The 72089-nt window shown below is 39.7% G+C and overlaps 1 protein-coding gene across 3 annotated transcripts; it reads right to left on the bottom strand.

The window, feature by feature from the left end:
- Nucleotides 1–23040: 23040 nt before the first annotated feature.
- SS18 (SS18 subunit of BAF chromatin remodeling complex) lies at nt 23041–69493 on the bottom strand. Of its 3 annotated transcripts, XM_074820504.1 has the most exons (11): nt 69183–69493; nt 65911–65987; nt 64505–64589; nt 49730–49883; nt 42373–42594; nt 33663–33830; nt 32839–32943; nt 30558–30650; nt 29714–29836; nt 26937–27070; nt 23041–24726 (listed from the first exon to the last, which is right to left on the bottom strand). In XM_074820504.1, the coding sequence occupies exons 1-11, from the start codon at nt 69249–69251 to the stop codon at nt 24700–24702; spliced, it is 1257 nt and encodes a 418-aa protein (XP_074676605.1). In that variant the 5' UTR covers nt 69252–69493; the 3' UTR covers nt 23041–24699. The 3 variants fall into 3 exon arrangements, with proteins under 3 accessions (XP_074676605.1, XP_074676608.1, XP_074676615.1); XM_074820507.1 differs by lacking the exon at nt 30558–30650 and having other exon boundaries at nt 69183–69488; XM_074820514.1 differs by lacking the exons at nt 30558–30650; nt 32839–32943 and having other exon boundaries at nt 69183–69489.
- Nucleotides 69494–72089: the final 2596 nt, after the last annotated feature.

Here is a 72089-nt window from a genome sequence, read left to right as displayed (position 1 = left end):
TTAAATGCTGTCTTGTTCCATCTGCTTAGTAGCTATGCTACTTGTGACGGACTAATAAGCACAAAATAATACAAAAATGGGTATTTTATGTGGCATCTTCCTTCTTCAAAATCTTGCAGATGTTTGGGTCCCAGTGATATTTCTTAGAGGATGGAGTTTGCAACTGATATAATTAAGCAATACAGTACCATTAAGTCACTCGAGAGGAAATTAGGAACTAAACTAGCGCTGTGTGCCGAGGAAGCCAGAATTGTGAGCTGAGATCTTTATTCAGTGCCTGAAAGTCTGCCTTTTTCTAGTTTACTTTAAAAGAGGTGTTATTCCTATTATACACTATCTGAAGATGTAAAAAGTGAATTCAATCTGTATTCAATGTTTATTTTACATGTAAATTGGGATCTTAAATTGTGGGAAAAATATGTTTTTGTCAACAGTGCTTTCTGTTTTGGTAGTACTGTATTAGTTTTTAATGGGCAGGAGAAATGTGCTGATTTGGAGACTTTCCAGGGGTTTGGCAGTATTCCACTGCGTCAATGCTGAGTAAAAAAGATGTTATTCCTTCTTGTTACAGTAAGAACTGGGTAAAGGTAATGTCATTTCTCCGAGCTGTCCTGGCAGAGCTCCATCTACAGAGAGGCAGTTAGACCAAAACAACTGCAGTGTGAGACAGGGAAATGCTACGTGGTAGGGTATGAACTCCCAGTAACCTGTCTGGGACAGTGATACTAACACTGCTTATACACATTGGCTTCCACAGCAAATAGCCCAAAAGGGTCAGGAGTGTCATATCTAATGGAGGAGACAACTGTTTTCCAGACAACACCGAAGGATTAGAGCTTGGATAATACACTGTCACAAGATGCTCACATCAGAGGACCTGCTAGCTCATATGGAGATTTACAAAGCAGAGGAAAGTTCTTTTGATTGCTTTCTTCAATGTTGATTTTAAGACACGCAAGGTGACCCATCTACATACAGCTTTGTTTAGGCACTCACCTCTGCTTCCTAACAGCAGATCTGCATCTCTGTTAGATGACCACCTTCTTGGTTATCTGCTATCTGCATCCCCACAAGGACTTTTGTTTTGTCTTTGAAAGCCTCCAGACAATTTCTTGACTGGATCCTTGACTTTGAAGCTGTGACCATCCCTCCAAGAACCACAGCATTTGCCCGACTCCAAGAAGTCTTTGTAGACCCCAAACTTGTCAAAAAGTATTGTCCTTCCTCTCCCCTTTTCAGGTGATGTGCTTTTATGCAGCTACATATAGAAAGACCAGCAAGATATTGATGTACATTTTCAGTTTAGTTCTTGGACTGATCTTTCTGCCCCTAAATTGCCACTTCAACAAATTGCTCTTCTCACTGGTCTTGACATATGTCTCTCCTGATCTTGCACTAGGCTAGGGTTTGGCAGCTTTCATAGATGCAGTTGTCTATTCTTCTTCTGGTTTCCAGGCCCACAGACACTCTTCATTCCTCACTGCTTACCTACCTTGACTGAATAGGATTTACATAAAGGGAAGCTCTCTGCATACAAGTAAATATATTATTTCACCATAATCTAAATGATCCTAAAGCCTTGCTGCGCTCTCACAAGGCCACTCATGAATGTGCCAGAAGAAGCCATCAAGGGTACACCTCCCTGTCACACCACTCCCGAGGTCAGATTTCAAGTTTGGTCTTTCTGGAATGAGCTATTAACCGCATTGCAGCAGCAATTTCCAGCCACCACAAGTATCATTCTATTGTGTACACTGCTGTGCAAAAAAGTAAAATAAAAGAGACTCCTTTTCTGCAGGGCCTGGGAAAGAAGTTTTACACAGTGGTTGAACCCCCAAACATTTAGAGTAACAAGGTAAAGTTTATTCTGCCTTGCTTTTCCTCAATGGGAAGTGGCACTGCCATTTTGATGTGCTACACTGGCATAACAACATAGTCATGCTAATCATGCCACTTTTGTGGTTAGAAATTAAGGAGAGGCTTCGGAGAGGGAGGGTGAGGACCTTAACCTATCCTCAAAAGGTAGTCCTACAGGCTTCCTCTGCAGTCATGCAGATGCTGTTCATCTTTTACCCTAAAAGATGCTGCCCCTGTGCAGAGGTGCACGGCCCTCTCTGTCATCTTTGGAGGTGCCAGGGGATGAGCTCAGCTCAGATCCATGGCTCTTCATGAGCTTTACAGAAAGAGAAGTCTCACCCTGTGCGACTGGACAGTAGGTCTGTAACAGTGCTGGGAATGAGTCTTTTCCCAGCCCTCATCTCCTAGAAGGACACGTCATTTCTCTAGAAGGAAATAAGTCTTAGTGGGTTATATATACGGTATGGCAGGATACAAAATACCCTGTTATTTGGTGAAGTAAAATTAATCACGCCAGTTATTGGAATGCCAGACACTGCTCAAAGAGTTTGAAACGTGAGAATCAGCTTTGTCTCATACAAAGTCTCTGCATAACAGGGGAAAAAAATATCCTGTTTGTCAGCTGCTTCCTTGATTATGTTCAATGAGAGTACACAGGGCTGGTTTTATTTTCAGTTGGCAATTTCTGTGTTGCTATGACTTCACTAATCTCCAGTCCATAAATCATTTGAGTAAACAACACACCAACAAGCTCAAATCCAGAGGAAATTTCTCCAAGGCAAGGTTTTTTTCATCTTTCTGTTTTAAAGGGAGAACTCAAGAGATTCCTTCTATGTGGGATGTGACCATGAGAAAAAAACTCCTGACATTCCCAAGGTTTAGCTTTAAAGCATATCATTAAGTGTAGGTATTAAAGTGAATAGAGAATAGCACAGTATGGTCAGCTGATTTCTTTTCTCTCTCTGAGTTCTGCTCCCTCTTGACCCTTACATGAGGATCCTTCTGTTGACTAGAGGGTCTCTGCTTCTCCTCCCACTTCAAAACCCTTCCTCCTAGCAACAGAAAAACCATCGATGTGTGGAGGCTTTCAAGGCAGCCCATAGCTGTGCTCGCTTGAATGTCAAAAGGGGTTGGTCTCACAGCTACAAATCAAATGTCATTTTACTTAATAATGTATTTCGTAGTGGTTTGTATCTCATCTGAGTTGTTTAGTTGCACATCTACCCTTTGAGTTTTCTCTATAGCTGCAATCCAGTGCAAATAACCCTGTGATAGGGGAAATATGCATCGGCTTTATAACACAACTTAAAATACAATCCCACAGGGAAAACCACTTTATAGGAATCAGAGTCAGAAAAAACATGCAGAGATGCACCTGCATGAACAGGTAGTCAGTTGGTCTAAGTCTCTACTGCCTTGTATCTTGCTATTGACACAGTGCAGAATGAGTTCAAAACACAAGGAAAGCAGTGAAAGACCCAGAAAGTAATATTCACACCATTGTCCACTTTGTGCAAACATTAGTAGCCACACAATGTGAAAAGCAAATCCAAATCATGTACCCACAGTTTTATTCATGAGGAGGGCTACATAACGAGATAACTCTGGGATACAATCAGAATTTTAAAAATCTATTTTTCAGGCTGTGAATGAAGATTTTATGTGCCAGCCTTTGGGAACTCCTTGCCTGGACGGACTAATGGTGCCGTGAACTGGCAAGAGGAGGATAGCATGGGTGCCTTGCAATCATCTTCTGCTGGGTGAATTGTATAGTCCTTCTTTATAATCTAAGTATTTTCTTTACAGCTGACATGCAAATTGACAGGTGAATGACCTGATGTGTAGGGGATCCATGCCTAGGTATGACTTAGATATATTGTGTGATGACAGCAAGAAACTTGATTCCCTTGGCAATTAGTTTATCCATCTGTAAATAGGTGCTATTATTTCTCTCACAGTCAGTAATGAAGAAGCCTAAGGAGTTCTTGACACATAGTACATTTCCTTTGTGCTGACAGAGATTAAATAACTTTTATTTCTGGAGTAGGTACTTTGTCCTTTACTTTTATTCTCAGTCCTTTCAGTAGAAAAATATCTTTGCGTTATCATGATGTCAGGATCGGTGTTTTCTTTCTGACCACCAGCTTTCCTAATTCTCTTTCAGGTCTATTCTGAATCTTCCAGCATGTCATGATTTCTCCTAGCTGTTTGTTGTCTCTTTGATGCCATAAGAGACAGGCACCGAGACAATATTTGAGAGGCTTTGTTTTCTCCTCATCTGCCTGCATGTGTGGCTCGATTTCCTCCATTCTCTGGCTCTCTTCAGCATTGCTCCAGGCTCACCACTTACAGGAGCCATAGAGGCTTTCTGGCCTGTCAGTTTTTGAGAGAGTTTGCTCAGACATATCCTTGGGAGAGTCTTCACTCCAATAACAGTAAGAAATCCCCAGTATGGAGCAATTTAAAGGATGGTAAGAGGGTGGAGACCTGCATCACAGAAGTCCTGGCACAGAAAAGGAAACCCCAAGACACAAATCCATTTTCTGTTCCTGTTAGTGTATTTCCCCTTTGCTTCCACTTTCCTTCTTTCACATGAGATGATCTGCCAGAAAATATTTCTTCAACTATCTTCAAATATTCCTCTTCTTTTTGACTACCCCAAGGGCAAACTCAGTCCCTGTTTTATTATCACTTTTTTTTTTTCTTTTTGCCACAGAGCCATCATAGAGCAATCTCCAAAGAAAACCACTCTTTTTTCATCCAAAGTTGTCAAAGTGCTTTACAAAGGTGAGCAGGCAATGAGGGTCCCATCTGCCCAGACAAGCTGAGTGACCTGCCTGAGGCCACTCAATGGGATGTAGCAGAACTTGCATTCAACTTGTGACTCCTCATCTCTGTCCCATCAGGAAACGCTATTAAATCTGTACATTAAGCAAGCACAAACAAGATTGCAAAATTTCAAAAACATTTGTAGTGAAAATTCTTAATTAAAAAGACAATCTTTTGGTCAATTAGTTAATTAGCATGACTGATGACAGTGTGCATATGTGAAAGGGTTAGTATATGTGTACGACTGAGTCTTAAACATATTGCTGCTCACCATTTATATTGCCGTTTGTAGTTTATTTGTGTTCATCTTTTATCTAGAGCTGCTTGGGGCATGCAAGGATTTAATACAGGCAAATGTTTCCAAGAGAAGATGCCTGGCTGGAGTAGTTCATGCACCGAGACCCAGAGCCTACCACTACCAAGCGGCTTATAGCTACTACCAACTGTAGTTGCTCCTAAAATGAGGAGTGCTTACCTTGCAGTTAACAGAGCCACCCAGAATAATAAGGTGCAGAGGGATGGTGGAGGTGGTGCCCCCAAATCCACAGCAGGACAGTCACTGCAGTGGCAGCCACCACCTCTGTCATTCGCTGAGACCTCTTCCTGGTCTCAGGGACAAGGAAGGATGCCGGGCAGCCAGAGCAGGAAGAGGGGGGCAAAGGAAAGCTGGGACCCTATCCCACTGTCTGGAAACAGGTCCCAGGGCAGTGAGGGGGCGGGACAACAGAGACTAAAAAAGAAAGTGTGGCATTGGACAACTAATTACCAGTCTTTAAAGTAAACCAAACATCATATAATCACCAGCTAATTTAGATATTTGTGCAGTTGATTGAAAATATGCAAAGAAAGCAACATTATTTAAAATTATTTTTAAATGTTTGGAATTTATTAGAGTTGACTATGGAAAAGAGATAATTATGGATTCTAAATATAATTAATGTTCTGAGTTATAAAAAGCACTGCTTAGGTTAGGGGTTTTCCAGCAGTTAGCAAGATGGTTGACACTGTAATGACAACTTTACATTTAAAGATGTTTGCAGTTCCCATAAATATGCATTGAAAAGTAATTTCACAGTGGGTGGATGAAGAATATACCTCCATCTTCATTTTAGAACCCTTATACATGAGCAAGTATAGGGGAGAGATGAGCCTATGGTAGAGAAGAAAGTCCCAACTTCTGCATGACATGGATTTCCCTTGTTTTCAGCATGTACAGAATCTTTACTTGAGCAGGCAAGGCGAAGTGTTAATTTCTGGATGTGTTAAAAGTTGATTTTTCAAATAAAGTTGATTCACAAATGGTGCAAAGGAAGGAGAAAAGAGTTTAAAAATATAAAGGCACAGATTTAAAAAAAACCCAACACACTATTTAGATTTTTTTAAATAATCTAATGTCTGGGGAGGCAATCTTTTCACATTGATTCTGCTGACAGAATCTAGCTCACAATTTTTGATCACTTGAGGTGTATAGCCCTAGAGGCAGGGAGGCATCCTGTAGCAAGAGGGGGTCCAATTTAACAGCAGGTCCAAGCAAGATGGCAAAAGTCTTCCTGCAAAAGGGTGAGTTTTGTTTGGTTCTGCATATGCTCTGTACCTGCCATTGTAAGAAATGTTTGGTTTTCAGACCCTTTGCCAAGTTTACTTGTGCATTCAGGCCCCAGCATACCAGAAGTGGAAAGCCGAAACACTGGGATGTGGAGGAGGTGGTGCTTTGGGAAGGGTCAGCTGGTGCTGCAAGGAGTTAACATCAGTCCCAAGGGATCTACAGCAGTTTAACTGCAAAGATCCTTCACAAAGACAATGCTAGGATGTGCTGCAGGGAGCCCACGAAGTGTGGGTGCTGTGGGTTGCTCACACCCAGGGAATCAGCCTGAGGAGTGGTCCAGGCACTCAGACACAGAGGGGAAAGTCATCCAAACTGCATGACGGACTGCATCAAACCATTGTACCAGCCAGGCACCAGACATTATGGATCTTCTGGAAGGCTGTGAAACTTAGCTGAAGGGCTGCTGTGGATTTAAACAGCTTTAGGCTGGGCTTCCATGCCAGGTGCTGGCGAAACAAACATTTAAAAAACAGTCTTAAAAATGCCCAAAGAATTACAAATATGAAAATTGTATGGAAAGGTCAGACTTCTCTGGCTAGGAGCTTGAGATTTAGCATAAAGAGGCCTAGGTGCTTGCTGATTTCCAGTAGGTTATAGGTGCTTGAATATCTATGCCACCCTTTAAACTGGCACTTAACATCTAAATCTATCAAAACAGAAAGTTTGCCATCAGGTGCAGTGAGATGTAATAGTTTACCCATCAGGAGAATGAGGCTTGCCAGATTTCCCCCGCACTGTGCTATTTGGTCTTTGTGCTCATCGGTCCTCAGGAACAGTAAATTCAGACTGTGCAAGGGAAAGCAAAGTGCAGATGGTGAGCTAGAGTCTGTAGAAGGAAATTCATTCTTCTCTGAAGGAAAAATGCTAGTATTGCAAATACTGTTTCCACAAATCAGGTCAGGTAGCTAAAAGAAAAATGTTATTTCTGGGCAGACCAGGACTGGGTTTCTTTGGTTTTTGCTTGTTTAAGATCGTTACTGGATCCTTGCTATTGCCTGACTGGCTGCTGCACCTGGAGAGACTCCCTCACATTTAAGATAACCACTTAGCCTCCTGGAGAACAAGAGCAGTCAGGGCAAGACTTGTGTAACCTCAACAAACTGAAATCAATTCCTCCTGTAATGGCTTTCCCAACTCTTTGCTTTTGTTTTTCTCCAAACCAAGGAGTATGTCTGAAGTCAACAAAAGAGGATATGATACACAGTTCCCCTTCATGGGCATTTCAGGTCTACCTTTAAAACGAGAACTTACAGTCACTTTTTGAAAGTCCAATTTCCTTTTCTTTGGTGCTTTAAATGTGAAGTTGAGGCTGTAACTTTGCATAGGCTTTAAATGAACTTTTTAGAGTCCTTGATGCTCTGTGCTCAGTTTGAATGAACACACTCTAAAGTAATGAGGACAGAAAGTTCTTCAAGTTGATGTATTCCACAGACATCTGAGTTTTAAATACTACTACAAGCCATTTGTTGCATATACCTTCATTGACTATAGCAGTGTTCAGTGCCTACTGTCTGCTGCCAAGCACTGTTACTCAGCTCCCTGCTGTAGGATATCTATCTTGACTCTACATGGGCATAATGGCAGAAGAATATCTGACACCCCAAAATGAGTTGAATATTGCAGTCTTTTATTACTATATTATGCAAACACACACACCCCTGCCCCAAGATCCTAGGAAAAAAATATTTTGCTGAGGTGTGAGCAAATGTAGAGCTGAGGCTGGAGAGCTCAGTGTCACCTACCTTCTCTAGATGTCATTTTCCCCTCATCACAGACAGGCTCTTACATGGAGACCATCTTACCTGTCTTTCTGCATAGTAAGATACTCATAAAATTAAAACACATCCCTAAAAAATTACTACTTCTTATGGAAGATAATATGTGGAAAGGAGGAAGATAAAACTCTCAGATATATGTTGCCTGGTTTTAGGGCTTTAATGGGAAAGGTGAGACCCCCTGAGGGGTTCATGATACCCAGCCTATTCTCCAGTTGCAGTCTCATTCTTATTTAGGGTCCTGGTATTTGGCAGAGAGAATCCTTTTTCCAGAGAGAGTCTCCCTCGCTAGAATCTAATGAGATTCTTGTTTTGGGAATTAACCTCAGAGTTACAAGGGGTGGCCACTGATCTCAAGAAGCCAGCTCTGAGATTGCTCCTCAGCCATCCAGGGGAGTGGCACACAGTGCTGAAGCCCACCACTGAACAGCCAGGCTGTGAGGATAGCACAGCAAGCAGCTGCCAGACCTGACCAGGGCCTCCTTTCACCCTGCCAGGTCCCCAAGGCCCACAAGCATCCTGAGGGCTCCACTTTCCGGTGCGCTATTCCACCTGGAGAAGACCATCACCCCTCTTCAGTCTTCAGGAGTGGATTGCATGGCAGGATTTCTCCAAGGCACGGAGCGCTGCTGCCGCTGGCTCGCCATTCTCAGCGGCTGTCATCACTGCGAGAGCAATGCCAGTCACCCTCCTCAAGGGAGGAGACAGGAGCTGGAAACACAAACCTCAAACTTCCTCAAACTTCACATCCTTCTTTTTCCCACAGGAGCGAGGAGGAGCGTCTGCACCAAGGGGAGAGCAAATGGGCAGTGGCAAGACTCTGCCACCCACCCACCCACCCACTTGACTGCTTTTTGCTCTCCCAGGTCATAAGCCGGTGTTTTTGCAGGCAAGGAGGGCTCTGAGTGCAGGTGGGTTTTCTGTACTACTCTGGCTTTGATTTTCATCCTGATCTGAGCTATGGCGTTACCTGTTTCCTCTCCTACGTCTGATCAGACTAAAAATAACCCATAAAAAAATCACGATGACTCCAATCGGAAACAAAATAATTTATTGTACCTCTCTGGAGCAGCTGTTCCCCTCCACCTGCGAACCCCAATGACAGGAGAAGCGTGATTCACCAGATGAAATGAAAACCTTGGGAGGTGGGGAGGGGAGCTGCTGTGAAACTCAATGCCACTGAGGAAAGGATGTGACAGCAGGTCACGCAGACATATCTGCACCTTGAGCTAGGGTCTGGGGTAGCTGAGTTTTGAAATGATATATGTCCTGGGGCTTCTAATCCTGCCCAGCTCCATTCTAGGTAGGTTTCAGACATGCCTCTGGCTTCCTAATTAAGGGAGAAACCACAAGCAAGGCAGAGTCAATCTCTTGGAAGAAGCTTCTCTCTTCTGCGGTTGTTTCTGTCAAAGGGAATGATTAAGATGACTATAAATGATATTAATGTTGTCCTTAAAAAGTCATAAGGAAATCTGCTGTGAGCCAGGCTGCTGTTCCCCTGGAATTCAGAAACACGCCTGTTTGTTTCCCAAACAGCCGTTTGCCACAGACAAATAGAGAGCAAAAGGAAATACAAGGCGCCGGATGCCGATTGAAAGAGTGGGAAGCGCTACTGGAGCAGCACAGCCAGGGCTGTCCTGCGGCTCCAGCTCCGGCGGCGGAGTGCACCAGGCGGCAGTGTACGGCCCCTTGGATTTGTTATTGTTACGGGGCTCGTAAGCTTCGGGAGAGTCGCAACGAAATGCTCGGTTTAGAAACAATTTTGTTCCCATATCGTATTAGCTGTATTTCCCTTCTGTCACTGCCATTTACAAGGTTATTGACACATAAACCAATGTTTGTTTTGTTGAGCTCATTTTCTCTTCCTACCTATTTCCCCTCTGAAATCATGAGGTGAACTATTTGCAGAAACAATATATTTGATAAATATACTCCTTTTTCCTTTTCACAAATTATCTGGGAACAGACATTGATTTTTTATTACTTTGTTCATTATCTAAAGTATTTGTCAAATTGTTTACAATAACATTCCAAACCATGCTTTGCTACCAAGTGGCCTGTCACAGCTATCATTAACAATTTGACTTAGTGATTTACTTTCTGGAGCCGAATCTTGAATAATTCTTCATGTCATTTCCAAATCCCAAAGACACTGTTAATTTGCTTTGCAGGAGCATCTTCTAGTCCCTGCCATGCATCAGGATGACACTGTGCTAGGTGCTGCATAAATGCAGATCAAAAAAAATCTTATTCCAATACACAGTCTAAGTCTAGAAACAGCTGGATATCACCACAAAAGCCAGAGCACAGGAAAAGGTGAGTAGGATGGACACTGGTTTAGCATGCAAGTAGTCAAACAGTTGTCAAATATTTTGTAGGCATCATAGCAAAGAAGAGTCTTTCTAAGCAGCAACTGGAAAAACAATGAGGTATTTAGGTATTTTACATAAATACCTAAATCATTTTGGTTTATTCATTGATCTGATAGTTATGGTCCCCTATAATATTTAATACTGCTTGAATTCTTCCCAGATCTCGCAGGCTAGCTGCATGAACAACTCTGGTATCAAAACATCTAGAAAAAACATATTTGTAGAGATATTATTTATCTTCATTACCATTTCTCGTAATTAAATTTTCTGAGAGTAAAAGAGATCAAAAACACAATCAGAGCAAACATAAGAAAACGTACTTTTTCAATCTTTAGTTTAAAAGACAATTTCCTAAGTTCAATTAGGAAACATTCTCATTTTAACTGTAGTCTTCCTGCCTGAAAAGGAAAGAGTCTGCATAAAGAGACAGCAAAAAGACTCCACAGATGAAGAATTTTCCCCATAATTTTCCACAAGGAGCTCGCAGCTCTTTAAAACTAATAATCACCATTTCAATATATAAAATCAAGCTTCAGCAAAATCAGGCCAGAGCATATTGTATGCGACTGCTGGGATTATATAATGGGAAAGTTCTCATTGATTTTTATAAAGCGTTGGATCCCAGAGATTTTAAAATTAGGCACGGAGGCTGACCCAGTTTGGGTGGAAAAAGCTTACAGAATCCCAGGGAAGAGCACAGCCCAGGGAGAAGTCTCAGGAGGTACAGTTATTTTTAACCTTTCAGACCTGCGCGACAAGGAATGAATTCTGAAAACTCTGGGTAGGAAAGAGGTATTTAGTTTCAAAATTTTAGAATCTTCTACCCCCTCCCCTAGATCTTAACCCTGGTAGAAAACTTGTACAGCAAACTTTTTTTTGGATTAAGAAAAAATTTTGGAGTAGACTGAAGCTGCCTTCACTTGTCCCTCAACAAGTATGGAAGACAAAAGTACAACATTTTCTGGGATGTGATTCAACTAAAGAATAGAATATGCAAGGCTATAACACCAAGACTGAAAGGGTGTTCATCTTAGCTGGAATCAAGAAAGTTAAATTTGTAACCAAACATGGCATACATAAACTGTTGAAATAAAAAGATGCATTTACCCTCCTCAGAATTAACATTTGAAAACTGCTCTAAAAAATGCTGCAGTTTTCCAGTGATTAAGTGTGCCTCGTTAGATGATTCAAACAAAATTTGATCTGGACAAGTATTGTGTTGGAATTGTAATTGAATTTTCTTTCAACGTATTGCAGGTTTCAGCCCTTCTTATAAATGTGATGGGACCATTAGCTGAATAGATTTTATTATACATGCTGGACAGCATTTTAGATACAGATTTGTTTGTTTGTAGTAGAGTAATATTAAACAGGCATTTGTGTTTCAAATCAGGTGGGGATGAGATGCTTGTATTGGTACCTGATGTTATCATACCAGTGCATATATTTTTAGCTTCTCTGAAATGGGAAGAGGACTGAGTACACATTATTTTGACAATCTAGTTATATAGTACTTGCCATTTATGGATTGAAATCCTCACTGCTGTTTCAGTCTCATTATACTGTATGAAAGGACTAGACTAGGGCTTTAACACACTCCCTTTCCCTGACCTCTAAGGAGAAAAAGGTAAGGAAATGCAAACAGTGAAAGAGGCAGAACGAAGATGGATACTTTGGGTCCCATTTCCAAAAACTCTTCTAGCACCCTGGGCACAGATAGGATGGGGAGCCATCGGTGAGACAGGAGAGTCCAAGCTGGTTTATGACTTGTTGGCCTATGGCTTCTGTGGCATCTTCCACAAGCATTTTAAGGCTGCCTTTTATTAGCCAGTGTGGAAGTTTTACAGTATTGGACTTTGGAGGAGCTCAAGAATCCAGCAGCGTGGTCAGTGAGAGAGAGGAGAACATCTGGAAGCACAGCTCACCCCTCCCTGATGCTCTCCAGTCCTGCCCCACGCTGGGATCCTCCCCAGGCGACCCCAGGGTGCTGGGCCCCGCACAGGCAGGGCAGGCAGCTCTTGCCCTGCGAACGCTGCCGACACAAAGAACAAGGTTACAGCCCCAGCTGTTTGCTGCTGGCACTCGGGGTGCAGCAGCAGCTCAGCAATAGGTAGCTTTGGGCAACGTGTCTGGGTTAGCTCGTGCTGCTGCTGTCTCTTATTCTCGTTGTTCACTGTGCCTGCCACGTGTTCCAGGACAACAGTGTCTGGGCCAGTGCTGGGAATGGCTCGGGGGATTTATCTTGTTTTTTTAAAAAAAATGTTTCCTTATTTTTCTGCTCAAGCCAGATCAAATTCCAGATCGTGTCCAACTCTTGGCACAAACGTGAAGGCAATGCATTGTGGTACTGGCAGAAGGTGGCAATGCCTTAAGCTGGTATTGCCAATGAGGACACGGGCAATTTCTCAGATGGAAATCACTGGCCTCACAGCCATATTTTGTTAACAGAGCTGAACGTTTCTCATTCATTGCAAGCTGGCTTTGTTTGAGTCCTCCTTCCCATTTTTAGTGGAAGAAAAATAATTCTAAGTCAGTGCCTTAGAAATTAATTTTTTTTTTTTTACATAATAATCTTCCCTAGCTTTTACAAACTTTGCCTGGTTTACCCACAAATTTTAATGTCGCCACCCTAGCCCAAAAGTCCGAAGTGCAATCTTGTCCTCTTGATCCTCAGCCATCTGCCATTAGAGACACAACACAAAGCACACAACCACAGAAAGGAGCTTGGACAAACTTCATTCTAAGGCAAGAAAGAGTCAGATTTCATTGATCTACAACTTGACATTCAGTTCCTGCAACTGAATAGAAAAAAGGCATTTATAACCTATTAAAAACCCAAGGATGATTTTAGTCTTTTTTTTCCTTGTTGGAGAAATCAGTCTTTCAGAATAGCCTGGGAGTTGCGAATAAAAAAGAACTTTCCTGTGTTTATTTAGAGAACCTAACCCCTTGGAGCCAGCATTTTCACTAATGCATTTTACATTAGCGGGCTGCATCAGGAAATCCTGGCTTTTGGTGTCAGGGGGGTAATTAATATCAGATCATGTTTGCAAAATGGTTGTGTTTATGTGGGAATGAGGACTGAGCTCTAACTGGCAGGATTTGAAGTACTCAACTTTGCTACGGAGCTTCAACAACTTGCTAGAGAGTGAGATGTTGAAATTAAAGTACTAGGTCTTGATGGCTTAGTAGAGCTACAGCTGCTGAAGAGAGATGCAGTCTTTAGGATTCTGTTCATAAACCTTTAAGGAGAGTCTGAAGTGTTTTTCTTAAAAATGTGAGGGGATTGTAGATAACCTATAAATGGTTGTTTTCCTCCTGTGGTCTCAAGTGTTCCAGAAGTGCCAAAATATGCATAATACAGTCATCGTTCCCCAGTATATCCCCCACCCCCATCACTCCCTAATCTTTGTGCTTACTAGCTAGGAAATATCCACAGATGGTGCAAAAATATTTTTTCAGCACACCTCAGAAGTACTTGCTTTTGCATACACACCAGCTAGTATGGTCTAAAGCAGTATGTGCGGGTCAATTAAATAACTCTGAAAAACAGTTTCTGGTGAGCTCTGTGTCTTGCAGTGACTCTGCTGTGCCACCCCAGTGCTACTCACCCTAGGAAGTGCAGTTCCCCCTGCACTTGGCACCCAGCTGCTCAGCTGACCTGCTGCTTCCTCCAGAGAAAGAGGAAGAACACCTCTTCCGCCCTGTTCAAGCAAGACTGTCTAGGGAATGGGAACTCCTTTCATGATGGTGATACAGCCTCCTTCCCTAGCACAGGCACTGTCTGCAGCTGCAGCCAGGGCATCTCCAGCTCAGCTGAAGACAGTGGAAGGATATCCTGAGCATCATTAGGTTCTCAGTATCAAAAAGAGAAAAAGCACCACCATTTTCTGTGGATTGAAAAACAGCCTATTTAGTAGGGAACTTAGATTCTCACCTTCCCAAAAGCCACAGCTTCTCAGCACCAATTGGGAAACTTGCACTGATGCTTAGTAAGGTTGAAAATTCACTCAGGAGTTTGGGATCCTGAGTGATATGAATCGTAACATCATGAATTTATATAGACAAAGTTTAAAATTAAAGGAAGTTTACTTAAGTTAAAAAGGAGTAATAGTACAGCTGAATAGCAGCAGCACTTCATGTTCAAAATGAGTTTCACCTACTGGTTTCCCAGCATGCATTTCAGTGGGATGTGGCAGTTGGCAGGTTCTCTGCAAGACCATTTATTTACTCCCTCCCCATCAGATACTTTGCTGGAAGTTCATGGCTCCCTCAGCGGTGGTAGGGATTAAAAGTAAAGGTGTAATCTATGTTAGAGCTAATACATGTTTTGTACTATAATGAGCCAATATACTGTTATGGATCTTGTGGTCAGTTCACTGTGTTTGATAAACACAATCAATACATGTTATTCCCCTCTGAGATCCACCCACCATCATCTCTCCATACTTGCCTCTTGCCAGTAGTCATTTGGGGATAATTATCCCCACCAAAAACCTACCTCTAACGTGCCCACTGTCTTTCCTCCTGCCATAAATTGGTCTGATACAGGCACTAAGATAACAAATCTAGACTGTATCATTATTGCTGTTATTTTACTAGTTCCTTGATCCTAAAATAGGGATAGCAATCTAATAAGTTGCTGTAACTACAGTAAAGTTGTATGTCTGTAATGAATTGTTCCTCATCAGGTATTTGTGCAACTGATTATTCCTACCTAAGCCTAGGAGCAATGTCCTAAACTGGATAGTCTTCAGCAACACTATCTACAGCTTTTGTTCTCTGTGAAGTAATGAACCACCTCTTCCTTTTCTACCAGTATCTCTGAATAGTCATATTTCATTTTGTGGCTTGCCTTGATTTTATTTCTTGAAATAGTGAATAGTGTTCTACTATTCTTGTAAGCTTAATCCTAACAACAAGAGCTTTCTGTGCACTACTTTTGTTTGAAGGCACTTATGAGCTCTTGATCCTCTATATTTGGCTAATCTGTACATCTACCCATAGTATAATTTTTTTAAGGACTTACCAGCTCTCCTGAACTCCTTTTTCTTTAGACTTTTTTCCCCATGACATGCTTCCTCTTCATTCTCTGAGATTACAGACCTCTTTGTGGAAGTCTGCTGTTCATTAGGCTTCCTGAGGAAAAGTGAACTCCTAGACAAATTTCAACCAAATTTGACAAATGTCACTCAAGTCTGAGAGAGATGTTTCAAGACATTACATTCCTTACAAGGGTCATGAAACAACCCAACTAGGAAAGAAAAGAGATTTGATAAATACCTCCGTTCAGCAAAGGCTGCTGTTGGAGCTCCTCGTTAGACATCAGAGAATCCTACCATAAACTTATTCGTGATACTACAATACAAAAATGGGCAGCATTGGTTCTGCTGTTCAAAACATTACTCCTCTCTTTCCTTCCTTTTCTAAGAGTGAACTCTTACCACCTTGAGCTGCCTTTAAGTCCTGCATTGAGAGGTGATTCCTCTTCACTGGAGAGAATGAACACAGAAGAACTCTTCCATTTGGCTGCTTTCCCCATGCCTTCTGCATCAAAACTCTCCTAGGAACCTGCCTGTATTCTGCTGCATCCCCTTCCCAAGAGGTGTTTGCACAGTTACCATCCTGCATTACCACCAGCTTCTGCATTTCAGATGAATCAGCTTGGTCAGTCACAGAATGGTCCAGTGCACCTTAGGCAGACCTAATTTAAAGTCTACAGTAAACTCCCACCACAGTGACAGCATTTGCTCTCTTCCAATTTGTTATTGCCATGGATTCTCAATCCTCAGAGAATTGAATCCTCAATTCTCAGAGAAGACATACTGCCCTATTAACCAACAAAGCATCTCCTCTCTTCAATTTGTTGTCCCTTCTGGAAAAAGTTCTGTATATGTTAATGTTCAAGGCCTGTAAATAAATAAATAGAATCATGTTTCTCTTATGTCAATGCAGTCACCATTTTGATCATACACTTAACAACCTTTCTGTATATTCCTGTACTTACTGCATTTATATACAGACATCTGGAGTTTTAAGTGTATCGATGCACTATCCTCATTCTTATTCCTCCTCTGATCTTATAAATTAACACCTCCTCCTATATAATGTTTAGTTCCTGACACCTTCTGTTTCTCGGCACTGACATCTTTGACTGCAAGGGACTGATTGTGCATTGGAAGCTGCATGGACCCGTTCTACTGTGTCCAGCCTCGTCTCACCCCCAGCAAAGAAATTAATGAAGTGGAGCAAATTCAGTGGAGGGCCACCAGAATGGATCACTTGCCCTTTGAGAAGAGGTTATGGGCACAGGGCTTGTTCAGCCAATATGAGATGGTTTTGGAGGGGATATAACAGCAGCCTCCAAGCACCTAAAGGGAGGTTAGCAAGAAGACCAAGCCAGATATTTCATTCAATGCATGGTTGGAGAACAAGAGACGACAGGCATAAGCTGAAGAAAAGAGGTTCAGACTTGCTAAAAGAAGAAACTTTTCCACATGGAGGAAAGTCAGGCATGGGAACATCGTGTCCAGAGACGTTGTGCAGTCTCCATCCTTGGAGGTTTCCAAGACCTGAATGGAAGAAGACCTAAGCAACCTGATCTGATTTCATAATTGACCCAGCTTGGAGCAGGAGGTTGAACTGCAGACCTCCTTAGGTCCCTTCCAATGTCTATTAGTTTATGATCTGATTTTTGCCTTCTGAGAATGCCATCAGCTATCAAAGTCATTGTAAAGCATCAAGTTCTCCCCTTTCCCCCCTTTGTTGGAACTGGTGCTACAAACCCTCCCTTGTCATTGCAAGTCTCCTGGGTTACATTAAGGAAGCCTTTATGTTTGTGGATGCTTCTAAGTCTCACCATCTCCTCCTCCCCCTAGCTTTCTACACCCTCCCTTTACTCAAACATGATTTTTTTCCTTTCAAAGGCTACATAGCTCTCAGATTCATCAGTGTACAGTATGATGGATAAACGGACCCTTTACGTTCTCATGATCCTATGCCACAGACTGTTGGCACCACTGCCCAGAGTGCACTTAGGCATCTACTCTCCTTCATTTATCTGGAGAAAAAGGAGTACCAGTCTCTCCTGCTCTCAAGATGTACATGTGCAGAAGATGGTGGGGAAGAGGGGTGTCCCAGTCTGGGCCAGTGATGCCAGTCAGTACCTCTGTGGAAATCCATGAAGCCTCTTCTTGTTGATGCAGTCACAGGTGCCTACAGCACTAGAAATTGAGCACTCAACACTGGGTGAGGTTCTACATGACCTTATGGATTTTGCCAGGAGAAGGCAGATTTTGTTGTCCATCTTCCCTGTAGTAGACTTTCCCACTCCAAAGTCATCGGCCACTAAGCAACAGAAGCAAGCCTCTTGGGCACCCTCTCCCTCACATGTACAGCTTGGAAGGTGTTGTGCTCTTTTAGAAACTCAGGGAGCAGTTCTCTATAGAGATCTTCATCCAAAAGCCCTGCTTCCAAATTGTATGACATAAATCCATGAATTCATAGCCATCTCTCAGGCTCAGAGCCTCCCCATAACAATGGAGAAGGTAGTCTGAAACACATACCAAAGGAGGAACTATAGACGATCTTATCATCCCTGTTGGCAGTTCCATAAATAATTGCTATCTCTTGTCACAGACATCTTCCAGTGTTTCCAGCAGCAATTCTACCTTTGCGTCTGTGTCAGGCTTCACGGTGAGTCTTGCCTGCTACCCTTCTAGAAGACAGGCAAGGTCAAAAGGTGAGCTGTCATGGTTTACAAAAACAGAACAGATGATCAACATGGTCCCATGATGAGAGATAAACAGCAACAACGGAGAGAGCTTCTCAATACTCACCTAAATATAGTCTGCAAGACTGATGGCATCACATAGGGGAGCCTACAAGCTCCCCAGTTATTGGACCAACATGTTGCAAAGAAACAGTCAAATACACGCCAGCTAGAATGACACCCTAGCATGAAACAACTCTCAGTAGAAATGTAGACAGCTCAACAAAAGGTACTTTGGCCCACTCGCTTCAAAAAAACTGATACATATTGGTCACGCAGACATACAGACAAGTGTTAATTCAAATGGTGACCAGCTGTCAGTGGTCACTTAAATAATGATGATAGGGCAGAGTATCAAGAAAGGTTAGCTAGCAGGTCAACTGCTACCATGCTTGGCCCACAGACCTCAGGTCTACCACATTTTAAACTCAAAATTTCTAAACAGGCAAAAAGAATTACTGAAGAAGTCGAATTAATTCATCTCCATGTTCCTTGCTGCTTTCTCAACAGAGTGGTCTCACATAAGCTTCCTGGTTTTCTGCTTTCCTTGTTAGCTGCTAGGGAGCAGGAAAACACAACGCAACGTGAAATTGAAGGGCAAATAATACAGGCCATATAGAAATAAGCTTCTGCGGTAATAAAGTATCAGTGCTGTCTTTATAGCGAGAGCATAGTGACAGTCGTAACAAGCCCCAATGAACACCAGGCTCCATTAGACATGTCAGCATGCACACAAGGTACTTGTAGCAGTTACGGATACCCTAGTAGCCACCAAGCATCTATTTATGGTCCTAAAATCAACCACTTGCCATCAGCCAAAAACTTTAGGGGATACAACGGAAACCTTCACACCTGCCTCAGTTTTTCGATGTTCTCACCTCTCCTGAGCCTACATGGATGCTGAAGCAGGGGATAAATCTGCAACCAGTGTCAAGCTGGCAAATACTTTGTCATACTCAGATGTACAGGCTCTCTGGGCTTAAGAAATTAAAAACCCTGGCGCTTATAAGCAGAACCCTTTTTCCCCCAACAGAAACTTTCTAAATAAGATATTTAATGATAGAAGGCAAACATTTTATCCAAGCTGGAAACAGTCCTGGGAGCAAACAGATAGATGTGGTTATCTAGGAGCTCAAATAAGAAGAGCTAGCTCTGAAATGATCTGTATCATTGCTGGGAAAAAAAAAAAAAAAAAAAAAAAAAAAAGATATACAGATCATTAACCTTTGAGATTGACACTGTATCAACTTGACAAGAAACTATCTTAACAAGTAAGGCCATAATCAGTATTTAGATAGAAACTCTGAGAACTGTGGCACTTGTTTATATTGTAGCCCTGTGGAAAGGATGTCTAAAGGCTCTGGGATGAGAAAAGCTATTACTGGAGAAATGTAAAGAAGGCAGCTTAATACTGGAGATTAAAAATTCTTCACTTGATTTGAAGCTTGCTAAAAAACAGGAGGTAAAACTCATGTAACTTAATTTCATAAAAACAAAATGTGTATTTCTACCAAGCCTGCCCTAGCAAATGGCATTTTTCTACAAAAGTATCTGTAATAGACCTGTGTCAAGATGCCAGCACCCTTCTGGCAACACCAACTGCAGGAGGCGATTAGAATTTATGCTGTGTAAAATTAACTTTTAGATTAAATGAAAATTATGAACCAAAATGCAAAAGCATTTATATGGCAATTCACCTACGCCATTTGTTTAAAAAGCGTCAAGGCAAGTGAATATAATGCAGAGCTCTGAAGTGTTCACAGACTAATAGCTCTCACTATTCCAGCAGCTTCCTTCCCAGCCCCACAGCTCTTCCCTACCAGAAACCCAAGGGGTAAATATGCAGAGTCACTGACATACTGAACTATCTTCACTTCTTAAAGGCCAAGTGAAGAATAGTAAGGGAAAGTTAGAACACATTATCTGTACAAAAAGCCTGAAAAAAACTCCTATTGTAAAATGATCAGATCTGAGGTATAGGAAAATCATACATTCTGCTAGATTAGTCAAGAATTTTTCTTGAAAAACCGTGTCACGGGAAGCTTATGAGAATTCAGTGAAAGCATCCAGCATCTTGCTAACTTGAAACATCGGTATTTCACTATTTGCATTATTTGGATTATATATTTCACCATAGTGGGAAAAAAAAAAAGACTTCTGAGCAGAACTCTGCCACTCCAGATCTACATTTCAGTTTAATTCTGCAACCTAAACCAACAGTCTGCTGCTAATAGGGCCTACTTCTAGGTTTTGCAGAGTGAGGTTCTAAAAGTTGTACTAAAAAGAAATCTAAATATACTCTCAGTATTTAGTGTTAAGGCACCGACAGAAGTATCTTCCAAACTCCAGCATGCTGCTTGTTGCATAAAGCTGTGAAGCATGAGGTTTACCATTCTTTCAAAATAAACTGTTTCATCTGATCTAAAGTAACCATGCATGTTTTCATATATATATATATCCAATTCTTTTTTTTAATCCTACTAAGCCCCTGGCTTCTACAATATCTTAAGGATTGAGTTTGCAGTTGTGCATGTCATAAAAAGCATTTCCTGTTACTGATTTTAAAGGTGTTGCCTTTAACTTTCATCATGTTGTCCATATTCTTGCAAAAACTACGCTGTTATGTACCACTGGTTGATACATACTGACTTCTGACATAAAGAATCCCAAACATACTTCATTCGCTCTTGATCACTCATTACCTACTTATCTTTTACCTGAGCTGTCTTATTTTTTTGATATGGGAGATACAAGGATTAACACAGTAATTCAGAGTGCTGATAGAACTCTGATCAGTGTTACGGTATTTTGTCAGGCATTCCCTACCACTGCTTTTTGAACATTTTGGTGGCACTGTGACCTTCGATACCTACTGAACAGAAGTTTTATACTGCACTAGCCATAGAATTTCTCCTGACAGTTGATTAACTGCGTATGAGTAAATTGGTATTATCCCATGCAGTACCTACTTTGTTGTACCTGTAAACATCAGCCACTTCTTAAATTCTGCTATGGTCCACTGCATTTCCACAGTTTTAAGTCCTTCATAATCTAAGCAGCACCATTTCCACCTCATTTAGCTACCAGAATATGTATTCTTTTCTCCAATTTATTTGGTAAGTGTTAATCAGTGGTCCCAACAGAGCTCTGGCATAATTTGTTATCAATCTTCATCATTTTTTATATTTAGTATTTATTCCTGTTCTCCCCTCATTTTATCTAATTGCTTCACAATCCACCTTACTACATGCTTTATTTTTGTAGTAGCAGCTTCTCTGAGAACTTCAGGCTTTTTGAACATAAAGATTGCATCAGATTGTGCTATCATCTTTTACAATAATTCTAGCAGATTAACGGGCACATTTTGTTGGGGGTGTTTTGTTTTTTATTTAAACAAACATAATTTCATATACTATTTAATTTTTTTTTTTAATTTAACTTACTACATTATCCAGTTATCAATTCACTTCAGAAGGTTTGTTTGGGTTCATTTCATAGGATTTCACTCTTATGTTGCTATTTTATGATACGGCAACTGTTGCCCATGTAGGAAAAGCAGCTACTTTCTTTTTAAACTTCAGGGCTTCTGACTAAATTCCACCTGGACTTGCCGATGTAACAATTTCTCTTCATCTTGTAAATTTAAGTATTCTCTCCTTTTTCAGAATCTATAATCTAAGTTTTATATTTTTTTAAATCACATTAAAGTGTTTCAGCATCCTCTGTGGTAAGAAATGTAGAAGTACAATAATATTTTTGCACTGAAGTCCTTGCCCCTCTTTAATCAGGAGTATTTTCCTCAGAAAATCAATTACTTTAAACAGAGCCAGATTCTCCATTCTGTGAGTCATTCACAGCACAGAAATGGAAATAAAACCATCTGAAAAGAGCAAAATATGATGGCAAAAATCACAGCGCTATGATAACTAAAAGTCACTTAATTCATTAATTCCTCTCTTCTTTACTCTTTGAACATTTGTATCATTTTTGTTCACATATTTGATTTGCTGTTCAGTCTCTCTCTTAGGTCTTATTTTCAACATTCTACATGTAAAATGCCAAATGTAAAACCTTTTTTACCGGTTTCCTATTGGTTGGATTTTATTTTATAAAGAATACTTACTAAAATGAACCTTGCTATTTCATCCTGGTCCTCTCGTGCATTCCTGCTTCTTTTTTGTTTAGAGGAAACAGGTTCTTTTTTAATATATAATTTTAGTAGAAATCCTTTCGCATGGAGCTATCTCCTCTCGAGTTGTTCTTTTGGCATAGTATCAGAGGAATAAGGTAATTTTTGTCACCACCAATTAAAAAGTTTTACGAAACAGGACCGTTATAAAACAATTAAACCTTGCAAATGCAGTAGTCTCTAGGAGGGAAACCCTGGAGGAAATTCTGCTTATTAAAATTGCAATTTTAGTTTCCATTAAAAAGGAGAATAAGACAACAGAAGATGGGCTGGCAAGACAAATTATTTCTTAATGTCAGTTGAGCTTATTTCAAATGAGATAACATATCTACACCAGGTTGGGTTCAACACATTTTTGCCTCCTCAACTCATTTATCTAATTCAGTCATCTTGATTATAGCCTCATGGACCTTCATTTTCAGAGGAAGAATTTCGTAACAAACAACCTACACAACATGCTGATTACTGAACAGTTAATTCTAATTAACTTGGCTATGGCAAGAGAATTTTGATAAAGTCCTAGAATGCAAATACAGTTTGGCTATTCTGGCCAAACTTCTATAAAATAAAAACCCACAGCAGAGTCTCCAGATGAGACATCAGAGTGATAGGGATCTAATTTAAAGAAACAAATGAGAAAATTAAAATCACAAATAATTTATTCTTCCGTTAGAATTGATGGAGTACAGTTTTAAATAGCAATGAAGTACACAGTGGTGGAAAATTGGCACAGAACCTACAAGCATTTCATTCATAATAATGTTCCTCATGCCATATCTGTTCAAACCTTGATGTGTATTTTCTATTGACTTCAAGAAAATTGTTCTCCCTTTAAAAATTATGAACAAGTTTAAAATCTGGTCTTCCATGTATAACGTTACATATTATGAACGCCAGTTCTTCTTTTTTTCCTCCCCAGACATGATTCCCAACTGAAAAAAAGAAATTATTTAACTCCTGGGCTAATTTTAAGTTTTGTCCTTTATAAAAGTTGTCAGGAAATGCATATAGTCCTGCACAACAGAATATCCATTTATTTATCTGATATACAGTTGCAGGACAGTCTCAAAACCAATTTTTTGTGTACTATGCTATTGATCAAGGTGCTGCCTCTATCTCACATGCAACACTATAAGCATTAATGCAGTTCAAAACAAAATTTGGCATTTACCTTACCAACAGTTTTTTTATTTGATGTTATAAAACATCCCTTGGTCTCATGTTAACCAATAAGAAAAATGGACACACACAAAAAATGCCCCCTTTCTAAAGATATTAACTCCCAGTTAGGAAAGTTTAGATAGGCTTTACAAATTCTTCTAGGCTATTTTGATACATACAAATTATTCAACTAAAGGTTAAAATACACTTATACAATACAGCCCTGTCCTCCATATTCTTTTTCAAGTTCTTTGCATATTCAAGCCAAGTAAAATTAACACTTGTCATTTTCTCTGTTATTGCAATTATTAAGAGGGATTACAGCTTGCTTATGCAAAGCTGTGACAAAACACTTGAGAAATAAAACCCAAACGTTTATCTTGTTACCCAAAAAATGTTGCAGAAATTGTCAAACTATGTTAGAAACAATTTTTACAAAAATGCTTCACTCAGAAAAATTGGAAAGCTTAAAAAATTTATCTTTGCACAAGACTATATTATACTGTTCTTAATTATGTTCCCATTTAGATAACTGGGATTCTCATTCTTTGTACATGAACCTATCAGTGATGTATGATGCTCTCCATCTTTTTTCACTGTTATCTTTATTGTACACCATTTCAAGACTTATACAATCAAGCACTTACGCCCCAACCCATTTTTAACAGATTTCTTATCCTGCCCAGCGAGTAGTGTACTGTCTTGCATATTCACCACATGAAAAACATAATATACAAAATATTGCTGCTGTAAAAAGTGTGCATTTCCCCTTTCCCCCTACAAAAAAAATCTGTGGAAAAAATATTAAATTCCCATAACCTTCATAAACATACAAAGCTGTTCGCACCTTTCAGTCTGTAACAGTCTATTTGACATACAGTTCTCAACTCACTGCAAATTGTTATGTCACATATTTTCTGTCCAATATTGCCATCTAGAGTAGAGATGTGAAATCAGTTTCTGAGAATCTACAGTCTTTAACAATTAACCCATAAAGACTGTATACCATAAAACAGCCACAAGATTTTTCCAAAAGCTAGATGGAATGGGAGGTTCTCATCTCAGGAAGATGTCCGCAGTGCTGAGGAGACAATATGGCTGCTAGTATAGATATTGCCTACCGGAATGTGAGTACTTTTTCACTGTTGATAATTTCCATACTGACCCTAAAGAAAGAAATTTAAAATGCATAATTAGACCACAAGGCATATTTTCCTCTATTAAAAGCTGGAATCAGAAGACCATCCAAATAAACTATGATATTAAAAGGTGGAAACAAATAACAATAAATGAGAAGCCAATATGATTAGGTGGCACAGAGTTTCACCTCACTACATATCCTCTGTGTTTTAATGTAGAAGTAAGACTGATGATGTAGATTTAAAGCCAGGAACCTAAATTGATCCGAAGAGTTTATCTTTAAATTCAATAGACTGCTGTGAAATCTGCAGAACGCTGTCAAAATTAAAAGATGGGAATTATTTCCCATGTAAATTTTGAAAACACTTTCAAAAAGACAAGGTCACCTAAGTTCAAAGTATTTAGGAAACTAACCTGCTTTCAGAGATACCTAAAAATACTCATACAAAGCATCACAGAAAGGACTGATACATGCATCTCAAAAATCAAGGCACATCCTGGTGAACATAAAGGACTAGTCAACCTATCCTATACAAATCAATTATTCCATCGATCTGATACACAGAAATATTACCTTCACTGATATTCTCTACTGCTTTTGACAGAACATCATTTACTGCAGAGGCCGGCAGAGGTGAAGGCATCAATGCTACATGCTTACCATGCTCCTTCACCACAGGGTTCAAGGCTTGGAGAAACAAGTAGTGTGCTATGAAGTGAACATTTTCCAAACTGTGGTCCCACCACCATTCCATGTTAAGTACCATCATAATAAGGCAGTATTTTAAATTCCAATTTTATGTTGCAATGTCAATTTTTTCCACTGTAATATGACAACCAGTCAGGAAGAAGAGTTTCAGAACAGCTGCCAGACGAGAATTTAAGCAGCACAAATTCCTATGGGAATGGCTAGTATGAAAGAGTCGAGAGGTCTTCTATAATTGAGTTTCCCAGTGGAACTTAGATTGCACAAACTGGAGGAGTAGAGCCTATCTACAGAGAGGGTTATCCACTTCTACTGCACAGAAACATGGAAGAAACTCAGCAAATTGATATTAAGTTTCCTTGACCCTGTATTTGTCATAAATAAAGCATTTTCCTGTAGCTTATTATTTGCAGGAGGAAACTATTAGTTCAGTGAATGAGCATTTTGTTTAACTGTTAAATAATTACAAGTAATTACATCTCTACCACACTGAAAGAGCTCGTTCCTTCTTTCTTGCCTTTTCTAATTTCTGTAGAAAGGAAGCCAACTGTTCTCCTTTAGAAATGTGAGCAACTGTGGCTATTCTCACTGCCAAGGGCAAGTTCTTCTTGAAAGTTCAGCTGATTTTCTAGACATATTAGGATTTTATTTATACACTAGAACCATAACTTGATCCTAAGGCATATTTAGTTAGTCTCCATTTTATTTGCACCGAATAAAGTAATAGTGTACGTTTTAATGACATTTCTGAACGATTCATATTGCAAAGATTAGATTCTTACAGTTTAGTACCTTCTACGGGAATAAAACCTCCGCTTCATCCTTTAATTAGGAGACAGTTTTTTACAGGAGTCCTCGACTACAACTCCAGCCTAGACTTTTGGTGGTTCTTGTTTGTTTGTTTTAAACTTATCTTAGTAGTGATAGGAAAGAAGCAGTTGATTTTTCAGGTCACTTCTCTCCCATGTTCAGTGTTCCTTTATACTGCTCAGAGAAATCTGGTGCAAAAAATAGGCTTCATGTCTCCCCACACAGCTCTAAAGTAGAGGGACTTCAGTTGCACACCAGAGGTGGTTCTGCAACTGGAGAGGAGAATTACTGGACTTGTGTTTGTGGAAAATCAATTCAAGCACTTTTATTGCAAAGCAGTAACGAAGAATGATCCACCCTGAGATTCAGGAACCTCATCCTTCATATTAGTCATTCACCATGAGGCTACGGAACAGATCACCTTAATTTTTAAGGTCCAAAAATATCATCTGGAGTGCCTCACTTTGCCAAATTGCATTAAAACTTTGCAAACTCAGAAGAGAATGACTAATCACACCTCCACAAATGAGGTACCTCACCTGGAAATAAAATCTGTGAGAATTGTATATACACACCTGAGAGATCATGTCCTCAAATTTCATTAGTTTAAATGTCCACAAGAAACTAAGATTATCAAATGAGTGAAAATCACAACTGGAACTAGATGATCTTTAAGATCCCTTCCAACCCAATCCATTCTATGATTCTATGAAAGAATACCTGGTCATATCCATAAGGCCTCTGCTGTGGTGGCTGTGGTGGCCCAGGCTGTGTGGGTCTGTATCCCCCATACTGCTGGCCTTGTCCTTGTGGATAATTGGGATATTGAGGTCCTGGACCACTCTGGGAGGGGCCTAGAGATCATTAAAATGTAAACGAAGAAAAAAAGATTGCTTAAGGTGTTAGGAAGAAGAGAACAGTAAAAACATTGAATTTTACAACTGAGCAACACTAAGAAGTATCGTGATGGTGGAGTTAGGTCTTTTTCTACCTAAAAACACATCAGGGATCAGTGGTCCTCCCCTCACCCTTGAAAGCACCTTAGCTGACAGGGCCTGTGCTCCAACCACAGAAATCTTTACTTTTATTTACATATTATTTATTATCAATGCATGTAGTTCCACACATGAGGTCATAGGACAAGGAAGAACAAGGCAAGAAACAACAAAACATAAACATGAGCACTTTCCAGGATTTAGGGAGGCACACTCTCCTCCTGATGTACGCTGCTCCAGTTCCAGAACTTTATAATGCCAGGAGCAGGCAGATGATCAGCTGCGTTTAGCATTTGGAGCTTTTGAAGAGACTAGCAGTGCTGCACTGCCAGAAAGTCAGTTCTCACACCACAGCAAGCAATCGTAAATGGGACATCAGACAAACAAGTAACATGCATAAAATGTGAGATGTGACAACCAGTAATGCTATGGTGAGATGGAATAAACCACCCTCTCCTCCATACTCCTCTGGTCATCTTAACTTTCCAGGAAAATGATAGGAAAACAAAAAAAAAAAACCAACAACTTTGGCTCCAGCCTTTTTTAGCTGTAAAAGGAAGCAGTTCTTTTGTCAATACAAACTCTGTTACTATTCACAGGGACTCAAATCGTTCACACTGCATGTTAGTACCATCAGGCAGTGCAGCCACAGCCACGTTCCAAACAAAATTAACCTCATCCCTTCCTACCTGGGAAGGGATGGTGTAAGCATATATTTCAGTGACACTTCATAAGGATCTTTTGCTGTGGATCTATGTTAGCTTCTTCAAACACATCCCTTAAAAACTGGCAATCAGGAAGAGTTACAACTCTTTAGAAGTGCTGTCTTTTAAACAAACCAACACTTTTCTCAGAAGAAACACATGTGTTTTAGCAATAGTGTGATTCAGTGCTAGAGAGGGCTAGTTTTAGCTACAGGCACTGGACATTAAGATGACATCAGCTCGTAACTCCTTCAGTAGTTCTGGATCTATGAGACAGTCAAAATGATGACCTGGAGAAGACCTGAGGCTATTACCATTCTCCTCAGGCCTCAAATCCCCTTGAACTATGCAGTTTCAGCTTTCTACAGTGGAACAAAACCTTAAAGATTGATAATAATGACTTGGATGCTGATTTATTTTTGCAAATTAGAAAGCAATTAAATATTAAATCAAGCAAGGATACTATATCCTAAGAAGTGCTGTGTTCATCTGACAAATGAAACTTGGTTTTATTTATTCATGGTAATTATTTATAGTTGAATCCTAAATATTCAGTGATAGATTTTATAACATAAAAATGAACTTCAATATCTAGTTCTGTTAAAAAATAGAAATCAAGAAGTATGTATTTGAGTTTACAAATTACAGTGGGTAAGTTGCTCCAACAGATTTCTTTATCCCTTTCCTCTAGTATGTCTTAACCTGAATTTTCAGAATAAGTTAGATTTTATTTCTTTACCTACAACATTTACAATAATGAACTAGAGGGACCTTCACTCTGATCTTCATTCTGTTCCTGTGTTACTTTTAGCAGAATTTAAGTACATGAATATTATTTTAGAACTATCAATTCATCCATTACTTCCAAAAGGAGAAAACTTGCTGAATCTCAGTGGATCCTCTTAAAACTTAACTGTCTCAACATAACTGGATTTAATGCAAATCTGGCATTTATCTACATGGCAAACAAGTCAGCCATGCATTTCTTCACATACCCACAATGATGACAGTTTTAGCATTTAAACCTCCAACAGAGCTAAAAATTAAAATATATGAAACTAGATTTCAGAGATTCCTTCTTCGAGATATATACACAGCCTTACAATATGCAAGCAAGCAAAACAAGAGAGCAGTATTTTTGGTATGCTCTTCTGACCTCAAGTTTTCAGAAGTAATGCATAAAAATTACATACCACTACTTTTAAGTTTCCTGTTTGGGAGGTTTTCCTTGAATCCAAGGACTACATTATCTCACTTGTCACAGAGGATTTCTCATTCCTGCCATACATCAGGAGGTTTGTACTACTAGTGCAAATTTATAAGACAAACTCTCTTGAAAGCTGCATTGGCAATGCTTCTATTCATTTCCTTATTGATCTGCACAAGAATTGTAAAAGAATGATTCATGTGCATTGGGTGAAATTTTAAGCTAGTTTTAAAAAGATCTTGTTCTAAATGGCAAATCCAGGGATGAAAGGGTATAAATAGCTCTCTGCCATCTTTCCGTCCTCCTGACTCTGTCTTTCTGTGTCTTTCTAAATTACAGACACCTCTTATAATGTTTTTTAGGCACCCTCAGTTTTCTATGTTACCCCGTTGTCCTTGACTGCCAACACTGGATCTACTTCCCAGAAGATGATGTCTTCTACACGTCCTTGTTTTGGCCCAGTGAAATTGTGGGTATACAACTTTTTTGCACAAGCCCGGCCTTTCAGCTCAGTAAAACAGGAATGGAATAACATATGAGGATCTCTCCTGCTCTTTTTTGTGGTTGCTGTCTGTGTCTTCAGGTTCTTACCATAACCCTGCTGTTGTCCTGGATAGCCTTGTTGGCCTGGATATTGCTGCTGTTGTGGTGGATAACCCTGCTGTTGGGGTGGTCCTTGATACGCATCTTGCTGCTGACCATATTGCGAGTTTCCTGTAAGACGATTGCAAGAAAGCAAAAACTTATAAAGATACCTACTCTATTAATTTTTTTCCTCCCAAGATGCACAGCCAACAACACAAGACCAAAATGAAATGCAATATTGATTTCAAAAACTGAACAAAACAAAGAAAACTCAAACCAAACAGAAGGAATTCGGCCAAACAAACTGCAGTTAAAGCCAATTTTGCAAAGTTGAACTGCAGCATTTTCAGCATCTCTGCCAAACGAGCATTACATTTACTGGAACATCACAGTCATAAGATCATGACTATGCTAAATAAAATAAAAAAAAAAAAGACAAAATTAAGGACAGCTACAAGAGCACAGACTAGCTACACAAGATCAGCAAGCTGTTTCCTAATGGCACTATAATTATACAAAATATATACACACACAAAAAGATATACAACTGAACCAACAAATTTATGTTTAAATAAAAATTTCCGTTGAGGTAAAAAAAAAAAATCTCTAGAGTGTTTTAGTCATTTTACTGTTGTTAGAAATGGCAAATTGTGGTTATATATTTTAGGTGTTTGCAAGAAATTATTCTGAATGCTTCAAGTTCCCTGCAATTTTCAAGACAGCCAGCAACTAGTATTCTACAAGAGCTTTGCATGGGTATAAGTCGTGTTGTGCAAGAATTTTTGTTCCCGTTGTGGGTGAGGGAGGAAAGGGAATGTATGTGCGTATGTGTGTGAAGGTATATAGATACCTCCTTCGTAGTAATGTTGTGAGGAATCCTCATAAGGCCTATCGTAGCCTTGTTCAGGATACGACGGTTGCTGATAACCGTAATCATTATGACCTACATCAATTCGACAAGAGACAGGAAGAAACGTTAATGGCCTCTGAGTGAAAACCCTAAAAATATTTCATTTCTCAGAAAAATGAAAAAAATTTCAACTGGATATACATGAAAAAGAATTTTCAATTGTATTAGCCAAAGACTTATTAATATGATTTCCTTTCATACTGAATTAACATGTGACAGGAAAAAAAAGGCTTAATGCAGTTTTAGCAATATCACAGCAAGGGATGGTCTTAAACCTTCTGATAATCCTTGTTGGGGGGGGGGGGGGGGGGGGAAAGGTACTTTATCTTTCACTCAAAAAAAAAGAAAGCATTTAGGCCTTTCACATGTAAATAACCTGAATTAAATTAGAATGAACAAAGAAAGCAATTATCATACTTTGTCTAACACCTGTTCTGCTGATCTCCAATTCAAAAGCATATGCTAAAAGCAGTGTGAAATATAACAAATAAAGCTCAATGAAGTTATGAACCACAGTCTACATCAAATTTTGCTTTTAAGTGACAGGAAAGTAACATTCTTAAGATCTTCTCTACAAACAGAATTCCTCCAAGTCTTAAGAAAACACTTCCTCTTACATTCCAGTCCTGAGTAGGATCATGACAAACAAACCTTCCTTTTCAGAGACTACAGGCATCTCTGATTAAGAAACCAATATATGCAGTGAGAACCCCACCTGTTGTTTTTAGAACAAATATATTTTGTCTTGCAGATGACCAAAATACATTTTATTGCTAACTTGGTCAAGAAAACAAGCCAAAACTTTGTTTAGATTTGAAATCAAATGATACAAATTATATAAATTTGGAATAAAATTTTGGAATAAAAATAAGGAAAGGAGAAAACAGTTCTAAAACTAAGTAGTCTTTGTAATTAGTTCTGCAACTGTACCATGTCATTGACTGAATCTAACATAAATACATAAAACCATTAAAACAAGTCTTACAGTAGATTGTTTATGTTCTATATAAAAGTAATAATGAGGTAATGATAAACAATGAATCTTTAGAAGGAATGGGTCTTAGAGAAGTAATCTGTGCTGCCACAGAGCTGTTGATGGTAACACTGAATTGCCCTTACTACAGTAAATTGCCTGTAACCATTTAACGTTCATGAGTGTAACATAAAAGTTCCAAAATTAAAGCTTAGTAATCACAAGTTAATGCAAGCTGTAAAATAACTCTGCACATATATCTCCGAAAATAACACATGCAAGCTTATATAGATGTGGCTTGATGTATCTTAAAAATCAATTTAATAGAAATTAAAATTCAAAAAACTAACTTGTATCCTTTTATTTACAATGGGTAGTTGCTTTGGCAATTACACAGCTTTGCTTCATGTATATTTTTAAAACATTAACATATACCACATTCCTTGAACATCATAAGATATCATCAAGTTGCACACACGGTTATCACAGTAGTCATGAGTCAGCATCTTTGTTCTCCCAGTCTCTGCTCAGCCTAAACACAGGTTAATTACAACTCTTCTAATTTATAACACAATCCAATAGCCTTCAGCACTCTAAATTCTGAGAAGTAGGAGGACAGATTTATGAAATTCAAAGTTCCAGTCTTGTCTTGAAAGCACTGGGGGGACTTCTAAAGAGGATTCACAATTACAATCTCCTCAGGGCAGGGACCATTTTATTCCTTTATAAAAATTAACTAAAGGCCCATACCATAGCAGCAATAACACATTTGTGCGACTTACATGAAAACTAAACACTAAGTTAAAAAAATAGAGCATCTACAGGAAAACCATGTATTTTTTAGCAAGTTTTTCCACTTCAATAAAATCTTTAATAAAAGGATATCGCCCCCTCTCTTATTTATAATAAAGTTATGACTGTTTTAATTCATCTCAATTATACTAGATATTCTAAGGAACCCTCCATACTTTTAGATAAACCAATTACAGAACTTATTTTTGAAATACTAAAACTGTTCTTAGAGTTTCAAATGGGAGTACTACAAATTACATACTTTGAGTAAGTTGTAAAATTAACTAGTCATAGTAACTTAAACTGTAGTAACAACTCTGAATTTGAAAGGTTTTGTAAATGTGAGGTATGATATCCAATTACTGTTCTTGCCTCATTCCCTAATTTTGGGCATATGACTACATTAGTATTGGGCAGGTATAGAAAATGGGAAAGTTAACATTTATGAGAGATTACCATCAGGGTAATATTGCTGGTTCATGCCTTCTGGAGGACCTTGTCCACCATGACTGTATTGGTCCCCATAATAGTCTTCCTGGCCTGAGTACTGCTGTGGTGGGCCTGAAAAACCACAACCAGTCAATACGTAAATAACTTGTTTTCTCTGTTATAAAGCCTGCTAATTTCTGATTTTAGTATGAGAAATACTTCTCAAATGTACTCCCCACCCATATCGTTGCATTTTAGACAACATATGTAATCTGGTTTACTTAAAAAATTAAATAAATGTATCTATATATATACACACACACACAGTTGTTTGGCTGCACTAGATTGAGCACATATATATCAAATTTCAGTTTTGAGCTCATTTTAGGAACATGTGTATAACAGACTAAGGTGTTAAAAATAAAGTTACTCCTTTTCTAAAAGGACTGGAAAGAAAAAAAAAAGGAAAAAGAGAAGCAGGATTGTGAAACATCGTTCCCTTTTTGTAATTGAGCAACTTCAGAACCAAGCAGGTACTCTGTTCCTTTTCTGCACCTATTATTTAAATATCGAAACAGAATTCTGCATCAGCATATCTGAGATGCATATTTTTAGATAGTTTGTCAGAAAGAACTCAAAACAAAAGAAATACTTGTCTTCACGTTTCATGGTTATACCAGTAATCTGTTGCTGCAAGAACCACCCGTAAAAAGGTAACAAAAAGAGTCTGCAAACGAGTCTGTGACACCTAATGATTTGATCGAAATTTGGTGTAAGCAAGGGAGTGATTTAAAATAGTTTTCAAGATGGTTATTTAAAATCAATGTAAAAACACTGAAGTGAAGTCCTACCTTGCTGTGGCGGCCTGTATGGAGGAATCTGTCTTTGACCCATCATGTGATTTCCTTGATTAACTTGGCCCATCATTCCCATGGGTGGCTGCTGCCCCTGGTAATGCTGGCCACCTGCTTGTGGCATGTTGTATTGCTGGGAGGGAGGCTGCTGGTGCATCATTGGACCTGTAAAAGGAAGAGTAGCAATTATGTCTTCTGTAACACATGATTTGTGACTACATCTTTCAAAAAGAATGTGGAAAACTCAACCTTTAAAAACAGACCAAAAAAGGGACTGTATTTCTAGTGCTCTCACAAGCATTCATTCCTTGTTTCTGGACCTGTGCGAATGCAGGTGATCAATTCAGTAACTGAGTTACAAAATAGAACTCAGCCTGAATAAGGCCGCTCACTTTCTAGATGATTCTTCTTTAAACTCTACAGAGACATTAGCTTACTCGTGCACAAAGATAACAGACTTTTACCATTTTTTGTTTGTTTTAAAAAGCATCTGCAAAGAAATCATAGATGAAAACCTGACAGTGAAACCTTGATAAGTCATAGAAAAATTATTTAACATTGTGAACTCCTTGGGGCATTGTTTTAATACATATGTAGTTGTTGTTATAGTCCAAGCTATATAGCTTGTTGATACAAGCCACTTAACTGTTACCACAAAATAAACAATTTTATTTAGCCTGTAAAGACCAACCCATGTGTATCAGCGAGTCAGGCAATCACATAACAGGCAGTACGTAGAAAGGCCCACAGGAATACATGCTCTGCCCACCACTGAACAGTCCCAAGCAGCCTGTAACAAAAATCTTCTTTCATACCAAGCTGCACCAAGTTTCTATGAACCACAGGAAGAGACCAGAAGAGATCAAGTACTGCCCATGTTTTATCAACTGAGAAAATCTAATTAGGGCTGAACTTGGAAAAATGCAAACTTCAGTAATGAAAACAGACAGTTAAAGAGCACCCTACTGACATAATACAGCAATGAAAATTATGATTACACCATTTTATTACATGAGATTGCAGGTTAGGTTGATATAACTTTTACAAAGCTTCTTCACTTCCTCTGTAGTACCACTTCAGAAAACTGTTATTCCAGTATTAAAAATAGGAGGAAAGAGTTGTGACAAGGAGCTAAACTTCTTAAATGACATCTTTTAAAATACTTCAAATCACTTAACACATAGTGCACACTTTATAATGGTGAAACCCTAGGCTTTTTTTGTCTTTTAATTTATTTTATAAACTACAAAGCCAGCAAGTCACTAGCATCACTAAAAAACAAAACAAACCAGAACATCTAACTAGCACAGTCACTCCTTAGCCCCATCCCAGGAGAAAATGGTATCATCTAGTTTTCTGTAGGCTAGATTTTGCCACTGCATTTAATATTTTTTAAAAAATAACTAGGTGCTGGAGCACAAGCAGAAAGTCCTACGTGAAATCATAGTACTGGAAAATTACTTAGATACAGCCAATACTGACAATGGACTTTATATAAGGAAAGGAATACATAGTCACTTAGATCCTGTCTATGTGAGGTTACAAGAGAAAGTTAAGCCAAATTAATTAGTGGTATGAATTCAAAGTGTGTCAGTTAAATCCCATTAAACCCCTGTGTGGAATCTCTCAGTAAGAAGTAAAGTGTCCTTAGTTCTGTTAAGCTTCATTTTCCTCTGAAGATAAATATTGCCCACTCTTAAAATGATCCAGTTATGATTCCATCCTTCAGCATCTCAGTTTCTGTGTTCCAATTTTAAAGTAAAAAAAAAAAATCATTTAAGTTGAGATACTGTAATTATTTTTCACTTAGCAAAAATGTATTTCATTTTTTGATCTTCTGAACAAGTAGGTAATTTAGATCATTCCATTTCACTGCTCCTGCTTAGAGGTACTGAGAAACATTAAGCAGCCTCGAAAAAAAATAAAAACTTGTTGCCATAATATTCCTAGATCTCAAGAAAGCTTGTTAATTAACAATATTAATATTAGTCACAATACAATGTGATAAAAATGTGTTGGGTCCCCACGGTGCAATGTAGAGGTTTTCTGTTTGCTTTTTAAATTAGAACTTCATTAACGCTTTGTAGAGCCACAATGAGAATTCACTACCCTGTATCAGACTGTGTATTGTGTTATTAACAGAGTGCCTGGCTTCCTTCCAGTTTGGTTCACATCTCTCTCTTATTAAGAAGATACCTAAAAGAATAACCATGGTATCTATTGTCTCACACAACAGAACAATTTTATGCGGCAGTTTTGAGGGGTGAGGTAACTTTGAATTTGTTTTTTCTTTTGAAAAATCAAGTCTACACTAAAGCCACATTTATTCATTGTATAATGCTTAATATGACATAAAACTAACCTAGAAAGCCCCTTCACAAAACTTAAGTCAAAAAATTAAGACCATTAGTTCATGATCTAAGACTTTCTAATATTTATAGCACATACTTTTACAGACCACTTAAAATACAGCTCCTGAATCTCTGATCAGGTCACAACAAACTACACTCAGTGGAAGTCATGATCTCTTCCAGACTTGGAGATAAGACTTCTCATACAGAAGTTCACAAAACTCCGTGCTGCAACAGAATGCTCACTGCTTTCAAAAACTCTCCTTAGTAACTAATTTTTTGGTGAATTTCTAGAGCTATTTATTCCAGAGAGGACAAAATATCTGATTTGTACAGAGTCCAAAATGAGTCCAACAAAACACTGTGTAGGACTATCCCTGTAAATATGCAAGTACACAAGGAGACTATTGTCTTTCCACAAAACTATTTTAACTTTGGTAACACAAAAGCCCTATATTTTAGTACGAAAGCCCTATACAGTTTCTATATATTCAGAAGGTAGTCTTCACACATCAATATACTGGAAGCATTCCTGGCATAAAAGTCTGAAGAAAAAGAGGCTAAGAAGTAATACTGTAAGTCCTGTGAGCAGTGCAGGCAATTTTGGTAGTCATTAAACAGGCATTTGAAAAATGCAGTGTAGACCCATATCAGTCTTATGGAGTAAGTGTATGTATAAAGCAAGCCAACAACAGGTAAAAACTGAACTGCTCATTGTTCAATTTAATTTAAAATAGTCTACATTACTGAGAATACACAACATTTTCCTCAACTGCACATTTCAAAGTCACCTACACCTACTCAATGAAAAAACGTGTTCCTGCCCCAGGCAGTGTCTCTTAAGGAGGACTCACATGTAGGGAAGAAAGTGGACTTAAGTGCAAATGGGCTGGTACCTGATCTTCTTGTAAGTGCAGTGACCCAGTGGCAGTCTCCTGACAAGAAATGACTAAAGAAAACTGACAACCTAGTCTTCAGACATGTAAGATGAATAGAGAGAAACAGAAATGCAAACTAGAAGTGGGTTCCAGATAAACCTAACAAATCTGAATGCACTGAGGATGAAAGAGCTGCAGAAAAAATGGTCTCCTTAGCTTTGTCTCTTCTGCTGAAACTCAGATACTGGTGGTAAATGCTATGAGAGGACAAGAACAACTGCTGACAAGGTTGAAGCTTAGGAAGAAGCAGAGAAGTGAGGAACCACACTCACAAATGAACCGGTGCTTCTACTGTTCTGATTAAAGAGGTATGGGAGCAGCTGGATATAACCAAAAAGCAACAGTATAAGCTATTGTTTCTTCAGTCTTCAAAAATATGTTGGTTTTGTTGCTAAGGAGAGGTCTATTCTTTAGGCATTTCACAACATGTACTCGTATCAATAAAGCAGCTGGACATACATATCAGAGTATCAGCAAAGTACACCATGCCAGATTTACCAGAGTAAATCTCGTTATTGTGTCCACTATTAAATAAATGCAAAACATGTACCTAGCAATGCAGCAGCCCTCAACAAAACTTTTTTTGTTGTTTTTCTTCATGTTCATTAAAAAAATGTGAGTTATTAAACATAAGAGATGGTGATAACTCTTGCAAGAGCTAGCTTAGGAACTATACCGTAGGGTAAATTTAACTTTCCATTTTCTCAAGATTCTTGACAAAAGCTACAATTCAGATGTACTTGGTCAGATAAACCAAAATCTTAAAGGTGTTTTAACATGAGGGGTAGTTTAAACACTATCTCAAAAGACTTTGAGGATACACATTTTTTTGCTACTTCTAATGTATGATTTAGGCTGCAAATTGAAGGTAGTAGAAACTTCTCCACACTCACTCCACAAAGTTCTCATCTCAAACTGAACCGTAATTTCAGGTGGCATTTAAGAAAAAAAACATTAAAAAAAAATTTCCTTAGTTAGCAATGTCACAATTAATGTTTTACACTAGGGAAGAAAGATGAAAGAACAAACACTGTGGGACCTGTTTGTATCTGCAGGTTTTTTTCAACATTGGAGAGCTGCAGCATCTTCTACAGCTAGACATCCTACAAATTCAGCTATAGCATGATGGCACTTCAAAATGTGGAGGCAATTTTTATTTTTCTTTAATAGGTTAGATGTCCAAAAAATTGAGACTGCCCTCCTTGGTCCATGACATCATGCATGTTGAGGTACTGAAATGTAACAGCCTCTGTTTACGTGGGAATGAACAGATGGCAAGACATTCACAAAAGGTCCTCAGCCTCAGAAATCATTTTGTCCTGATTTGTCATACCCTGAAGATGTTTGTATTTCAGATAACACTGGATGTTCCTATCTTTATATTGCTTTATGTGGACAACAAAAGAACAGGAATTCTGCACCTGCCTCATCCCTGCTGTCTCTATAATCTCTTCATATTTGCTTGTAATTGAAAGAGCTCTGAAACTAATGGAATTTTTGTAAGTTTATATAAATGAAACTGTCATTTAAAAAACCTCAGCACCAGATTCAACAATTGGTCTTCTGCAAATGATCAAGTCAACATGATATTCTCATGCAGAGCTCACATGCTAAAAGTAAACTAGGTCCCCTCCCTTGCTCCAAGCAACACATAATGCTCATTAAATACAGACTGGGGAGTTTGGGAAATTTGCTTCAAGCGCTTCTGGCGAGGAAACAGAATCCTAGCAAAAGGATCTGAGAAACAAAGTTTCTGAGATGGCCAAGCTGTAATTTCTTGGTCTTTACTTTTAAAGTATTTGAACTCTACTGTTTATTCTCTGACTGTGAAAGATCTGTTCAACATAAATAAGAGGAATTTCCACGTAAGTTTCAGGTTCCAGAAAATCATGCTTACACCTCCCATCTGAAAAGTCAAAAATCAGCAAGACTTGAAATACTTCATTCAACATAAGTACTTCCCAATACAAAAGAAGAAATGCACCCATAAGAAAGGAGTTTCTTCCACATTCACTCAGCTCCTGCTGCTTCCTATCTTTCCCAAAAAGGTAGCCAGTATTCCTTGTGGATGTCCCAGACCACTAGAGTAGCTTTTTAATCAAGAGTCATCTACATCATCTTCCACTTAAAACATTCTCCTTCTTAAATCCAAAATTACTGAAATTCTTCTTTTAACTGGACTAACTATATAAAAACAATTCCATGATAATTTTGCTTCTCATTTAACGTACTCCTCTGGCTAGCATTTTATAAACTAGTGAAAATCAACGAGTACAAAGTGGAGACAGAAAGTAAATCTGACAATGGGTTCTGTTACTATGCATTTTATTTCTTAATTAGCACTTTTTCATTTTTTCTTACTAACACCATCTGCCTCAAAATGTGTATATACAGCAAGATGTTTTGGTAGAAAATGCACATAAAGTTATGCTAAAACCACCCAAAAGTTAGATCAAACCTTTCTGCGTGTTATGGTACCTTTATTGTATGATAACATGCTTTTTTTTCTAAAAGTACTGGCCTCATTCAGTACATAGCAGATATTATTCACTGAAAAGCTGTTTGTTTCCTCCTAATTGTTTGTGTGACATGCCATGCCTAGTCAAACACTGAAGACAGGATTATTAATTTACTCATGGGTTTTCTTATGGCACTCATAACTAAAATGTCCAAATCTTCATAATGAAAATACTTTCACAACACTCCTGTGAAATCAGATGGTATAATAATCTTACCATCAGATTCATTCCTCTGCAGATGGGGAACACATGCAGGGAAAGATTAAGGTCAAAAACATCTACTAATCTTTAACAGTCAACTTGAGATGCTAAGACCTTATCTTGTGGAATACTTAGTATTATATTTAGCTAGTGCTGTTTTTAACTGGCAGATACAGTAGGGATCTCTCATTCTCAGTATGGATCACCCCTTTATAAGACAAAGAAACAAGGAGTGCTTAGGGGTTCACAAATGTCTTCTGACAACAATACTGAGGTTCAGAAATTTTGGTTCATTTCTGTTTCTGAATGGCAGTACATGCTACCAGTTAAGAAATCTTCAAGTCACAATCTGTTTATTCCCTTTTTGTTAAGCTGCATCTCAATGCATTTCCTAGCAGCTCATTCTTGTTTCTTCACTTAGATGAGAGGCCTGCAGTATCCATGCTTGGCTGACACCTCTGCCCAGCCAGACTGGATCTTGGCTTGCTGTCTAGATCTCACATGGTCTCAGAATTCTCTGCCATTCTCTCCCCCGAGTCTTGGAGTTGTAAGAGTAAAGGTACAAAAGTATTTTTTCTAATTTGTCACCGAATCTCAGTACAACTACAACAACTAGGAGTGGAACATGGAGGAAATGTATTAAGGAGACCTGACTAGGCATATTCTTAGGTCAAAAACTTTAGCTAATAACTAAAATAGAATAAAATATAATAATAACAAAAATAATCACAATAAATAATAATGGTGATGATGAAAAGGAATATAATAAAAAGAGAGAGAAATAAAACCCAGGAAAAGACAGTGATGTACAATGCAATTGCTCACCACCCGCTGACCGATGCCCGAGTACCTGCTTGCTGGCAGAGCACAGGAAACTGAAAAATCTTTAACTTAAGGTAAGTGCTACTTAGCAACAACTAAAACATCAGTGTGTTATCAGCATTATTCTCACACTAAATCCAAAACACAGCGCTGTACCAGCTACTAGGAAGAAATTAACTCTATCCCAGCTGAAACCAAGATAGTATCTTTCTGCGTGATTTCTAATAAGCAATTTTCAAGTTTGACAGAGTACTGAAAATAGAGCAGGGGAATATCATAAGGAAGAGAAAAGAACACTACGTTGAGATGGAATAATCACTAGTCCTAAACTGTAAGCCAGTCATACAAAGTACATTGTTTTCTGTAAAGCAACTTAGTGGATGGCTCCCTCACACATACTGCTACATGCTTATTGCTAACTCTCTGCAACTAAGAAATTTCAACTAAGCATGCACAGAACTTTTCCAAAGCATCTTACAAAGTTCACAAAATTACTCCATTGAGGTGAATTGCCCAGAATACACAGATAACTTGCCACTTCAGAGACAGTCAAAAATATTTCCACTTGTGATGGTTTCCTCTGCTATGTGCCTACTTTTGTTTCCTCTGCTGTTAAATTTTAAGAAAAATGCCATTAACAGTGTGGACAATGAAGGACTCGGACTTTCCATTTTCACTACTGGTAAGAAAACTGAAGAAATAGCTGTTCCATCTCGACTTATTTTTGGTCTCTCATTACTTAAGTCTTTTGTCTGCTTTGAACCTTTCTGTGATCTAATAATCAAACTGCAGTATAACATGGTCTGTTTATACACCTCAGGAACAAATGGTAACTACACTACAAAACGGAGCTTTGGTCTCCAATGAGAGTATACTGCAATAAGAAGAACCTATGACACTGAAGGATTATTTTTTCTACAATGGCCAGGGAGGGAGCCTTAGAAGAAGAGAAAAACACATTCTCCTACAGCATCAAAAAAGAGACAAAAAACTCAAGTCGTATCCTTCAGCTAATACATCCGTAAGAGTTCATACATACTGGGGGGAAAAAAATCCCGTATTTGCTGTAAATGTGGCAGAAACATTTTTTTTTTTTTTTAAAATTCTGCAGTATGTCTTGTAGCAGGTGGTATGTCCAGATCCAGTGTAGTAACAGACTTAACAGGTAAGCTGAAAATACTACTTGCTGACTTGTAAAGCGCATTTATAAGAATGTGCAGTAAATATACAATTTAATAAATTGGTCTGTTGTGACTCTAATGTAGTATTTTAATTCTGCAATGTCCTTGCATTTCAACAAGGATGTCAACATAAACATCATCTGTTTATGCTATGCAAATATCCTAGATACAAAATTAGTTTTGAATTTTACTATATACACAAGGACATCTGAAAACAGTAGAGAGTAGCAGATTTGTTCCTGGAACTTAATTTTACTTCTTCAAGATTAACAGACATATTCCACGCTAAAACAGCATGCAGCAGAGAACAAAGATTAATTAGGTATAAAAATCTGAGGGCTACCTAACTTTTAGTTTTTCAATTTACCCAAGAGACTGAAGAGCAGAGGTGTATTTTATCAACTCGAGCAATAACACTTAGATAGAAGTGTTAAGTCTGAGAAAGAGAAACTGGTTCAAACTTTTAACTGATGAAAGCAGATCCCTTCCCAGATTCTCACACAATGCCTGAGAACAATTCAGTATCTGCAAATAAATAAAAAGTCACTGACACATGGGAGAAAGGAGATGGAGAGTCCTCCAAACATGGGTACAAATGCATTTAGTGAAGGCAATCTACCAGAATAGACCTTTTTTAGAAAGAGTCTGTACCCGAGATGTTTCCTTTTACAGAAGCTAACATGCATCTTGCTTACCTTGGTTTGGTTGCATGTTCATGTTTGGTCTGGGACCATAGTTGCCCATCGGCTGTCCCTGGCTCATAGTCATCTGATTCTGCACTGGCATACTCTGTGAGGATGGCACTGAGTGATTATAGCCGCCCATTGACCCATGGCTACTTGAAGGCATGTTCATGGAACTGTTCGTCATATTGAGTTGGTTAGGTCCAGGTCCTTGCATAGGCATATGGTTAGGTCCTTCAGAAAGAAAAACAGGGAAAGAGGTCCTACATTAGTCTCATAAAACAAGTAAATATAGTCATAGTGAATCACAAAACTAAACAGAAGTCATCTAATACAATTACATTAAAACAATACGTACATCGGTGATAAAAGAAAGACTAGGGAAAATGCGGGCCCCCTCTGAAAGGAGAAGGGAGACTTAGTTACCCAGGATATGGAGAAGGCTGAGGTATCTTTTTTTACCTCAGTCTTCACTGGCAAGGGCTCCAGCCACACTGCTCAAGACACAGAAGGCAAAGACAGGGAATGGGAGAACAAAGAACCACCCACTGTAGGAGAAGATCAGGTTTAAGACCACCTAAGGAACCTGAAGGCACACAAGTCCATGGGACCTGATGAGATGCATCCACGGGTCCTGAAGGAACTGGCAGATGAAGTAGCTAAGCCATTATCCACCACATTTGAGAAGTTGTGGCAGTCCGGTGAAGCTCCCGCTGACTGGAAAAGGGGAAACATAACCCCTATTTTAAAAAGGGAAAAAAAGGAAGACCCAGGGAACTACAAACCAGTCAGTCTCACCTCTGTGCCCAGCGAGTTCATGGAGCAGATCCTCCTGGAAACTATGCCAGGGCAGATGGAAAATAAGGAGGTGATTGGTGACAGCCAACATGGCTTCACTAAGCGCAAATCATGACTGACAAATTTGGTGGCCTTCTACGACAGGGTTACGGCACTGGTGGGTAACGGAAGAACAACTGACGTCATCTACCTGGACTTGTGCAAACCTTCTGACACTGGTCCACATGACATCCTTGTCCCTAAATCAGAGAGACATGGATGGATTTGACAAGACGGACCACTCAGTGGATAAGGAATTGGCTGGGTGGTTGCACTCAAGAGTTGCAGTCAACGGCTCAATGTCCAAGTGGAGACCAGTGAGGAGTGGCATTCCTCAGGAGTTGGTATTGGGACCAGCACTGTTTAACATTTTTGTTGGCGACGTGGACAGTGGGATTGAGTGCACACTCAGCAAGTTTGCTGACGACACCAAGCGGGCTGTAGCTGACGTGGAGGGAAGAGATGGCATCCAGAGGGACCTGGACAGGCTTGAGAGGTGGGCCTGTCCAAACCTCATGAAGTTCAACAAGACCAAGTGCAAGGTCCTGCACATGGGTCAAGGCAATACCGAACACAAATACAGGCTGGGCGATGAGTGGATTGAGAGCAGCCCTACAGAGAAGGACTTGGGGGTATGAGTGGATGGAAAACTGACTATGAGCCAGCAACGTGCAATTGCAGTCCAGAAAGCCAACTATATCCTTGACTACATCAAGAGAAGTGTGGCCAGCAGGTTGAGGGAAGTGATTCTCCCCCTCTACTCTGCTCTTGTGAGACCCCCACCTGGAGTTCTGTATCCAGCTCTGGGGCATCCAACATAAGACAGACATGAACTTGCTCAAGCAGGTCCAGAGGAGGCCACAAAGATGATTGGGGGCTGGAGCACCTCCCTTATGAGGACTGGCTGAGAGAGTTGGGGTTGTTCAGTCTGGAAAAGAAAAGGCTCCGGAGAGACCTTATAGCAGCCTTCCAGTACTTAAAAGGGGCCTATAGGAAAGATGGGGCAGGACTCTCTATCAAAACTGAGTGTAGGATAGGATGAGGGGTAGCAGTTTTAAACTGAAAAAGGGTAGATTTAGGTTAGATATAAGGAAGAAATTCTTTACTGTGAGAGTGGTGAGACCCTGGAACAGGTTGCCCAGGGAGGTTGTGGCTGCCTCCTCCCTGAAGTGTTCAAGGCCAGGATGGATGGAACTTTGAGCAACCTGATCTAGTGGAAGATGTCCCTGCCCAAGGAAGAGGGCTTGGAACTAGATGGTCTTTAAAGTCCCTTCCAACCCAAACCATTCTATGATATGATTCTATGAAAGCTAAAACAGAGTTTGCTCATGATTTCCCAACTTAAAGTAAAAAAAGTTAACAGTCAAAAGTTCAGCTCTACTATGCAATACATTTTCTTTTGTTGAGCAGGTGAAGCTGCTAAAACAAAGGCGTATATTATCATATAGCTCATGTTAAATCCATATCATATGCAAAACTAGTCTTTTTAGTACTCGCACAACATGCCCTGAATTTCAACCTGAATTGCCCCAGATCAGTTTAACAACCAGCTTGGTAGCTCTATCACAGCTATATAATTGTTACAATAGGTGTAACATTTCTGTTCATTCAAACAAATCATACTTTTTTTCAAAAGTCAGGCAGTATTAACATTGACACGATACAAATACATGCAGAATAAAAATGGCTGAAGGCATACTTAACATTGTTTGAACAGATAATCTATAGCGAGTATTTTTCAACAGTATTTACAGATTACTAGGGTGGGAGACGATGAGTGGAAGGACAGCCATCAAATTATCAGCTCACCTCTCACACCTCCAAAGATGCAAAGGAAGAGAAACCTGTTTATATATCCATGAGGCCAACTACATCTCTTCATCCTTTTATTTCCCCTCTTCCTGACAACACAGGTTGGAATTGGATTGTTCTCTGAATTAAATCTACTCTTAATGGTATTTTTTAAAGTATAAACATTAGAATAGCATCTGATCAGTTTACTCATTACTTTAGCTGGGATAAGTGAGCAGCTACTAGAAGTAAAATTAGTAAGAGGTATGACTGGATATAAATATGACAAGGGAAAAAAATACGACAAGGGAAAAGAATAAACGAAATGCAAGGTTTTTGCATATGACAAGTACTACATGAAGAGTTTATGAAGATATGTACAAGCAGAGCACATGACAGAGTAGGTCAGCTGTAAACAAGGCAAGTGTTGATATACAGAGTTCACCAAGAAGATGCCATTGTTGCCAAACGTGCCGCAGGTATTTTGTTAAGCTACAAAACCCTAAGAAATACAGAAAATTTAGAAGAGGAACCTGAAGGAAACTATGCCAGTAGGAAGATAGTGGTTTGGTTACATATCTCCCTGTGCAAAAAACAAAACAAAAAATGTATCTGCCTTCAGATATAAACAGCTCCCAAGTCCTATCTTGGTTAAAGAAATAACTGCACTAATCTAGGACAGAATGAAGGCAAAAATAACGACAAAGAGTTGTACACAAGGTCACAGAGGCAATACCAACTGACCTGCAAACAAAAGATGCAGAAGAAAAAAAATAAGAATGATGAAGGAACACAGCTACCAAAAGCCAACATGAAGAAACAGAGAGTAAGTTTAAGAGCATGTTTATCCTCTTGCCCTTTTCAAGACACCTGACTGAAATGAACACATAAGATTATTTTATCAAGGAAAGGAAAAAGGTGTCATGTGTAGTAGTAGTTCACTGTTCCTGCAAAACAAGGTGAGCAGAAGTTGCTGAATTGTACAAAGGCAGATCCACCACAAATACAGAAAAAAATAACTCTGTGAATAGGGTTATGACCATGACAGAGAACTACAGATGCCTGTACTGTCCCCTCTTCAGTTCAATACTGCCTAACTCTGTAATACTGAGAACATGGAGAAGGGTTTGTTTCTGAAAAAGTGAGATCATCTCTAACCATGAGTTCAATTATCAATGTGTTAAAGCTAAGCTGAAGAAAAGCTCCAGACTGTAGTGCCAAGCAACTACTGCAGGACTGCTAGACGACTAGTTTCTTAATTTCTTTCCTAAGAAAAGGAAGGAATACACAGAGTTAGTGCCAGAAAGTCAGGGCCTGGGAGTGGTTTTGTTCCTTTTTGTTTAAAGGAAGATATTGTCAATAATAGATTTCAGAGAGCTAGCCAAGCACACAGTGGAATAAGTTTTTAAAAATGGGTGATGTAAGAAGTAAAATGGGGAAGGCAAAAATCATCACAAGAGAGAAGAAGTTGAAAAAATATAACATCTTCTCTGAAAGGCTGGGTTTTTTTCACATCTCACACAGCACCAAAGTAAGAGAAAGCACTCATAAGAAAAAGTTGGCACATGAAATGTCAGGCATGTGTATGTTCTGGGGTCAAAATCAAGTAGTTTGTTAGTGAGAAGCTAGAAGACAAGAACAGAGGAAAACCTAAGACCGTAGTATCAAAAAACCTTGAAAATGAAAAATAGTAAGAACACACTTTAGAAATGAATTTTTTATAGTTTGCCAAAATATTTCATGGGGTTCTCCTGTACATAAGGACACAACAGTCAATTTTCTTTTTTTCATATGAATAAATGAAATAGGTAGAACAGAATATGAATGAAAGAGACATGAAGTGTGTATCTGCCATTAAAATAACTGCTTTAAATGCTATACTAATTAGACTGTGTGTCATAATACAGTCAGTGGAATAAGTATCTATCTTGACTATAAACAGAAGTCCTTTTTCCTCTTACCCACTTACAGACATATCTTGGCTCCAAGAAGCCGTAAACCAGCCTAAGTGCATTTAGGACTACACTTGCAGGAAGGAAAGAAGACTTTGAGAGAACTTGTTGGTAATACACAAGCACCTGTTATTCAAGAAGGTCACCTAGCAGTACCAGGACAAAGGTCAGGGAACCCTACAGCTAGTCTTAGCTTTCAACTTTCTACATATGATAAAACGAGCTCAAGAAATGGGGAAGGTAACTTGCCACCAGCACAATGCAGTTGTTCATCTCCTTCCAAATTCAGACCACCCTTCCCTTACTTTGCATCACACAAACTCTCCGTCAATGTAACTCTTCAGACAGTAATTTTTTCAGGTAAAAGCCCTAAGCTGTCACAGGTACAGATAACACTCTATTCCACCACAGGCTGAAAAAGGTTCGTCATGACTGTCTTCCCAAGTAAGAGGATACAGACACTCATTTGTCAGGGGATGCAATTAAAGGCCTCAGCAGCACTTCAGTCCTTTATTAACCACAAGTATGACAAAAATCATCCTTTGCCCTTTAGGTAATGGGACAGGTCTACGGCAGAACTTTAAATCAACTCATGCCCTGACCATCCCTAGGCAGTTCTTTTAATGCTCCCATCAACCCTTCCACCCATACTCAGGCCTGTGGAAGCCCCTACTCAGATAAGCCCTTCCAGAAAACCTTAGCTCGTATTTTTAAAGAGCCTGCATGGTATTTCTTCCAAGCTGGTCAACTCGCGGTTGTCAACCCTGGATTCTCTCCATTTGCACATTAGTGACTTTATTCTTTTTGGACAGATCATCTCTTCAGGTATTTAAGGTTTTGTATCTGGCTTCTATTACAAAGTGTCTGTGTAACTATAGAGTAAGTGCCTTATAAACAGAAAGCAAATGCATACACTGCAGAAATTATTATAAGTATCTATGAAATACAGAAAGGCTCACATACAGGCAAACTAGCAAACACTTAAAATAAAAAATTATTCAGCTATCCACTTAACAAGATGATTCTGTTTCCCGTTTTCCAATGCCTAACTATGAAATGATTTTAGCCTGCCTTTCTGACATTAGAGATGCCTCATCCTAAGCTGTTTATCTTCACATCCTCAGAGACAGCCTTAAACAGAGAAGGGAAGGAACAGACATTCAAAAAAGGGAATATGTTGGAAGAAAGGCTAAATTAAAGCTTAGTTGGAAACTGTATTTAAGTATCTGTCTAGGTGAATACCAAAACAAACCTATTTACCTTTCACATATTTTCATAACAGCTCTTTTCTTATTCTATCTAATTACAAAATATGTATGTTTAAGGAGTGACTTTTCTCCCCCGTGGCTCTGCAGTGAAGTCATTATGCTCACATTGTGACTTAGTAATCCTTCTCCTTGGAAAAGATCATTATAATAACAATAATATGATTACACTAGAGGGTCAAAGAGACTGATTTGTGAGAGGCAGTGCTATTCTCCATGGGAGCTGATGGATCTTAGATGGATAGAGGACTCCACAACCAGAATCTCTCTGCCCTACTTAGGGAACAGCATATATTGCTCTTTCCACTTCCAAATGCAGACCATGACCAACATGTGAGATGAAACTAACTTCTTCTCTAGATCTTTTATTACTTCTTATACATGCAGCCTCTAGAGGCTATTCAGCTACTCTTCTCAGAAAAGCTGTCACTATCAGGTCCATTTCATCAAGATTTGCACAGAAATTAGAGACTACAGCAATCATTATATTTTTTACTTCATATTAAGTTTTGCATAGTTATTTACTACATTTGCTGTTGTGGAGCTTATCCTTGTGACCACTGGGAGATGAATTTTCAAAGATACTTTGACAGCAGTGTCCTTTCTTGGAAGAATCAATACCTTGAAGAGCTTTTGTATGAAAAGTTCCTCCATACAGCAAAATGAAGGGGTCCTGAACAAAAGCAATCCTGGGAATGCAATTTTAAGCTGAAAGCCAATTCACATGAAAAAGGCAGTATGACTTTATGAGTGGAAATTCTGGAAAACAACCTCTATATAAAGAAGCAAGCTTTTCCAGGGCCTACTCCATTCTGATCTGACTGCTAAAGGGAATAGTTACCCCAAAGCCAGTACTGGTAGGTACAATGTGGAATTTTATCATCTTGTTTCACTGCTTTGTTTCTGACTTCCCAAGCACTTTTCTTTTTACTACAAAACAGGATGGCATAAAAACTGACTTAAAATTTACACCTAGAACAATAATCTGGAGGCCATTTCTTTACAAATCCCTTACGATTCAACACATCTTCAATAATAAAGAACACAGAGGATTAGTGGAAGCTGGATGAATTTCTGTATAGAAGCAATTTTTTTTAAACATCTACCCACATTTGAAACGCCCTCTTTAAGAGGTATCTATTTGATTAGTATCTAATTATTTAGCTAAAACGATTTCACATTATCTTTTTATGGAAGGATTTCTGTTCACTCAGCCACAGGCCAATACCTTTCCCCAATAAGCCTTCTAAAGCCAGCTGTACTGCACGGTTTCAAACAGACTAAATTTAGCCAGTTCTGTTCATCAGAGGAATGCTGTGTGTCAGCTACATCAAAGCCCAAGGGCAGCCTGATAAACACTGAATACAGGTCACGTAGCTCTGTAGCTAACAAACTCTAAGAGAGCTTGTACTCCGGGGCATTCAAAGCAGTTTTGTCATCAACAATCTAGTATCCCTTGAGCCCCCATGTCGTTTCAGTTGCCAGGCAACGCTGGTGTTAATGTCTTAGAGGAGAAAAACTTACCAGGCATCTGGCCGTTCATCTGGTTCTGCATGTGTGGTGCAGGAGGGCCCCCACCTACCATACCATCTGAAGACATGTTGTGCGAGCGCGGAGGTGGGGGAGGGCCGCTCTGACTCATCCCTCCCGGACCCATAGGCATATTCTGTGTGGGTGGCTGAAAGGAGACAGTTTAGTCAAACACAAGAAGCAGTTAGTCTGACAAATATATTATATGTACATATGGTACAGCAGTTGCCTATATTGTTCAGCGGGGTATGAAAGAAAGCACTGAAATGCATTTCTTGCTCTTTCTGATATGTTTAACTCCTCCCAATATTAATTTTGGCAAAACGTTTAATATTTCAATCAATTTTATGTGAAGTATTACATGCAGACAACACCACAGCTCCTTCAAGCACCGCTTTAAAATGAACACAAATCAATGCCTCATTAAAAAATTATACCTGAACAGTTTAAGATTTCTGGAGTTGCTCCCTCCTACACACACAAAAGCTTTCCTTCAAAGCAACATTCGGTGAACAGAAAAATAACTTCGTTGTAATTCTCTCACATCAACAATTTATTGCTGTTAACAGCCCTTGCACCAGGACAGAACAGGTACAACAAGAGATGAAAGCCTCTGAATGCTCATAGAGGAGCAGAAATTTGCACCTGGGTGTGGTAAAATGTTTGCGATCTCTTCCCCTCTCTCCCCCGAAGCATTGAAGGCCTAGTTCATAATTTTGTGCCAAACACCCCCTACAGACTGGAAGCACATTAGTGCTGGCCTCCAAAGGTCCAGAGACAGCTGCCTAGAAAGGATGTTTTTGGCAAATTTCCTAATGAAATTGTGAGGAAAATAACTGAATAACCTTGAGAGTTCAAAGAGGGAGAGCAAGAAAAACAGTAAATACAAGGGGGAATTTACTATTAGGTTCTACTTGTGGCAATGTAAGGAGACATAGAAACTGCTAGTAGCCAGCTTCATTTTCCTATTAAAAACACCTGCGAGACTGTACGATCCTCCTCACATACCTTTGCCAAATGCTTTCAGGGGAATAAAAATCATCTCTGTGAGAGCAAACGCCTGGGCCTCTGGCTTTTGAGGACCCTCTCTGAAAGACCATTAACTATTCCTGCAAAACACTTCCCGTGAGACAAACAAGTGTATTTTTCAACATTTCTCTTCATAGAAAGAACCAAGGGGGTGATGCCTAAGTACCCATCTAGCCTAGCCCCCCTTATACCTACACCTACTCATCAGGACGTTCATAAAGACAAGATGTAATACAGCAGAAAAGAGTAGCGCTTTCCAAAAGAGTGTAAGACAGGACCCCTTTTTGGCCTTGGAAATGACAACATCTGGGTAATAGAGATACATACACATGTATTCATTTCCCAGGGGGAAGGGGGGAATCATATTAATTTATTTTCTCAACATGTCTTCAAATACCTCAAGTAAACATTGTTTTCCCGATAATATTTTTAAAAATTCCTCCAGAAATTGGTGAAAAGCTTTTTTTCAGCAGGAGGCAGGAAGCAGATGAAGGGAAACACAAGCAAGTAGATGACTTCTCTTACTAGATTCTTCTCATTCCTCCATGATGAAGAGAATGACCTTTCATAAGCAGGTTTATTCCTTATCCTACAACAGAAGTGGCAGATGGTAGAAAAGGAAAGAGTGAAAAGCATCTCTGCTCTCTGAACAATAAGTGAAATGCTGCTCCCTTGCTTGATCTTCCTCCACTAGTGAGCAACCAAAGTAAGGCTGTTTCAGTTAAGTCTTCCTTCCCTTCACCTTCAGAAGCTCACTACCATCCTTCTTTCGTATCTAACAGAAATTATCTAAAACTGATATACAGAGAAACAAACAAGAAAGAAAACAGACTATTTTTAATTTTTATTTAGAAAGCATGTTTTGGAATTTGGCAAAACCAACACACTTAGTACGTCCACATGAGCAGCTAGAGCTCAGAGGCTATGAACAGCCCCATGTCACCAAACAGAGAGCAAAGCTAAAAACCATCCAAGTTGAAATATTTTCAGAACTAAAATTAACTTCTTGGATCCCAAGTATAAATCAGCAGTAAATCCAATGTTCACACAATATGTTGATAATGAAAAATACTATAAAGTACTAAAAATATTAGATCATACCTAGGTTTTTGCTATCCTGCAGGTGTTATTGCACAAAACCAGGCATGCACTTATGCATGGAAAGATGGCCGAAAATAACCCTGCAAAGATTACTTGAGACAAAACTATAAATTCCAACTCTGAAATTTATTCTGTAAGTTTTCAAAACAACTATCATTTAACTTTAAGACAAACACCGCAGTGATCAAAAAACAGCATTGAGAGCGCAAACATTCGACAGGGGAAGAATTATTAAGGATTCTAAAAATCCCATTAGAAACAAAAAACGGCAGGAGACTTCACAAACCACACAGAATTGAGAGAACTGAGGGGGTAATTAAAACCACCGGAAAAGGGACTACCAGAAAATAATTTAGCAAGAGAAGCTTCTGGATATGGAAACAGCCCAAAGACCTGTAATGAACCCATTTCAGATTATGGAAATAATGCAAGAAAAAGGTCCAAGCTGCTAACAAATTCAATCTTTCATTAAAATAAACTACCCCATAAGATGACTACAAGGTAGATGATCACTGTACCTCTTTTTATAAAAAAGTAGTGGGACAAATTCTAGGAATCATAAATCTGTGAGGCTTGTTCCCCAAGCTACAAGTAAATCAATGAAAATAATTAGAGCATTACAAAATTCTGATTACAAAATAAAGATGAGTTAGTAATACAGGGAAGTCTTATCTTTCTGATCTACTAGAAATTTTAAAAAATATGAATTAAACCACTTAGCTGAATATTTAACAAAAACTTCTTAATACAAGTTTTTTGACAAAGCCTTTTGGAGAAGTATGTTGTGCAGGGGTACACACTTTCACTGATCAGAAACTGCCCAAAGGGATGAAATAAGTGATAACTTTACACAAAGTTCAAAGGACAAAGGAACATACAGAGGACCCCTGAAAATATTGGTTAGTAAATGTCAACATCTGAAGGTGTTGACACATTAATTACTGAAAACTGTGGAAGAAAGAATAAGCCAGGTGAAATTCAACATGGAAAATATACGACAATTACACAAGAATTTTGAACCACTCTTTCTTCAGAAGGAGGAAACTCCTACTGTAACTTAACCAGGAAAAAATAAAAAGAATTGACCACTACTCAGCCATTTAGGTGGGAAAAATAAAAAAATAATCCATGAAAACTATTCATAATACCTGTGTTCACTTACTGATTATCTGCAGTACTTGATATATCAAAAGGGTGGTACAATATGCAAAAAAAAAAAGTGTCATGGTATTTGTGATCATTATACATGTTCAGTTTGAGAAAAGCAATCACAAAAAGATACTGTAAAAATCAGAAAGATTCCAAAGACAGGAAACCAGTGATTAAAGACTTTCAATGTTATCACCTGAAACAAGTCAAAAAGGACAGATTTTTTTTTTTTTCCATCAAAAGGAAATGAATGTAAGAGGATATGACAGAAATACAATCTAATGTATGATACATACAAAAAGTAGATCATCCAATTTACGCTTTAACAACAAAGAAAACCCCAGGAGAATAGTCAATAAATTGAGGAATAACATTAAACATACAAGACACCACATAAATCATATAAACCTGAGGAATTCATCAACACAAGACACTAGAACAAAGTTTAAATCAGATTCAGAGATAATTACACATGCATATATGCAATCAAAACAGTTATGTTATATAGGATATTTTAAAAGCGTGTTACAATCCTTCATGTCAGGGTCATAAACCAATCACTATCTGATAGTAATTAAAAAGAAATGTCTCCTGCAGATATAATTATTCCCCAGTGAAACTCCTCCAGAGTATTTTTCTACTGGCTGCAGCCAAAAGAAAACAAGAAAAAATTGTTTTAAAATGACAACTTCCCTATTTCTATCAGAGTTGATCCAGGTTTTTAAAGGTAATAAACTTTTTTAAAATCAGCTTTAATTTAAAAAAAACAAACAAGCAAAAAAAAACCCCACCAAAAACCCACAGAAACCTGGGTCATTGAACCTTTTTTGTTCTTACAGAAGTTAACAAAATTGACTATCCCCATATCCCCCTAATATGCACTACACATGATAAAGACCTTTTAAAATACAAATACACAGTATTCAAAAGCCAAATACTAGAAAAAGAAAAAAGAAAAACAAACTCCCCACCCTTTGTGAAAGGAAAGTTACCTAACATGAACCCTACCCATTCAGTCTAGATATGAAGGGTGAAATGACATCCAAATGTAGTCAGGTTAACAGTACCAAAGGAAAGCCTACTTCCCTCCTCCTGCTGGATGAGTGACAGAATAGAATGGAAATTAAAATCACTGCTGATTTTATTCCAATTATGACATAGAAAATGTGAAAATATTTTACGATCAGTAAAAAGTAAATTAAAGAATTAGAAGTAAGATGTTAAGACACAGCCTCACTTGGTAAACACTAATTTTTGGCTCATTCCCCCAAACACACAGATTACAATTTATAGCCGCTATGAGCATTTAAAATTTATCAGAGCATGAAAAAAAAAAAATTATAAGCTATTTTTTTCAACTCTGGAAATCTGAACTGGAAAAAGACTGAAACCAACCTGCAGTTGTAACCAGAAAAAAGAGACAAGAAAAAAAAAAATTAGATTTTAACCGACAACTTTCAAACAAAATCCTCTAAGCTCCAAAGTTATTTGAAAGCATATACTTAAAACAATAGCCAAACTGCATTTTTTTTAGAGGTTTTTCTTTTCAATAATAAATTAGATCAAATCCAAGATAGCAAACAATAAAAGCTGCCATGATGGAATTTTACACCTGGAACTTTCATCTATCATCTCTTCTCTGCCCTATCAGATTTCTCCTACCATCAATAGCAGGTTGAAAGATTTGTTTATGGAACATCTATTGTTATAAAAACTGAGGTAAAATACCAACTCAGTCGTCAATAAAATATAAAAGACAGGAAACACTGTTAAGCACACTAAAACACATTATTGCTAATCAATACAAATAGCAACAGATATTATAAGTACACTATAAAAAATAGAACGTTCTTGAAATTCTCTCAGAATAACAATTAAAAGCAACATGGAACACAAACATAAATCCTTCTTGTCTTTCTAAGAGAAGCTCTAACTCAGGATTTAATCAATCATCTTTGTTTTCAGTTCTCAAACACCATTTTCTGCAAAGCAAAATATCCCATCCCAGGAGGTACCCTGCCCTGCTAATATCACATTGCTAATACCACAGCACCTGTCCCAGTCTCAAAGAACAGTACTCTGGTGATAGGTGGTGATGGCACCTGCAGAGTACTTACCGAGGTGTCAGACTGGGAAATAAGATCATAAAGGAAGACATGTTTCAGATCTGAAAGAGGCGAGATTTATTTAATTGGGTTACAATTCTTCTACGAGGTGCAGGGTGTTCTAGTACTAAGTGTACCTTAAATGAAAAAAATAAAGAACCTATATCAATTCTCAGCAAGTGTAATATTTGGGCGTAGGGAGGATTTCTACGTGAAAAGCATTTACAATCATGTCTAAATAGCAAAGTTAATTACAAATGTAATTTGTGCTCTCACTTGGAGTACCAGTTGTGACACTAGCAGTAAGGAATTCTAAATTTAGAATGACAACCAGTATCGAAATCTCGATTTACACCAGTATCTTCAAAAATCTGAGAAACTCTGTCTTAATATTTGAACAAAATGTTAAAATAGCGCATAATGTAATACTTAAACTCTTCATTTAAGGAGGAAATTGGAATCCTTAGTTGTTTCAAATTGCATATATCACTGTATAAAAATATTTCACTGTACACATATTCTTTAGCATCATTTTAACCAGAAAATTTAACTCTAAAATACTTGGTGTTCACGTATCAATAGCTCTTCTGATACTTAAAAAATAATCACACAAAATTCTTAACTCTTGACATAACTAGAAATTATTTAAATTGAAAGTTAAATAATCTGGGACGAATTCAGACGGCTTTCTTTTAAGTGACTAGGAATAACTTAACTGTGGACATTAACTTGGGGAACACTGAGCTATAGAAACTAGACAACTTCAGAGGTACTCTATAATTCCGCCATAAAATGCAGTTCATATCTGTCGTCAAAAGCAGGAGCTTTCTGTTCCACAGCTGTTTACCTCCTGCCTCTTTGGCTTTTAAGACAGTTTAATGTCTGGTTCAATATTTACAGGTTTTGCTTGCATTTAGTAACCTAAGAGAAAATTCCACCTCTATTCCAGCTAGCAGGCCTTATGTAAACTCAATTAAAGCAGAAAGAATCCTGCAGAACCCTCGAAGCATTTCACTGGGGAAACAGCAAAACCATAGAGGCTAAAAGACTCGGCATCTATGTTACCAGACTGCCTCGTACAGCTCTCAGCAAACTGCCTAGGGTTGAAATAGGTATTTATTGTGCAGATACTGTACTACAGAGAGGCAAATCACACCTTCAAGTATGAAAGAATTACACTTTAGAGCATACTCCTATTTCAAATTGGCTGCTGTTTTTACTGATTTCTAAATCAGCCACAGAAGTTAGTAGGCAATATAAGTAGTTTTTTGTGTGCAGTGCACTAGCTCCCCATGTGGACACACCTGATTAGCAATACATGCAAAGTAGCTTACGGAAGTTAGTGTGATCCTCTCATTTAAAGTGGAGTACACTAGTGGTCTATTAATTCACTCCTAATATGCTAACAACTTAAATTCCCATATTTTGATCATTATTTTTTTTTTAGTGGAATTGCTGGCTCCCTCCAGCAGCACTCCATCTCCCAATACTACCCTTCCAGTTGCGCCAGCACAGCCATTTGCATAGCCATGCGGTTAATCTGAACTAATCCAGAACAAAAATATCCCCCTTTCCACCTAATCAATCTGGACTGATTCTCCAGACTGGTTCATCATACAACAGCTTTAAAACATCACACAGCAGAACTGCAGGTGATGAGAGTACAGCTTGGGTTATGTCAGCATAACCATTACTATCAAAAAGAAACTTGTCAAACAACAGCCAGACTTCTTCCCGACATTTAAAAGCCTCTCTGGAGCAAAACCAACAACCTGGAAAAGTTATTTTTATTCTAAGACCCATGGTATACGTGGATAAACTGAGGATCCACAATCTGAAAATTCTTTTAGAAATGCAGCATACCCAATTCTCTTTTGCTAAAGCAGTATTAGCAAAAGATGTGTATCAACACAAGGACTGGTGTTGTTACAGAGATGGAACAAACAGGCTAAGGGAGAAACAGCCCACAAAACTTAAATCATAGTAAATTTGGTTGTTTTACCTTTAAGTCTTCTAAAAGGCTTGTACTACTGACAATTTTACAAGATTTCCTTCCCGTCATAAGCAGTTTTTTCAGTTTCCTGTAGAAGCGATGGATATGTTCTTTTATGCTCCAAGCCCCCCAAAAAAAAGAATCTGAGCAGCTATTTGTAAAGCTAGTTCTCTTTCGGTTCATATCCCATAAACACATTTCTACATAAAATGAACATGTAGGCAATCAGAGTGTTCATTAAGAGGTCAGAAGTCAAATAGCATGCAAAGCCTCCAAAGAAAGAAAATGTATACAGATAATCACATGCTGGCCTTGGAGCAAAGACAATGAAGTGATACAGACACACTAGACCTCTCTATAACCACTTACACAACTAGATCATAATGCATTGCTTTTACGACTGGTTATTGCAGTCATTCTTAAGAACTAGGCTACTGACAGCAATTAAGAATTAAATCTCATCTCTAACGGACCTGTAATACTGTACAACTTCAGGAAAAGTCTTTATTTACAATTTTGTTCAAAGTAGTGAGTCTCTGAGATCACTAATGAATTCTTAGGAGTAATGTGGTACAACAACATGAACCTAAATATACCACATCTCCCATTCTTTAGTGACAAAGCCTAAGTAATGGGGGCTAGAGGCTATTACCAAAGGAGGCTTACCCCATGTGTTTCTTGCTCACAAAACACAGGAAATATTTTTTGCTATGCAAACTCAACATAGCAAATACAAAGGTAGAGTATGAAGAGTGGGAGAAAGGAACAATTTAAGAAATTATGTTCCTTAAGGAGGATGAAAGCACAAATAGATCAGCTTTTATCAGTTATGGATTTGCAGTAGCTTGATAGTCTCTAGTAACAGTACAGCAATGTGAAGCTTAATTTCTTTTACCCATCCCAACCACAGGGGCTCTACTTGCCTCTCATTTGAACAGCAGCAGGGAAGTTCCTTGGAGTGTACTTGCATAATATGGTAGGTATGAAATGCAACATCTTTCCTCCCTTCCTCAAAAAATCTACTACCTAATGTTTCACTTTTAAAAAGTCTTTAGAAATTATTATGATTTTTGAAAACTGTTTAACAAACATTTAAACAGAGCAATTATTCTTCGAAATCCAAGCTCCGCTTCTGACTAATAGCTCGCTCCTGTCCTCTTGACAGGAAACGCTCAACCTTTCTTTTGCTCTGTTCTCTATTAATTCAGTTTACAAATAGCTGAACTTGAATTTGGCATGGACCTGTGTTCCAGAAGACTAACGCAGAATAATACATCATACCGCTTTGTGTATCTGCTTTAAAACTAATTTAATCAACACACTAACATTCAATATACACAGAATTAAGCCAGAGGTTTAAAGACCGATACCAGCTGTGATCAGCACAAAAGCAGGTACCATAAACAGACTCTCTGCTGTACTACCACAGATATCAGACTTTCTCAGGCATTTGGAACATAACTGGACAAGAATTCTATTAATTTAGGATTCCTCTCATCTTCAGTAACAGGAGTTTTATTTGCAAATTTTATTTTAAGCTATTAAAACTGAGCCACATTTTTCTTTTCTGGATGCCATCTTGCTTTTTTCAAGAAAAACAGTATCAAGATAATTCAATTAACATGTATATTTCAGACAACTTCTGTGTTCAAAATGAAGGCTACTAAAAAAGCAGAGCATGCTGTTCAGTTCCTAAGACTCTCAGTTGTTTCTACAAACTAATCTCATCACAAGTACATTAAAACCATAGATTGAACACTACCCCTTTGAAAAATACTGAAGAGTATTTAAGATCATATGAGGCTTTCCACTGAGTAAAACCATTCTTTCATTGAAGACTCCTATTTAGCCACCTGAATGCTGCAGCTTTAAAAAAACAAACTAAAAAAAACCCCAAACCCCATCTTCCAATAAAGAAACGTTTTAGTCAGTGCTAGTAATGCTGTTTAGTGGTTCTACCTCTTGAAGCAGTACCCTGGTTTCAGCTGGGGTAATTTTCTTCCTAATAGCTGGTACAGCGCTGTGGTTTGGATTTAGTCTGAGAATGATATTGATAACACACAGTTTTAGTTGTTGCTAACTAGCACTTATCCTAAATTAAGGATTTTTCAGCTTCCCATGTTCTGCCAGCAAGTAAGGTGCACAAAATGGTCAGGCGTTGGTCAGCAGGTGGTGAGCAATTACATTGTGCATCTCTTTTCTTGGGTTCTATTTCTCTCTTTTTATTATATTCCTTTTCATTATAATTATTATATTTTATTATTACTATATTTTGAGTTATTAAACTGAGTTTTACTTTCTTCTGATTCTCCTCCCCATCCAACTGGGAACAGGGAGCAGATGGCAGGGGTTAAACCACGACAAGCAGTTTCTTCAAAAGTAACCAGCATTTCAGTGTTTGTTGATGTGGGGTGTTTATATGAGGCAATCACCATTTTATATAGGAGTGTTTTGTAACTAAAAGGGCATGGACTCTGCCTTAGTCTGTATGACAAGTCCAGGAACAGCATACATAAGGGATTTCACAAGCCCTACAAAAAGCATCAGTTTTGAGAGAAGTATCTCAAGCAAAAAAATATTTATTAATAAATGTATTTATAACCTTTCTGATATTAATAAACAATTTGATGTGAATATTTCTCTACTACTCAGACACAATGAGTTTTCTTGGAAGTCACTTCATACAGAATTTAGCTTGCTACTGGAAGAAACTGGCACTGTCAATATAAAAGAAAACTAGTACATTATAGAAGCAATAATCCTAAGTACTTATTTCCATTACCTTCTTGAAATACACACTGAAATCAAGTGCTCTGCATGCTGACAGAAGGCAAGTTGCATTACATAAGAAAAACTCTGAAAAAAAAAGATCACTTTTTCTGTGTTTAAAAACAACAAAACAAATGTTCCCAATCAAATAACCCTGCAGACCTCAGTATTTGCCTGTTAAAAAACTAATGCCAAAATGAGAAGGCTGGAGTGCATGACAAAGTTTCCCCTCTACTTTTCCCAGTAAAGTGATGGTCATGGGTTACAAGTATCATAAATCTTTGGCATCTGTGCTGGGTTTGTGTGGCAGGGTTCTTGGTAGTGGGTGGGTGGGGGCTATAACAGTGGTCCCCTGTGAGAAGCTTCTCAAAGCTTCCCCAGCTCCAGGTTGGACTCTCCTCTGGCCAAAGCCGGGCCAGTTAGCAACAGTGGCTGCGCCTCTGTGATAACATATTTAAGAAGGGGAACCGGTGAGCTGGGGGGACTTGGAGGAGGAGTTACAAGAAGGACACCTATGCAAACACCGAGGTCAGTGGAAGGAATAAGGAAGGAAGGGGGGGATGTGCACCTGGAGCATGGAGCCCCTTTGTATCCCGTGGTGAGACAGCAGGGCCACCCTCCTGCCACCCATGGGGGTCACCAGAGGAGCAGAGATTCACCTGCAGCCTGTGGAGGAGCCCCGGGACCCTGAGGGAAGAAGCAGGCCCCGCTGTCTTAGTTCATGCTGTTGTAGTTCATCACTGGGAGGTCTGCAACACGTGGAGGTGACCCACGAACACAATGCATCCCGTGGGGAGGATTCACAGTGGAGAGAGTTTGTGGAGGGCTGCCTGCCGTGAGAGGGACTCCACGTGGAGCAGGGGGAAGAATGCACAAGAGTGCTTCCCCCCACCACCTTGGAGGAAGAAGCAGCAGAATGACTGCACCCCCATCCCCTGCGCCACTGGGGGAGGAAGGGGAGGAAGTAGAGATACCGGGAACAAAGCTGAGCCCAGAAGTAGTAAGGGGCGGGAGGAGGTGTTTTTAAGATATGGTAACGCTTCTCACTGTCCCATTCTGTCTGTTAAGTGTCATTGTTGTTAGTGCTTTGTTTTCCTCCCCTAACGAGCCTGTCTTCTGCCTGTGACCTCCCTGTCCTTATCTCTATTCCAGAGCCTTCTGATTCATCTTTCTCCTTCACAGGGCTGGGGGTGGAAGGGGTGAGTGAACAGCTGCATGGTGCTCAGTTGCCCTCTGGGCTCAAACCACGACAGCATCTTATAAATTTGGCAAAATTATAAATTTGGCAAAATGAAGACACATGGGGGAGGGAAAATGTCCAAGTGAAAAATCTGTTGGTTTTTTTTACTCAATAGTTTGCAATGACTTTTTAATGCTACTAAAACACTCTCAAGAAAACAAATAAATAAAAGTGGGGGAGGATAAGATGCCTGTTCTGCAGTTTGATATTTCATGTCTTTAGAAACACACACACACAGAGTACTTCATTACTATTTTTTGGAGGTTCTCTTGGAAGCCCCAGTAGCAAACTTTAATTGCATCTTTGCTCTCTACAGTTCAAGGAGACTTAATACTTTGCTGTTGCCTCCCTCAAAAGTAGCACCAATGAAAATTAAAAGAACACAACAGCGTTGTGTTCCTCACCTTACAAGCCCTTTTGGGGAAGCTAGCTTATTCCATGTGGTAGTGCTAAGTAGACTTCCGACTGCTGTCCAAGAAATAGAGTACCTGCCATAACTGGGAAAGAGGCAGTAAAAAGGTGCATCAACTTCATATGTGGACTTAGCCACCACTGTTGTCCAGCTGGGAAGACACTCCAGAACAGCCCTGCCCTTAATAATGCTGCTGTTCACATGGCTGAGAAAAGACCGGTTGACTCAAGGAGATTAACCTCGCACTACTTTTGTCTTCTGACACGAAGGAAGGTCTCTTACCCCAGAAGTCATAATTTAATACTGTAAATTCACCATGCATACAAAGACAACAGAAGCTTTGTTATGACACTGGAGTTTCAAAGTCTTCCCAGTTCCCTTTACCCACACCCTGCAATACTTGCTTCACCTGTTTCACTGTGTCCTCACTTCCAGGCCCCCTTTATAGCACCTCTCTGCACAACAGTTGGTTCACTACAAATTTGTTTAGTATTAGATTTATCTTGTTCATTACAGGTAATACCACACTTTTCTGAAAGGATGTTGATTAGACTAACATATTCTAAAAGATGGGGACAGAGGCACATAAGCTGACTACAAGCATTTTTCCCAACAATATGAAGCATTAAGTCTAAGGAGTATTGTGAGAGGATACAACAAAGCTATTATCAGGTTCAAGTCATTTTAGCTTATGTTAAAAACTTCAACAAACCTGATCATTTACCTCTTTTGTTCAGTGTGAATGCTAACAGCAGTATTCTCTTTTCAACCTCATTTTATCACATAAAGCATTTTATAAGTAGTAATAAATTGTGAAATTTCTTGAGAATGTATTTACCCCATTAAAACAGAAACAAGATAAAACTTTAACAAAAAAAAAAAAAGTATAGCTTACTAGAGGAACAATTTTCCAGATATGAATAGATCAGATACAATCCGACTTCAGAAGCTATCCAGACTCAAGCCCTCCTAAGTCACATGGGAAACTACTGCAATGGTAGTATCATAAAGTTGATGTATTTTACTATTAAAAATAGTAGATGTTTACACACACAATATCTTGGTCCATATTTAACTGCTGCCACCCACAACCCTTGAATTTAGTAAGACTGCTCAACAGCTGACACAGAAGGATGGTGAACAGAAACATAATACTTTCCAGTCAACTTGAGCCTCATCAGTTCTTAAACGGAAAGCCAATAAATGAAAAGAGTCTGAAGTAGTTTATCTTGCATTGAATAAAAGCAGTAGCTCACACATTCTCAAATTCTTCTGGCTAAAATTTGTTGGGAAGACAGAATTTGAAGAATATTTTTCTAAAAACCTCAACAAAAAGTCATTTTATCTGATTACGTTACCACATTTCAGGCAAATCTTCAAACAGATTTGACTTGGTAGTTCAGAGCATCTACACTTAGGTAAGACTGAACATCTAACTTTCATTTTGTATTTTAGTTCAAAAGAACCAAGAAGCTACATTTTATTCCCCCCTCCATTGTCCAAAGGGGACTCCTCCCCTCACCCCCCAAACAAAACCACACTATGCTATTTTCTCACTATTGTGGAATATTCCTCACACTGACGTTCAGAAATGCACTTTAGTCCTGATCTGCTAAAGCCTTTCCCAGTCCTATCTTCATTTTCTTTTAAGAAGAGAATGTCATCACATTCAACTTTAAGAACAGGGCTGTTCACCAGGGACTAGGATAAGGTCAAATTAATTTCCAGTTGTCATCAGAACCAGGATATGAATTAAGCCTTCAAAAACATATTAGTTGAGTAATACACACAGCCCTCTTAAAGATTTCTTTCCCGCCCCCTCAGCTACAAGCATGGATTTATAAAAAGAGAAGCCTCTACAGGCACAACAGGTTGGACATAATGAAGCACTGTTTCTATAGTCCTCTAGGTGCCAACTTGAAAGGATGCTTCGCTAGTAGCAATGATTGGAGAACACTTCTCCAGAGACCAAAGAAAAAGTAATTCAATTTCAGCTGGTGAAAACTAGTATCTAGGAATGGCTGTTTTATAGACATTCTTTTTAGCTTCATATTACAGAAATGAATCAAGACTATATTAATTCAAGAAAAGTCTTATTACCAAAAAACAAAGAACTTCCTTGTGTTACTCACAATGAACTCCCCAAGCTTTCCAATTATCACAAAAAGCAAACAGATAGCAAGCTATTTTAATGTTTGTTGTAGCTTTCCTTACTGTTCTATGTACAATGGAAGGGGAAAAAATTTGAGGTATGGTATAAAATAAAGAGTTCAGGAATACAAACTCGGAAAACTCCAGATTAAAAAAAAAAAAGATAGCAAGTATTATCCAAGAAACAGTTCATTTTTAAAGCAATGCAGTTAAGTTTCAAGTTAAGCCTGTGCAACCTTATTTCTTGCATATTATCATCATCCGCCTTAAAAAAGGTTGCTTTCTGATACAGGAGAGAGGCAAAGAATTTGAGACTCACCTAGAGTACAGAAAAGCAGACAAAGATTTACCCAACCTTGTTCCACTGAAGCAAAAGAATGGATGATATTCCAGAAAAAAATTTTTAAAAAAATTTTTTAAATCCCATCTTCCCCCTGCCTTTCCCTAACATAAGAGGAAAAACAGGGTACTGTTGTGGGAGCTGACTAAAAGCCACACCACTAGTGCTCTTAGTTGAGGAAAAAAAAACCCAAACTACAACTTAAGACCATCTTATGCCACACGCCAGATACTCTGAATTAAACATGCAGCGCACAGGTTACCAGTCTTCAGTTAAACAAGTCAGATCTTGAGCAAGACCTCAGCAGTAAAGTTACTCCCAATACAGCATGAAGAGACACTACATCTTGTATTCACTGTAGAATAAATCAAGAGCTTAATGTTTGGTCATTGCCTCAAACACTTCTGCTTGGTTAGGGGTTTTTTCTTCCAGGAACCCAAACAAAATCTATTCCCTACATTTACACTATTTTGTACTTACTGCTGGTAGTAGAGACTGCATGTTCTGGTTGGAGTCAGCTATAGTTGCTAGGTAAACCAAGTTTGTATGCAGCATCTGCTGGTATCTATCAAAATAAACAAAAGCAAAACAGATCTTAAGTCATGAATACAATAACATCAGAATTTACTTTCATTTACATATGTAAGGAAAGCTACCTATATAAAACAAGATTCAAGACATTTACAAGAGTACCATTATTGGGAATCATAAGCTTTCTCCCTCACGCTTACCTATTACCCAATCTCTTCCAACTTCTCCATCAAATCTGTGCCTGTATCTTCTCTACAGCTTCCATCTTGCTATGAAAATCTAAAGCTGTGTGAGACTGTTTTCACCTGTTTCACTTCCTGTACCAAACTAAAGTCACCAGGAGACATACAGAGTGTGTGTGTGGCTGTTCGGTGTAATTTCCATCACAAACCCCAGGGAAAGAGAGCTCCTTTTATTATGTCCCCAGATGCAAGATATCATAGATTTATGTGAATCATGACCAAAAGCAGTGCAAACATTTCATCAGGACCCTGAGCTTTGGAAATTTGCTATGGCATCATATTTCTGCTACAGAACCACATTCCAAGGTCTCAACAATTAGCCCACAGTCACAAGAATAACCTTGAAAGCATGAACAGATTATGAATACATAAGTACAGGCTTGCATACAGCTTAATATACTAACTGTGCTACTAAAAGCATTCCCTTAAAGCACAAATACCTACCACTTATGACCTCCACTTCCCGCTCCCAGACTACCAGTTGTCTTAGTAAGGGCTCAAGAGCCACACTGTGATGCCCCATCTGTCACCTACCTGAGTATCTGTCTGATTACAAGGGTACCATGATCATCCCATGCCAGAAAAAAGTAATGGGAAACTACCATTTCCTTAAAATTTACTACTTTAACAGTTCTCTCAGACTACTCTCCAGAGACTCCACTAGACAGCAAGTCCACACGGGATATTCTGGCAAGCCAAGCTTTTAAGACAAGCTTGTTTGTTCTTGGGGAAGTGGTAAACAGGTAGCTTTTAAATATGCCATCAGGAAAAAAGGTCCATTCCCACGATTTTGAAAGGTTTAAGAAGAAAACTACCTCTTTCCCAAAGTGCAATTACAATGCAGAGGGAAAAGGTCTTGGTTATACAGCCCCCATTTTTATAAGCATCATCATCATGACATCAACTTACAGTAGTCAAGTTACAACATTTTAGTGACTGAAGTGATAGCCATACGGCAAATAAAAAAGTAAATTTTAAGCGTAGTATCTGCAGCAATACTCTTCTATTCTTCTATACAGCACAGTTCTCCTACAAGGTGAACTAAACAAATCAAGAATGGTGATCTAGATGGAAATTCACCCAGTCCATAGGAGATTTGGATTAATGTCTTACTGAGAGCATTCAGACGTCTTTCCTTTGTTCTGATAGTCCATTATACACTGAATAAGATGGTTATTTTCATCCAACATCTGAAACGATAAAGAAGTTTAGAGTAAGTTTCACGTTCTTCATGGAAAGAAACTTAAGATAACTTTAGAGTCTTGCTACTCTTCTCAGTTTTTAAAAAGAAACAAAAAAGAAAAGTAGTATTCCAGAAAGTTCAACACAAACCAGTTATTTATAGAACACACTTTTGTTCCCATCTTCCCTCCTCCCCCCATTAGATTTACAGCTCTCAGTTTAAGGGTTTCCAGTCACTATTAAAGCTACATTTGTGAAGCTTCCCATTCAAATACCTATGCTTGTTCTACACCAAGTTCTTACAAGGTTTTCAAAGTTTCCTGTTTCTTCGTTTGATCTCTACAAAGAAACATTCAAAAATTTGTGCCCCAAATCTCCTCTCTCCTGAAGTACACAACTGTTCAAAAATTTAACAATAAAAGACATTGAAACTGCTATTGATAGAAACTGAGCGTACCAGACGGGTTTCTTCCAAGAAAATGGACTGGAAAGCTAGCCCATATTTACATTAAGTATCTCTAATTAAACTGCACTTAATGAATATTATGCATAATGGGCACAATAGATCTATTATACTTCAGAATTGTCCAGGAATATGAACATACGTGATTTACTTTTCTGGAAAAAAAAAAAAGTAGTCCTAAAATCACAGAAAATTGCAGATGCCACAGCTTTTTACAAAAAGCTCACAAATTCAAAGTGTTCCAAGCTTCATAAACAGCAAAAAAATAAAGCCTGGTTTCCTAGAGTTGCACATCCCCACACTCATGTCTTTCTAACCACTCTCCCGCACTCTGATCAGACAAGAGTCAGCAGAACCATGGCTAATCTAAGTTACCAGCCAAGTTACCCAAGTCAACTGAACTAGAAGAAAACTTTACAGCCAAATAGAACATTTTGCATTGATTTATCCCTTTGCTTCCTCTCAGGGGAAAGCTCGCTTAGATCCCTTTACCCAGTTGCTGAATTTCACAGAACTAACAGGATCCTAACCATCTTCAAGACTCTTTTCTTCTTCCAAACATGGTTGAGACCAGTCAAAAGGCTCATGCTTCTACAAGGAATGTACAAACAGCATCATTACATCACATTTATTTCCCTAGGAATCCAACCTAAGCAAATTCTATGGGGGGGGGAGGGAAACAGAGTAGGTACTGACTTCTTTTTTTCCTTCATCTCTACTATGGAAAGGTCATAGAGTCAGAAACCTCATGCAGTCCACCCAGGTCTTCTATCCATGTAAGAATGAGCCAACCAACTAAGTCTTTCTGAAGTCAAACCAGTAATTCACCAGAACTGACTAGAATGATCTCTGAGCAATTATTTTGCCTGAAACTGCTGGATCTGGAAACACTGTCATTAAGCACTAAACACAGACAAAACTGCAGTATTCTGAGTTACTGTTTGAGCCTCAGAAACTAGGCAGAACTGTAGTTGCACACTCTGAAGAGGATCACAGACACTGCTACACAGACACATTCCACAGGTACTAACACCAAGTTTTATAAGAAACACAGTGGCCATTTTCACAAGAAAAATAAGGAAAAAGGAGCTAACACCTTGATACCAAAGTCTAACAGACCATTTGAAAAGGAAGCCTTGAATCAAAGCTCTCTTCTGAATGTCTCCCACTTTCCAGAGGAACTTAAGAGATACTTAAGGCTCAGCAGGCAGGTAGACCTTGACACTGTCAGTCAGATGGTTGCACTCTTCACTGTCCACGTAAGCTGGACGGACCTCTTGGGAGGGGCAGCAGGGAAGGAAGGGAATGCTAGGACCAAGAGGAAAGTAAACAAGGAATACAACTGCATCCTAGATGGGGCTGCAGGCACTGTTTTATACAAGTTTGACTGAGCAATTGCTGATAGAAAATTGAAATAGGTCTTTGAAAGACTTATAAACACCTACCATCAAAAGAGAATTTAGTTTCCAGCTGGATGAAGACACCTCCAGGGCTTCTGACAGTTTACGTACATTACAAAGATTCTTCAGCTTTAACTATACTAGGGTTTTGCCAGCACATCATCATCAAATTAATGGTTTGACTACAGCACAAGAAAAACTTAATTGTCTGCATTCTCCATATGCACCCCAGCAACATGAAGTCTCGACTGACTACCTTTAGGTAGCTTTCCACCCAGGGGGTATGTATTTTTCACGTACACTTCTCAAGCACCGACTTCTGCTACAGTACCCTGGAGTTTTCCATTATAACTCTGGGGTCTTCCTTGAGGTCCTGATCCCTGCAACACCTACCTTGTTGACGCTCTCATTCTCCAGTGAATCAGAGATCAGCCATATCTACCCAAAAGGCTCCTACACAAGGAGCTTGTAGCAATCCAAAATCTATCTGATTCATGGCTATTTACCCTGGTAACAGTGTGAGTCTTCAGTTAAGTTTCTAAACACCATCAAGTTACCAGTCAACTTGAACATGCTCCTTTGCTTCTGCCGATACAAAACATCACGGATTATTACAAATCCTGTATGTGCTTTTCTTTGATTGCTTTAGCGAGTTAACTTGCTCCCTCCCACGTAAGCTTAAATGGAGTCACCCAGAGTCGCTGTCATTGGCTCCGACCATAAGGTTCTTCTTTAATAACACTCGAGGTTTATGGGGGAAGCCTTACTACTAGGCCGACCAAGTTTGGGAGCCGTAGCCGCCGCTCACCCCGTGGAGGCAGAGCCCAAAGCCGGGCAGGGCTTAAAAAAACACCCCGACTGAAGTCCGACTTGCAGGCTCCCCTCACAGAAGGGGGGGTTACTCGACTCCACCGTCTCTCCACGGTATCATGCCGAACCCTTACGGGTTAATTCACGGCCGCGGGAGCGCTCAGGGCGGGGGGGAGCAGAGATGCGGGGAGGGCCCAGAGCCGCGGGGGGGGGGCCCAGAGCCGCGGGGGGGGGGCAGAGACTCGCGGCCTCCGCGCCCCGCCACAGACGTCGCAGCCCGCCCGCTCGGCGCCTCTCCCCGGCCCCGGGACCCCCCCAACAAGTGCTGAAGCGGAGAGAGGCAGCGCCTTGCCGATCTCCTCCACCGGACCGTGCCCCGAGCGCCGCCAGGCCTGGCCCGGCCGCCCCCGCCGTGGCCTTGGCGCTCCGGGGCGCCGCCGCCACCCCCTTCCCCGCGCGGCCCGTCGGTAGGAAGCAGCTGCAGCCCCCGGGGTAGGGGCCAGGCCTGCCGCCTCTCCTCTCGCCCTCACCTTCTGGATGGCGGCCGGCGTGATCTCGCCCTTCCCCCGCTGCCTCGGGGCCGCGAACGCCACCGACATGTCGGGCCGCTACCAGGAGAGTCCGCCCCCGCCGCCCGCTCACGCGCCCCGCGGAACCAGCAGCGGCGGGAGGCGGCGGCGATCCGGGAAGAACGCTGGGCGCGGGGGGCGGGGGCGGCTGCCCAGCGGGACGGCCCATCCCCGTCCCGCCGGGGAAGGGTTAAGGAGGACCGGCTGCTCCTCCCCCTTCCCCGCTGCGAGGGGGGAGCCCCGACGGGGCCGCGGCCGCCTCGTACCGGTCGGCCAAAACCACGGGACCGAGGGTCCGCGCTGCGCCGTTTGAACATGACCTCCCCTTGTCACGCGACCTTCTGGGCTACCCCTTTCCCTCCACGGCGTTGGTACATTCCTGCCCAACGCGCCTCCGCGCCGGACCGGCAGCGAAGTGGTACGGCCGGCGGGGGGGGAGGGGATGGGATGGGAGCGCTGCGGTGCGCACGGTACAGGGGACGCGCGCTGGCTGTGCCGCGCGGCGCGCGCTCCTCCCCCCTCCACTCAGCGCGACACTTGGTTGCACCCGGTGCAGCCCGGCGGGGCGGCCGCGCGGCGCGGGGCGGGGCGCCTCAGGGGGGCGCCGAGGGGCGGGGTCCCCTGGCGAGGCCGCAGCGGTTTCGGCGTGGCTCCGTCGGGCCCGCCCGTGAGGGGGGTTGGCGGTCGTGGGGCCGGTGCTAACCGCCGGGGGAGGTGCCGCTGCTGCCGGGACACTTTTGCCGTTTGCGGTGCCGCTCCGTCAGCATCCGCCGCTGCCAACGCTGGCAGGTGGGGGGAAAAACGAACCATGGAGAAGTTGGAGGGGAGCAGCTGTGCGACCCCCAGGTCGTTGGTGTGGGGCGGCTTTCCCTACCGACCTCGGCGGTTGCAGCTTCCCTGGCGTGAGAGCGGAACGGAGCAAGGAGAAGCAGTTACTGCTGCAACTCTAAATAAATTACGCTGAAAGTGCTAAAATCAGCTTTGATTTTTTTTCACTGCGGCCGCTGGAGGGAATCTCGGTTTCGCCGAAGATCCTCATGTACAAGTTTGTGAAGTCTAAGACTTTTCTACAAGGATGGGAGTTTCACAGTGTAATAGTGAAGTCGATAATCACCAACGAAAGCACTTTTTAAGCCTGCTTTTTCTGAGCACATCCCCTAATCAGCTTGCGTGCTTTTCAGTGCTGCACTACAAGCTGTGATTATCGTCCCCCAGCTTTTCATGAGTTTGATTTTTGCTCTTACTGTGGGTAGAAGCATGTGCTGCTAAAGGAACGCTACTCGGTGACATGACACCACACCACAAGAGGTGAATCTTCTTTACTCGGTGCGTTGCCCTGTTTCTCAGCTGTTGCTGGCTGAGGACCCTGGCTCTTCCCTCAAGCCCTAACCCTTGTGGTTACAGTGCACATTTGTCAGTGGCATCCGTGGCCACCCTGTGGCTGTACAGCTGCTTCCCAACTGGCGTGCTCTCTCCTCAGACTGTTTCTAGGCTGGCACCTTTCCCCAGCCCCATGGAGATTCCTGGCTCTTTATTGCGACTGCCCATCACCCCCTGCTTTTTTCCCTTGACAACCTGTTCCCAGGCTGCTGGCTCCAAGCTGTTCTCGCATCCCTACAGCATCCCCCTCTACAAGGGCCCACCACCTGGGCCTGATGCTCTCTGCTACCAGAATGGCACTGCTTCTGCTCCATCTCTTCAGATTATACAGGACCCTGCGTTGATGTGATGCTAATCTGGCTTGCTCTCCTCTCCAGAAAACGACTCTGGCCCAGTCATGCATGGTCGGTCATGCTAAGGAAGGAGGAACTGTGCCAGGATACCCATTAGGCTGTTTGTGTTTCTAACCATTTTACTCATCACTATGGTATCTGGGTCCATTTTTTGGACTAGCAGGTTGGTTTTTTTCTGTCTCCCACCCACTTTGTCATCATCATCACTATTATACTTGCAGGAAGCCAAAAGCAAAGAAAGAAAGGGTTGGAGAAACCTGGTTTTTCTAAAGTCGATGCGCTTCACGGTGACTCATGGTTATTATTGTGTGATCTTGGAGTGAACTCATAGGATAACTGTCATAATAGCTCTGTGCTCAAACTGATACTATTTCTAGTTACTACAAACACAACAAAGAGTCCTAAGAATGAAGAATGCAGACAGTCGTGGCCAAAACAGCACGTAATCAGGAGGTACCATCTCCTAGCCAGTTGCAAATAGAATTACGAGGACGTATTTCTTCAGCAGAAGTATGTACTTGGCTCTGGAGAACTGGTGAGGTGTCTGAAAATGTCCCAAGGCTTCAGGCATCTTCAGCAACTGCAGGGTAAACATCTTCTCATTAAATACTCCGGACACTGGGAATTACACTAAATGTTTTTCTCTTCCCACAAGTATAACTTACCTCGCTCTCATCCTCTGGTTACCCAACCACTCTTTATAAAATATTTTGCATTGGGGTGTCCTGGTGATCACTGCATTTGAGACAATTTGTGTTAGATGTCAGCCACTGCTTTTAAGATCTGAATGTTCCATCGTATTCTCCCACAATTGCAGGTTTTGAGTAGAGGGGAAAAAATAGGCTTGTGGGATACCACAGGTGAGGAACCTTAAATTGAAAGGAGTAATTTCCCAAAATGGTCCAAATTAAATATGTGAAATTTTTTAGTACATTCCTATTTCCATGCAAAATACAGGAGAACAGTGTTTGGAATTCAGCTGTATCAGTTTTTAGACAAAGATATAAGGTCATTACTTCGTAGTAACTAAAACCATATCCGTTGCCTATTTTTGTCTGATGATTAAATTAAATCCATTTTTTCCTCTTTGTAATGATTTTTCACTGATATGTTTAACATTTTGGATCTTCACATT

Source organism: Strix aluco, chromosome 1, assembly GCF_031877795.1.
Source record: "Strix aluco isolate bStrAlu1 chromosome 1, bStrAlu1.hap1, whole genome shotgun sequence".
Classification (NCBI taxonomy): domain Eukaryota; kingdom Metazoa; phylum Chordata; class Aves; order Strigiformes; family Strigidae; genus Strix; species Strix aluco.
Note: the sequence above shows the minus strand (reverse complement) of the source record. Positions and strands in the feature narration are given on the sequence as shown.

Excerpts from the sequence above, each read along its gene's own strand:
- SS18 (XM_074820504.1), bottom strand. The coding sequence starts at position 69,251 with ATGTCGGTGGCGTTCGCGGCCCCGAGGCAGCGGGGGAAGGGCGAGATC. Across the intron at positions 42,595-49,729 it reads GATGAACGGCCAGATGCCTG|GACCTAACCATATGCCTATG; the intron begins GTAAGTTTTTCT and ends TTCTTTCTGAAG. Across the intron at positions 30,651-32,838 it reads CCAGCAATATTACCCTGATG|GTCATAATGATTACGGTTAT; the intron begins GTAATCTCTCAT and ends GAATTGATGTAG.